At 43.5% G+C, this 72,089-nt stretch overlaps 2 protein-coding genes across 3 annotated transcripts; both read left to right on the top strand.

Moving 5' to 3' along the window:
- Nucleotides 1–25,536: 25,536 nt before the first annotated feature.
- Pirt (phosphoinositide interacting regulator of transient receptor potential channels) lies at nucleotides 25,537–47,043 on the top strand. Its single transcript, XM_074046839.1, has 2 exons — nucleotides 25,537–26,153; nucleotides 41,815–47,043. Exon 2 carries the CDS (start codon nucleotides 41,841–41,843, stop codon nucleotides 42,252–42,254), a length of 414 nt encoding a protein of 137 aa, XP_073902940.1. The 5' UTR covers nucleotides 25,537–26,153; nucleotides 41,815–41,840; the 3' UTR covers nucleotides 42,255–47,043.
- A 12,796-nt stretch (nucleotides 47,044–59,839) lies between these two features.
- Tmem238l (transmembrane protein 238 like) lies at nucleotides 59,840–67,148 on the top strand. Of its 2 annotated transcripts, XM_074046838.1 has the most exons (3): nucleotides 59,840–60,310; nucleotides 63,871–63,923; nucleotides 66,298–67,148. In XM_074046838.1, exon 1 carries the CDS (start codon nucleotides 59,959–59,961, stop codon nucleotides 60,196–60,198), a length of 240 nt encoding a protein of 79 aa, XP_073902939.1. In that variant the 5' UTR covers nucleotides 59,840–59,958; the 3' UTR covers nucleotides 60,199–60,310; nucleotides 63,871–63,923; nucleotides 66,298–67,148. The 2 variants fall into 2 exon arrangements, with proteins under 2 accessions (XP_073902939.1, XP_073902938.1); XM_074046837.1 differs by lacking the exon at nucleotides 63,871–63,923.
- The last annotated feature ends 4,941 nt before the right edge of the window (nucleotides 67,149–72,089 follow it).

Here is a 72,089-nt window from a genome sequence, read left to right as displayed (position 1 = left end):
TTTGAGCACATGATAAAAGCGAGAGCACATAAGGGAGGTGTGAGGATAGGTAAGACACCTAAAAAATTAGCTAGCATTTGTTCCCCTTAATGCAGAGAAGCTAAAGCAGATACCTTAAAAGCAACTGAGGCCAATAGGAAAAGGGGACCAGGAACTAGAGAAAAGGTGAGATCAAAAAGAATTCACCTAGAAGGTAACACACACGCACAGGAAATTAATGTGAGTCAACTCCCTGTATAGCTATCCTTATCTCAACTAGCAAAAACCCTTGTTCCTTCCTATTATTGCTTATACTCTCTCTACAACAAAATTAGAAATAAGGGCAAAATAGTTTCTGCTGGGTATTGAGGGGGTGGGGGGGAGAGGGGAGGGGGTGGAGTGGGTGGTAAGGGAGTGGGTGGGGGCAGGGGGGAGAAATGACCCAAGCCTTGTATGCACATATGAATAATAAAACAATAAAAAAAAGAAAGGGTTGTTATAAAAGGGACAAGACTACTCCCCCTTGCTCTGGCTTCCAATCTCACCATGTGATCTCCCTTCAACACAGTCCTGTGTTGTTGTTATTTCATCCCCGTGAGATCTTTTCAAAATAGAGTTGATGCCATCACCATACTTTTGAACCTCCAGAACTGTAAGCTAAATAAACCTCTTTTCATTAAAAAGTACTTAACCTTAGGTATTTATTACAGCAAAAGAAAAATGAATACACTCACCACACCCAGGTTATAACTGACCTCTCTGACCTTGCCTACAGCTCCAACACAGGAGGGTCCTCAGACCCTGCTATAGGGTCCAGGGAGACAAGGTGAGAATGAGAGGAGGAGCGATCACAATCCCTTCCCCCTCTGCTGATTTCCAAACATGAAATAGGCCAAGGTGACGGGACGAGAGTGTGGAGGTTTATATTTTAGGCTGGATTCAATTTTTTATGACCTGTAGTAGCCAAATAACTCTATTGTTGTTGTTCAAAAGTAACCAGAAAAGTTATTGTATTGACCCAAAATGTTATCCAGGGACACAGATAGGTAAAAATGAGCAGACATTAAAAAAAATGAGCCTATTTTCTGCTCAAGTCTAGTTCATCCAACAAACCACTTGCCCAAGTTCTGATTGAATGACACCATGAAGCTACAATTTATGCACTAATATGAAAATATGAATATACACATATATGCTCATACCTTTAAAAACAAATTTGCTTTGCAGTTATCATCACCCCTTTAGATATCAGAGGCTCAGTTCGAGGTCATGGGCAAAGGCCCTCTCCATCCCCTTCTATCACCAAGCATTCCATGGAGGGTCAAGACAGTTCAGTCCATGGAAAAGGAATAAGCAGAGGAAGGAAAGCAATGCAAGTAATCTGGCTATTGCTTGGCAATACTGTAGGAGGAACTTACCAGAGAAAAACTGTGATGGTTGCCATCTCTCAATGTGCTAAAATACTCTCTCATTTTGATCCTAAGTATCCTGGAATAGTGAAACCAGACTGTGGGGTTCAAACTTTGTTAACTTGTGAGTATAATAAAGATTCATCAAGGTCCTTGAACTCTTAGATGCAGAATCCCATGACTTTCTTTAAGAAAAAGCCCACCCCAGTAGAGGCCAGGAGGTTGGCACATATTTGAAAACTATTAGGCAAGTGTTGCACATAAAAGATTGGCCCTATATGTTAGAATGAAAGTTCCACACCTGATCATCATTCTACATCAGTGAGTCATGTCATTTTCATTCTTGCAATAGCTCTAAGCTGTACCCCATTTTACAGATGGGGAAACTGATGATTGGAAATGTTAGATTATAGGTCTAAGATCATATATCTAGAAAGCAGTAGAGACAGATCCTAACCCAGGTCTGTTTGATTATAAATCCCAGAATCTTTCCAACATAGGACACTTCTACTGTGGGCTGTTACTAAGATGGGGGATAGGTATGGTTAGAAGGATGTTCTAAAATGCCAGGTGGTTATCCCCAAGGGGAAAGGCCAACAGACTATCTTTCAAAAGTGTCTCATAAACTCGTACTTCTTACTTTGAGAAAGTTTCCATCCTAGGAAAGATCTGAGGTCTGATACTTGAACACTACAAAATCTGAAGAGGGATCAACGTCTCAGTGCAAACACTAACAAAACACTGCTGCACAAAGCCTGAATGGCAATCCCTTCATTCACAGTGGGAAATGACTGAGACCTAAAAACTCAAATTCTGTAAGAGTAGCCAAGTCTTTACTTGTGGACAGCACAGAGAGTAGCTAAAATTGCAACCTAAAAGTTTCTGCTGAATCTAGAATTAGACCAAGAGGAATCTGACAATCCCTGCGTGAGGCAGGGAGATCACCTGATGTTTCCATTCCACAAAGAGTATGTTCTTGCCACTCAGCCCAGAGACATGTGAAATGTGCGGGCTCTACTCTCTGCCCTCATAGGACCAGAACTCTTCCAGTCCCTGGTGAAGGTTTCCTCTTCCCTGGAATGGATAGACTTTTGCAGATATTTGTGTGTGGTGGTCCTCTTTCTTTTTACTTTCAAAGTTGACCTGCCCTTTGAAGAGCACACCCTTAAGTGATAGTAAGGTTTGAAATCTGGTGATTCTGGAGGCCTGGGCACCCGGAACACCAAGTGCTTTCTCCTTCATCTTATTTTGCATATCTCCACTGGTATCCACCATGTTATACTACAGCTTAAATCCCAAGAGGAACTCCACTTCTTCCATTTCCAAATCTGGAAAAGCAAAATGTACTGCACCCAAGGAAAGATGGCAGAGTAAAAGCTCACTGCATTCATTGTGAAAACCCTTCTATACTTAAATATAAGACTTAAAAGGGGAAGCAGTTTTATGAAGACACATGCAACCATTGTGTGCAAAGAACCTAAAAGAAATGTTTGGGTATTAGTTCCCAAGTGCTTAATAAGAGCTGATGTAATGCTAGGGGCTTGTAACCATCACAACAATTCTATGAAACACAATGGTTATTAATGTCATCATTCTATAGTTTCAGTTTATTAGCTAAAACTCAGAAAGGCTTGGGACTTCTGGTTCTAAGAGAGCTGGAATCTCTTACACCAGCCATCTGGCTGTAAGGCCCCTGGGTATCCAAGAGCCAAGAAAAGTGCTAATGTATGTGAGCTGCCAATAAGTGTAAATTACAGCATCTAAAACTAAAAGGAAAGTTGGGGGTCATATTTCCTAATTAGCAAACTGCTTTTTCAGCTAAAACAGAAGTAACCTTCTAGAATGTATTGCAAAGAGGCTTTGATATCTAAACTGATTGCATTTCCATAATGTCACCATTTAAATCCTGCCAGACCAGGTTTCTCTGCTAGAAGCCAGCTTAACAGTCCTTCATCTAATTCCACCCTGAGCACGGGAGCAATGAAGTGAAAAGTTCCCAATGTCCATCAAACATAAAAGAAAAAAGTTCCTCAAAAGCTCATGACTGTGGTTATAACTGTGCAGAGAGCTCACCCACACTTGTAGACAGTGAATCCTTTAAAGAAATAATAAGCTGCTCAAAGGGACAAAGTTTGCTGTAGGCCATGGCCTGCCCAGAATCTATTGAGATTTTGCTGATACCTCTCATCACTCAAAAAGGCCCCCAAGTCACCATCCTGGCAGCTCCCACATGGCAGGAGCACCATGTATTTGGCTTCCTAATCCTTGTCATTTTACGCTGCAAGCAAAGAAAGACAAAAAGGAGCTCCAGGGGGTTCTTGCTCTTGGAGATTAAAAAAAGACCCAAAAACACAGAGCAGAAGAAACAGGAGAAGATTGTAGACTGTCATGGCATAATGCTAGTTTCAGATTCCTGGCACCATGTCATTTCTGCAGCCAAGACATTCTGAGTCCTCTCTTGCTGAGAAGCATTCTTGGTGTGTTCAGTTCAGGGATCCAAAAATTCAAGATCAAGAAGGAAAAAAAAAATTATTTTCCTTAATCCTCCAAACAATACTATTATTATCTGCATTTAATGAAATACAGAGAAGAAACTGCCCTGATGACAGTTTGATTTTATCCCAATGAGACCAATGCTGACCTTCCAACCTGAAGAACTACAGGATAATAAATCTCCATTGTTTTATGCCACTAAAAGTATGGCCACTTTTTACCCCAGCAATAGAAAGCTCTTCTCTTGCAGGCACTTCTTTGTTTACTCCTCTGTTTGTACAGGCTTCATCATGACCACCCCAAGTCGGTGGCTTATGTCCCAGTGATATTCCAACCATCCAGCCTGTTGCTCCTCACCACCAAGAGATTCAGTCTCCCCATCTTTGATTCAAATACTCAGAACACACTGAAACTGATAAGCCCAGATCCTGTCTTGTATTCACTCTTAATTCTTTCTATCAGTCATGGTCAGGATGAAGTGGTCAGGAGCTGGGGCATTTGTTACAAAGGCTAACCTCAGCTAGGGCTTTAAGTTGGGTAGGATCTTTAAGAAGGCATCTGGGAGTAGGAAGAAAATGACTGGCATCTTCAGTACATCTCTATACCCCAAGGACAGCCTAATCTTTGGAAACAGAAATATATCACTTATTGGCTGAGCTGTTCTCCCTCCTCCTTATACAGGCCAAATTGAGCCTGTTTACCTTTGTGACTACTTTTTCTGTCCTTTCATTGCCTGATTGACATCCTCTTTTTAAAATATGATAATATATTCAAACAAGTTACATTCAAATGGTGCTGACCTGAGAGCCATTCTGAATATTTCTGGTGACTTTGTATATTTCACAGTTGAGCTCTCAAAGGAAAAGAATGATTGCTTAGCTCTTGAAAGAAAGAGTAACTCACACTCATGGTAAGCCCCAAGTTCTAAGGATTAAAACACTAATAATAGTATCAGTCTTATTATTATTAATAACAACTTTAAGGTTTGTTATAGTTCAGAAAATGCAATTCTTACATTTTAATGTGACACAGAAGATGAATAATTATATCCACCATGACAATTGGGCTCAGAGAGTTGAAATGATGTCTGAAAACTCCAACAGCACTATATCATGCTCAGATTTAAAGAAAATAATGCTTTTCATTTGTTAAAGAGTAATGCCAGTTACTCTGCTTTGTTTTTTCTGATTCTCACACTGGCCCTTCTGGGTACAACTTAACCCAAGTCCCACAGTTAGTAGGAACACCTGACTTGAAAGCCAGTTTCCTCCCCAGGGGCCTCATCCATGTCCTTGGATACTTTAGAGCCTTAAATGGGCTCTTCTCATCTGTCTTCTCCTTCAAGGCTCAGCTTGACACCATCTCTTTTGTAAAACTTTAATCTCTTGCTTTCTTTGAAGATTTAACTGCTCCTTCTCTAAGGATCCCTCAGCCACCAGTTCATACAGACACTTACTGAGGACCGGCTATATGCCAGGTGTAATACTCAAGGCTGAGGATACGCTGGTTCCTACACTTAAGCACCTTAAGTGTGGGAGGAAGGTGAGTGTAGGTAGGAAGTACAAAATGTTGAGGGAGTCTTCCTTCAGACAACATTGGCCTTGCCTGGAACATCAGAACAAGAGCAGCAGGTCTCCTGAGGACCTGGAATATATGTTGCCATCTGAAGGAAGAGTCTTGAATAAGTAGGTGGAGAATGATAGGGTGGCAGAGGCAGAACAGGAACAGAAGGGATGACTAGAGTATAGAGAATAAAGGTACAAGAAACCAAAAGAAGCCTAAAAAGTTAGTCAGAATTTGGGATCTAGCTTAGGTATTTGAGGCTGTGTCCTAAGGTCAAGGGAGCTTCAGGATTTTTTTTTTAACATGATAAGGCCAATGTGTGAATTAAACTCTTTGGCTGCAAGGAATAGAAATCAGTTCAAAGTACCTTAACTAGTAAAATGAGGGAATTTGTTACAAGGATTCACAGAATTCAGATGAGTTGTAAAAGCAGGAATCATTCTCAGGAAGAACCTGGAATTGGGTCTAGAAACCCTTTGGAAAGCCAAGAGTTATTTCCCTCTATCTATGGCTTATACTGTTCTGTGTGTCTACTTTATTATTTTATCTTTCTCTTTTTGCAGCTTTATTTTCTTTGCCTCTCCAAAGATAGGGTAAACACCAACCACCCTTAAGCCATCAGGTTATAAGTTATGGTTCTACCTGAAAGACATTATGCTAAGTGAAGCAAGCGAGGCACAAGAAGTCCAATACTGCATGATCTCACTTATATGTGGACTATAAGACAATAGAACTCATAGAAACAAAGAGTAACATGGTGGTTGCCAGGGACTGGAGTGGGAGGGGGAGATGATAATCAAAAGGTCCAAATGTTCAGTTATATAGAATGAATAAATTCTGGGAATCCAATGTAAAACATGATAACTATAATTAATAATACTATATTGTATACTTGAAATACAGTAAGAGTAGACCTTAACTGTTCTCAGCATACACACAAAATAGTAACTACGTGAGGTGATGGATATGTTCATTAGATCGATAGTGGCAATCATTTCATAATATATATATATATCAAAACATCACATTATATACCTTAAATATATACAATTCGTTCAATTATACTTCAATAAAGCTGAAAGACAAAGGGAAGGAAGGAAGGTGGAAGAAGGGAGGAAGGAAGGAAAGAAGGAAGGAAGGAAGGATGGAAGGAAGGAAGGAAGGAAAAGTTCTAGCCACATAGAGTGCCACAATGGTTTTTATTAACTCCATTTAAAACTTCATGAAGAAAGAGTGTAATCAAGCCAGCTTGGGTCAGAGTGTTTCGGTAAGCAAGGGGCAAGGAACAGGAAGCTCGAGATTTCATGACACACACATAGCTTCCAGGACTCAAGGCAGGTCTTGGAGGAGGGATACTACTGGCTCATAGGCTCTGTAGAGTGCAAATGGCAATTACTATAGTTGTAATTGGATCCACAATTTAGGCAGATCACCACATCTGCCATGTAGAGGAACACCTGCAAGGGACCAACAGAGGTGCTAGAGAGACCAGAATGCCACTTCATCCAGGTAAGAAAAAGTGAAAACTTAGGCAGGGTGTTATCTGTGGGGCTGGGAAACGTTCCCAAGATATTGAGGAGACAAAATTCACATAACTTGATGATGTGTTGACTATAATGGAGAAAAACGAAAAGTGACTGTTAGGTTTCTGGCTTGACCAGCTGAGTAGCCAGTAAAATTATTGGTTAAACATCTAGGTCATTGGAAGGGAAACAAGTTGAGGCAGGCACAGTTCAGAGAACCAGGAATTCTATTTTGGACATGTTGAGTTTTAGGCAGCCTGTGATATGTACAAGTAGAGACCATTAGATATATAGGAGTAGAAGAGAAGGTTGCCCTTAAGAGACCATCACAGATGGTAATTAATACAATGAAGTAAAGCCTCACCAGAGCATGGAGCAGAAGAAGAAAAAGAGGCTTAGGACAGGTCCTAGGGAGTCCCATCTTTCAATCATGTCAGTAGAGAAAGAAAAGCCAACAATGTAGACTTCAAAGGAACACCTGAAAAATGGGAGAGAAACCAGGACAGAGAGTCATGCTAACTAAGTAGCTATTTCAGAAAGAATGGAAATGCTGTCTTTGACAAACACTCAAAAGGCCAGGAGAAATGACTGGAAGTATACGTTACAATAACTCATTTATGGTATTATATCTTTTGTTAGCATGTTTATTTCTCTACTACCCTAGAAGCTCTTTAGTCAAGATGTTTTCATGCTTTTCTTCCCAGCAATTAACCCTGGTTCCTGGCACAGAGTAAAGTCTCAGTAACTGTCAATCGAATGAATGAATAAATAAGCCATAGGCATTTAAAGATATTAAAAATCACTTCTGGATGAGATGCAAAACATATACCAAGTCTTCAGCAATTTATAATAAGTGAACAGGAATTTGATAGGACCTTCAAAAGGAGATGCAGTATCTGTGAATGCCAAATGACAGCTCCCTTGGCTGCTCGGCTATGATCAATCGCTCCAGTGACCACTGCCTAGATAGTGACTTTGGACACTTGAAAACAATCATATTTATATGATTTTTATTTATTTATATGATTTTAGTATTCCAATTGTGCTTATATAATCAAATTTCATTATCTGTAAAGCCAAGGTCATCTTCAGTTCAGTCTCTGAGTTATCCAAAGACTCAGCCATTAATGGATTTTCCTCTATCTATAAAGTATAATTCCTGTATCAACAGATACTCACAGCCAGAAATCCTTGCTTGACCCTAGCTTGACATAGATGGAAAACTCAAAATAAATAAACAAACAACTACCTTTCTTATATATGCTGACAGTATAAACAATCTTTAGTTCATAACACGGTTGATGCTCTTTGGAGCATAGCTATCATTAAGGACAATACTTAAAATATTTAGCTGTGGATAAGGACAGGGTACTGACAATTCCAAAAGGACACTGACAAATAGGTGGTGATGCTGTGTCAGAGGCACTGGACAAGGGGTACAAGCAGAGAGGCTTTAAGAGATGGGTGTTTGCCTGTCAGTGTGGAAGTGCAATTGTCCCCTGATATCTGTGGGGAATGGTTCCAAGACTCACCACAGATATCAAAATTCCACAGATGCTCAGGTCCCTCAGAAGAAATGGCATACTATTTGCTTAAAACCTATGTAACCCTCTCCCATGCTTTAAGTCATCTCTAGATCATTTATAATACCTAACACAGTATAAATGCTATGTAAATAGTTGCTATATATTACATTTCAGGGAAAAGTGACAAGAAAAAGAAACAGTCTATACATGTTCACTACAGATGCAATTGTTTTCTGTTTATTTTTGATCCATAGTTGGCTGAATTCATAGATGTGGAACTTGTGGCTGCAGAGGGCCAACTGTATTTCTGAAGTGGCTATGCTCTTGATGATAACCAGCTCTGGGCAGTGGTCCAAGACAGCTCTGACTATTGAGGTTCTACACATTTAACAGAAGAAGAAACTGAGGCTGAATGAGGTAGCATTTGAAGAAAGGCTCATAACCAATGTAGAAAGCCTGAGACTAGACCTCAAGTTTATAAATTCCCAAACCCAGTATTTGATTCTATATCATGACCCAGGACAGTTAAGAGAAACCAAGTACCTGTCACTGATGAGCATATGAAACCTGGATTTGTCCAGCAAGTGTACCATTAAAACAAGCCACGTGGTTAGAGAGAAGTATTTTACCCCATGGAAAATCCATACTTTTTATCATGAAATTATGCATCTTAATAAAGAGGGTTTAAGGGAAAAGCAGACCAATTCTGAACTAATCTCCCAGGGTGAACCCTAGTATGGGTGATCCATCGGACTCAGTTTCACAACAGAGAAGGCCGATCTTTATGACTTTTCACATACCTAATTTTGTAGGTATGAAACATGGTAATTAACTGTGTGTTCGGATAAACTGGGTGGCAATTAAAGTTCGGGTTGCTAAGCAGTTCTGAGAACAATTGCTTTATAAGATGTAGTTTTCATATTTTGTGACAAAGGTCTGAAAAGGGAGCACATAATGACTCCTGGTGGATGACGTCCCTGTTAGTTATGTTTTAATTATTAACCCAATTATATGGGTGAGGCAATAGGTGGTAATTTAGCTCCTTCACTGCCACTTAATTCTCGCTCCCTCAGCTACTGGGCTGGAGGACTCTATGGAAGCAATTTAAGAAATTTGCTCCAGAATCTATCCAGCTACAATAGGACTCTGTTCCTCCTTATGTCCTTCACTTTATTTCCCTGAAACTTTGAGGCAGGAAAGGCCTTGAGGGTGGGCAGGAAAAGTAGTGATGTGTCCTGGTACACTGTCACGATTTGAATGGACTCTAAAATGAGGCAGCCATGGGGGAGAATAGGTCCAGATAGGGGCTGGCTCTGAGTGTAAGATTGAGTGTGCCAGCAGTGTTCAATTGCACTTCCCTCATTCTCATATCTAGAAATTCTTGGAGAGAATGACAAAGGTAAATAACGTGCTTGGAATGGAAGAATTTTTTCTGGATTCCCCACTTGAGCCAGGGATGTGGATTCAATGTTTGTAGAATAAATATTTCTTTCTGTCATTGCCTTTCTTGAGTTTTGCACATTCTTACTTTCTGGAAAGAACTCTCAATTTTCTTTAGAATGATAGAAGAGTTTATTCAAATGTTATGCTTCTCTGATCTGTGAAGGCATCACCCAAAAGTGGAAAAGAAAAGAAAGGACACCATGAAGAAGAGTTGGGACCCAGAGAAAAAAGACTCTCAGGGCTTTGCTCAGAGCTGCATTGTTAAGAATTGGTCAACCTCAAAGGTGACTCAGGGAGCCACATGGGAGCCCAGCCATCAGAGCTAGACCACTGACAGGGATGGGGAGGTATGACTTAATGCTAACCCCACCGAGGAAAGGCTGAAGCTGTTGGTTATATATTCAGTACCTTAGGTGAGGCTGTTTTTAAGGTGTGGGTCAGGATAGACATGTATGTTTATGAGTGCTATACATATAAATATATACATGTATGTATTTAGCAAATGTGAATCATACTTTTCCCACTGGCAGAATATGCTACTGCTATCACATACTTCTCCCCAACACACATGGGTTTATTCTGGACTGTGTTTTGATCCATTTGGCCTTCAACCTACTTGTACATCAAGCCCATATTATTTTAGTTATTACAAATTTGTTATGTATTTCCCCTATCCTTCCAAACCCAATTTTTATTTTTAAATGTCTAGGCTATTCTTGTATATTTTCTATTCCAGATGTTTTTAAATCCATGAAAAATTGCTGGGATTGCTCTGTTTTAATAGGACAATTTAGGTAGAACTGGCTTACTAAAACTTCCCACCAGGAGCATAGTAGGTCTGAATTAATATCCATTTTCTTTTGTGTCTTTCTGGACAGTTTCATAGCATCTCTTTGGATAGAAAGTCTGTATTTTCTATTTACTCATAGTATATAAGAATACATATGGGTTTTTGAATGTTTCTTTTTTATTCTCTCCATTTTCTCTATTGGAATGTTTGTCTTTTTCTTATTGGCTCATGTGTTAATTAGACAGTCTCAGGCTTCTAAGATGCAAGTTTCCTCTGGTGATGGGTAAGGGGGTAAGAGACTCAGGAATAGCCAAATAACTGGGTCTTACAGGAGAAAATAAGTTGCCAGAAAAATTCAAAGTTCAAGGTGACTCCAATATTAATGCCTTCCCTCAGCTGTAGGTTCCATGAATCTCAGTTTCATATGCCATCTTGCTGATGCTCAGGTATTCTCTGATAATATCTACTTTCCTCTATCTTGGGCATCTCATACACACAGCTTGAGCTCTCTCCTGCATACTTCTTTCCACCTTCCCACTATTGACTAGTTTCTTTCTGGGTTTTGTAACCAAAGCCTCAAAGAGAAGGAGATAATGGTTTTCTTTAATCACTAGTTTCCTCCTTGGGGGCTTTAGATCCAGTCCTGAATTGCTATTCAACTTGCCCTTGAACAGCCTCAAAGCAATCAGCTATAACCAACCAGCACACATGGGCTTGTAACATAGACCAGCTACTATGATGTGGACGTGATTTGTGCCCCCCTCCCCAAGGTTTGTGTGCTGGGAGCTTGGTCCTCAGTGGCATGAGGTTGAGGTGGTGTTAAGAGGTAGAACCTAGTGGGAGGTAATTGGGTCCTTAGGGCTCCACTCTCAGGAATCAATTAATGCTGTCTTGTAGGAATGGATCAGGTTCCCCAGGGAGGAACAGCAAAGCCACCTATGCACTTGGCACCTTTTACAAGTGGCCATTTCCCTTTCTGCTTCTCTACCATGTTGTGACACAGCCTTCACCAGACACAAACACTATGATGTTTGTATATTTAAGCCACCAGAATCATGAGCTGAATAAACCTCTAACTTTATAAGCTACTCAACCTTGGGTGTTTTGTTATATCAATGCAGAATCAACTAAGACACCAAGGCTTCTCAAACTGTGAAGCCCATGTAAGTCACTGAGGTATCTTATTAAAATGCAGGTTCTGATTCAGTACATCTGAGATGGGGCCTGAGATCCTAAAACTCTTACAGTTCTCAGTCCAGGCCTGGTGGGCTAGTCTATGCACCACACTTTGAGTATCAAGGGCTCACAGTGGGGTTTCCCAGCCTCAGCTTGACTGATATTTTGAGTTATGTAATTCTTTATTGTAAGGAGCTGCCCTGTGCATTGTAGGATGTTTAACAACATGTCTGTATTCTACCCCCTAGATGCTGAAACCACCTCTCTCCCAAGTTGTGACAACTAAAATATCTCCAGAAAATGTCAAATGTTCTCTGGAAAGCAAAATCACCCTAGTTGGGACCCACTGGCTTAACACATAGTAAAGTGGAAGTAAGATGCACTTTGGAATGGGGTTTTAAATGTGACAGATGTTCTCAAATTACGACAGAGCCCAGCATGCAACAATTAATTTATGAAAGATTCTTTTATATGAAGTATTTTAACTCTTCGTTTATCACATTTATTTCAAATATCTCCCTTTTTTAATGCTTTGTCCCCTACTTAAATCTATTTAAATCATGCATTAGTCAAAACATAGATATTGCTTGCAAAGACAAGAATGAAATATTGCTAAGTAATATTATTTTATGCATGTATATGTTGTGCTACAGAGCTTGGGAAAGTAGCACAGGAACAGTTACCTGTAATAGGAAAAAAAGCAAATTTTAGCCATTATCTTAATTCAAATTACTGAAAATCACATTGTCTATAGTAGCCTGACTGCAGAATTATCTTGTGGGAATTCAGAGAGGACCTCTGCAATACATATTTTAAGTGACATGGTGTGGATGACCACCTGCCTCATACCCAGGTATGCATTTGCACAGCATCTCTGCACTGTAATCTTGGACCAATCACACCACCTTCTACTGTGAAGCTTCATTGTCAATAAAATGATGTATTTCTCCCTTCCTGTCTCAGATAAGTAATGAAGAACAAATAAGCAAATACCTTCTTAACCTGCATTGTACAAAGTAGTGGCCACCAGTGCTAAGTGACTATTTAAACTCAAATTAACTAAAATTAAAATTAAATTTTCAATTCTTCACTCACATTAGCCACCTTCCAAGTATTCATACCCACATGTGACAGGTGGCTGCATATGTGACAGCACAGAAACAGAACATTTCCATCATGGTAGAAAGTTCTGAAAACAGTCCTGTTTTCACCACACACACACAAAAAAAAGCCTGGGACAAATACAAGTTATGTTATCATTGCTGTTGCTGGGGGTTGGGATTCTCATATATTCACAAGGAGAGGCATTCAATCACACAAGCCCACCCCCAGACATGCATCAGTGTGGGATGGCCTAAGTATTCATATTTCATTGTTCCATCTACTGCAGTCATGAAAGCAATGAAAATCTAAATTAAACCCTTGAAAAATTGGAGCAAGGGTCAAATAATTATGGGTGCACTGTTTTCTATAAATATCATTGTCTGGACCACAAATAGCTTCATCAATATTCTACTTACAGCAGAAAAAAAATGAGTGCTGTACTATTTTCCTATAAAATTTCTTATTTAGATTAGCATTTATAAAAGGGTATTTTATTTTGTGGACTCAACTATCTTTTATTCGTGTTATACAAGACTAAGACTTAATGCTGAACAGTGGTATGGGTGCCCATAGAAGAGTTTCAGCCACCAGAATCCCGCCCAGAGGTGCCTGGCTTTCTATGGCATGATGCAAGAGAAAACAGTCAGGAATGACATGTGGCACTTCAAGGACTTAATAAAGTAGTAATGAAAAATCAACAAAAAGAGTAATACTATCAACATTTATAATATTTCAGGATTTGTGGTAAATGCTTTATTTGTCTTACTACATTTACTCTTGCCAAAACACCAATGAAATGGGTATTTGGCAGTATAGTTTTCCAAAATGCCAGGTGCACAGACGAGGTTCAGAGAGGTTTAATAACTTGCCTGAGGTCATTCAGTAAAGAAATGTCTGAGTCCAGTATCAAACTGAAGTATGCTTGACTCCAGAACTCATGACCTGTCCCCGATCAGCATGGCGGATTCCACATACTCAGGAATGTTTGGGCCCTGCTCTGTTTCCCTTTCCTCCCAACTTCTGCTTTATTCTGAACTGCAAGAGTTTTGCAGTATTTGGCCATCCCAGCCTGTCCACTCCCCTTTAGCCCTCCCCCTAAAAAAATATCTTTTGTGTGCTAGTGAGATGAGTGGTGGCTGAAGCCCTTAGATAGCTTCAGGGTGGGGACTAGTAGCCAGAAAATCCAAGGCATGGTTAAAGGATTGGAACTTTCAGCCCCACCCCTGATCTTGGAGGAGCCATGCTCCAGTCAGCCATGCCTGTGGAATAAAAACCTCTTAACAATGGGGTTCATAGTTTCCTGGTTGGGAAGCACATGGAGGTGCTTGGAGGATGGCAAACCTTGAGAGGGCAGGGAGGATTCATGCCCCAACCCTATACCTTGCCCTTTGCATCTCTCCCATCTGGTTGATACTGATTTGAGTTCTTGCTGATAACCAAATATATGTACATAAATTGCTTCCCTGAATTCTTTGAGCTATTTTAGCAAAATTTGCTAAAGGAAGTGGTGGGAATTCCTGATTTCAAGCCAAATGAGTCATAAGAACCACTGGGCCTGGACTTGTACTGATAGCTAAAGTGGGGGCAGTCTTGTAGGACTAAGCCCTTATACCTGTGCAGTCTGACACTAACTTCAGGGAGTTAGTACCAGAATTAAATTGAAGAAAGACACTCAGTTGGCATCTGGAGAATTGGGGAATTGGTCATTGGTGCCAGAAAACACCACAGAGCATGCTTCAAATGTTAAACTGTGGTCTACACTATTCCAGGAGTGTTGAATTGACACATGTATCTATAACACAGTACTAATCCAGAAGTGCCTTAAGGTAAGTGGTAGATAATATAGTAATGACTAAAAGACTTGTAGAAATAATCTGAAATCATTGGCTGTTAGGTCTACTTGAAGTCATTGCCGTTGTTAAATGAAATCTCTCTTCTGTTTCTCCAAAGCTTTCTTTCAGTAAGGATTTGTGGGAACTGAAGGAAGAGCTGAGTTTCACCTCTGAGCTGGCATAGGGAGGATAAGGGAGGGATATTCACTAAATGGTATTAACTCAGCAAAAGCAACCCCTGGAGCCAGGGGTCACCATTAGATTCTAAGCCAAGCCATGCTGAAACACAGCAAATTACAGAAACCCAAAGGAAGGGTTTGGAATGTCCACAGGGCTCTAGAATAACCATCCCTAGAGTTCAAGAAGCAAGTAGACTCAAGGCCGTTTTAGGACTTTCAATGATACTATCTTCAAGTTTGAAGACTCCCGACCTCATATTCTATTAAGTATATCAAAATATCTCCACATTGAGCAATAATTTATATATAACTGAGTTTTATTTTAGTAGACTAAATGATATAATGTTACTTTGGGATAGATTTAATGAATATTTTCTTTCTGATTTTTTGAGATTTTTCCTTTGGCATTACTGGGGTTTAAGCTCAGGGCCTTTGCACTTGCTAGGCAGGTGCTCTGTCACTTGAACTGTGCTGTCAAACCTTTTTGCTTTTGGTTATTTTTTGAAATAGGGTCTTGCTTTATGCCAAGGATAGCCTGGACTGTGATCCTATTTGTGCATCCAGATGCAACTGGTATGACAGGTGCATGCCACTACACCCAGCCATCGGTTGAGATGGGCTGGCTTTGAACCTCAATCCTCCCAATCTCCACCTACAAAGTAGCTAGGAACACAGGCTTGAGCCATCTGTAAACATTTTTTAAGTGCCTGGCTGGAAATGTTTTTTTAAAACCTCAATTATTTTTGCAGGCCCTGCGCAAAGTCCTCCTACCTGGACTGGACAGAAATAGACAGAAAACATGAAAATCATCAGCTTGGCAAATGCAGCAGCCAGGTTCCAGTGTTACGGGGAAAAAGCAAGACATCATCGCCATTAAGTTCCATCGTTATTCTTAGGACAGTAGTCTAGGATACTACAGATACTGGTTGAAGTTGTCTAATCCATTTTGAGAGCCTTGCAAGGGAGGACGACTTGAGTCAAAGAGGCCCACAGAGAAATTAGTGTGAAAGGACAAGCAAATGTCAATTAAAATTGGCGAAGGGCTCTGTAGAATAGGATGGAGACTTTATATGAACTAAAGAGAAACTATCCATCCTTTGGGGTTATAATGCATTTCAGCCAGTCCTCCACAAAGGCCTTGTCAACAGTTTCAGCAAAACAAATGACCTCATTAATTAAATGGGTTAGTACTCTCACCACACTGTCCTTAATTGCTCTTCTGACTTTTGGGAGAGGCATTTTTCAGCCAAATTGAATACCCAGAGCCTCCAGTAATCAATGCCACCAAAAACTCTGTACATTTTGATAGCAATTGAAAGATAATTGCACCTGCTGGGCGTGGTGGTGCACATCTGTAATCCTAGTGCTCAAGAGACTGAGCTGGAAGGATCAAGAGTTCAAGGCCAGCCTGGGCTATAGAGCAAGACCCTGTCTCAATATACAGAAAAAAAAAAGCAAATAAAGATCACTGTACAACATGTGCCACCCAGTTTGGCTAGTTCTGTTGAGCACAGTTCCTAAGAGTCCTATCCAACCAGCTTCGTTCTCCAACCTGACTCCAAATCCAAGAAGATCCTCCTCCTCATCTCCCTTACAGAGACATTTTCTTTTAACTTGAAGACAAGCTCTACTTCCATTTCATTCATTGAATACATGCAATTTGAGTTCCTTTGATTCTGCTCTAAGTACACAATAAAGCAGTAGATACAGTAGACCAAAGTCACAGTTTCATGGGGTTTCTACTCCACTTGGTGAGGTTCTTGCACAACCTTGTGTGAGTGTTAGTGCTGTGTGAGAAAGTGTCCCCTTTATCCTACCCAGAATCTACATCTGTTGCCCTTGAGGACAGTGACCTTATCTCATTCAGAATTATTTCCCCAGAGCACAAGACTACCTGGCCCAGAGAGTTGCACCAATTAGGTTAAGTAACAGAATCCCCACCACATACACACACAATATATATATATATATATATATATACTGGTCTGATTCAGATAATGATTCAATTTTCCCATAGTTTTGCCCAGAAGTAGAAAGCCCAGCAAAGCCACCAGAGTGGCTCTATAATATCATCAATGTCCAAAACTCCATTTATTTTCCTCTTTTCCCTCTCTTTGCTGTTTAATTCCATCCTAAGATTGCCTTCTTGCCCTCTACTGTCCACTGCAGCAATAGAAGTCACACTCACAGTGCGAAGAGTGAGAGAGAAGAAAGTGGAAAGGGAAAATGTTGTTATTAAAAGTCTCCTCCAAAACTCATGCTGGCTGAAATTTAGTTGCCATTGTTACAGTACCAAGAGGGGTACTGACTGGATCATGAGGGCTTCACCCTTGTGAATAGTTTAAGGTGTTATCCTGTGAGCTGAGGATCAATGAAAGGATGCAGTTTGGCTGATTTACTCTCTGACTTGCACATGCTCACTTATCCCAGCCATGTATGACACAGCATGGAAACCCTCATCAGGTGTCAACACCATACTCTTAGACTTCCCAGCCTCCAGAACTGTAAACCAAATACCTCTCTTTTCTTTATAAACTACACTGTCTGTGGCATTCAGTTATAGCAGCAGAAAAATAGAATAAGAGAGCAAACGAGTGAGGCATTTAAGGAGCTTAGAAGTCCTATCTGTATCTTCTTGTGCTATTCCATCACTTTGAACTATGTCTCATACCACACTTTTCTTTAAGAGAATGGTAATTTTAGATCCAAGCATGGTGGCACATGCCTGTGTTTCTAGCTAGGCAGGAGGCAGAGATCACATCACAGTCTGAGGCTAGCCCAAGGTAAAAATGTCAGACCCTATCCAAAAAAATAGCTAAAGCAAAAACAGACTGGAGCCATGGCTCAAGAGCTAAAGCAGTTGCCCATTAAGCACAAAGCCTTGAGTGCAAAACACCAGTATTGCAAAAAAAAAAAAAAACAGAAAAGAGTATGGTAATTTTGAAATGTACCCACAAATTCTTGAATACTCTTCCTTCTGACAAGTAGAGTTAATTTTTCTCCCTATGTACACACTGTACTTAGCTATGTTTCTAATGAGTAGGATGTGGCAGAAATGACAGTGCGTGACTTAGACTAGATGATAAATGGCGTCATGGCTTCTCTATAGGACCATTCATTCTGGGAGAAGCAAGCAGCCATGCTGTAGCAGCCCTGTGGAGAGGTTCCTATGTGGAGGAACAGAGTCCCCTGCCAAGAGCTAACATTAACTCCCGCGGCTTCCTTTGGAGCTAGCGTGAGCCACCTTACAGCATATACCCAGCTCCAGTGAGCCACCAGAGAACAGGAAGCCCTGGCAAACATCAGCACCACAGTGACCCTGAGCCTGAAACTTTCAGCTAAATGTTCCCAAATTCTTAGCTCATAGAAATTATATGAGATAATAAATTTTTATTGTGCTAACATAATCAGTTGAGGGATATTTTGTCACATAGCAATAGATAACTAATAAAAAGGGAGACTATGAAAGACTGGGTTGGTCAACATTGTGGCAGACACTGATGATTTTCCAACAAAAGCTATTTGCTGTTCTCTCTAAGCACACAGCTAGAGTACATTTCCCATCTGCCTTGCAGTGGCCATGAGACTCAGAGCTCTCCAATAGAGTGTGAAGAGAAGTGAGGTTTAGCCAAAGGGAGGTTTGGTCAAAGGGATCTATATCTTTAAATATTTTTCCTTCCCAGCTTGACTTTTCTCGCTGGGTCAGCTCAATGTAGACAATAATGACAAGGCTCTAGGAGAGGGCAGAGCCTCAAGATGGGTCCCTGAGGAATCAAGGAGAAAAGAACCACCTTGGCAAACTGAATATCTGACAGTGGTTATTAGGAGAACATAAGATAAATGCTCAGCCACTTTTTCTTGGTTCAGCCTATACTATTTCACCAAATATAGAAATACTTCTGCCCAAACGAAATCACATGTTAGAAAGGGAAAGGGGCTGGTGGATGAACCTTAGAAATCTTTGCCGCAGAAATGGTCTGGGAATGATTCCTACATGTGCAGGATCTACTGGCTGATATGCAGAGAGGAGCCTGCTGATGAGACAGCTCCAGGTGCTCCAAGAAGGGAGCACAGCATGGTCTCCCCAGCACAGAGTCCCCAAACCCTCACCACTGTCCTGGGAGCTTTACTGGAGAAAGGTCAACTGTATTTGTTTGTTGTCCATTGTTATAGTAAAATACCTGAGGCTGGGTACTTTACAAAGAAAAGAGACTTGTTTGGCTCATAGTTTTAGAGGCTGAAAGTCCAAGACCAGGTGCCCCCATTAATTCAGCCTCTAGTGTGTCCTGTTGGCAGAAGGTATCATGGTAGGAGCATGTGTGAGAGAGAAAGAGCATAGTGTAACAGAAAGTCAGAGAGAACACAGAGTAGCCAGTCTTCCTTTTTTTATAACAACCCTTTCATGAGAACTAATTGGGGTTCAATGAGAACTACCTTAATCCCTCCTGAGGATCATACTCCCAAAATCTTAAAGACCTCCCACCAGGTCCTACCTCTTAACACTTCCAGGCTGGGACCCAAGCTCCTAGCACTTGAACCCTTAGGGGACAAACCAGATCCAAACTGTAGCTGACTCTTCTTGAAGCTCGTCATGTCATCTTGAACCATGTGTCAACATGACATGTGGGCTACTTTTTGGGGTTAAGACTAGGGTTTGAACTCAGGGCTTCACAGTTGCAAAGCAGGCACTCTGATGCTTGAGCCACACCTCCAGTGCAGTGCAGGCTAACTCTTGATCTCATTAGACATGAGTCCTCTTTGCCAGTTTTGTCTGTGGGTTTCCACTGACTTGCATTCTGAAGTTGATACTTCCAGAAAGTAAGGCAGGGAACCAGAGTTTGGGAGATAGGTGGATTACAGGCCTGTACCTGCCTCTTTATCCTACCATAGACATGGTAGAATAAGACATAAGACATCTAACACAGGCTTCCTCCACCTATGGAATCTGGAATCCATCAAGCAGTATTCAATCAGTCCTTGCCCATTCCTCCTTCCTCCTGAACTTACCTAGGAATATCCTCTACTTCACCCTTATGGAATGTTGTCACAACTGTATAGCTATCATGAAGCTCACAGAAGGCTATCTAAGGACGGGCATCTCTTTGACATTTCATTCACTCATGCATGAAAGCTAAAATTTATTAAGACTCTCTCATGGCTTACCATAGACTACAAGGTACAGCAAGGTCTGGTCCCTGCTTAGGACTCCAGCTTCATCCTGAGCTGTTCTTGCTTGGTTTTCTGCCCTCCTGCTAACTACCCTTCAATTCAGTCAGGCTCCTCCAGTCGCTGGGTCTTGGTATATGGTATCCTCTCAGTTTGGAGCTCTTTAGTGAAATACTCTACCCTCTGGGAAATCTCCCTGATCCCCAAAACAAAGTCAACACCCCTTATTCCTAGTTCCTGTACTTTTTCTTTCTAGTCCTCATCAAAAGAATTACTGGCATAATAGCCTGTTTCATGCTTATCCTTCCCACTAGTCTGAATGATCAGGGAGTACATGGCCTGAGTTACCATACAGAAGTTTCCTGGGGAAGCAGGGGTGAAATGTCTCACCCTGGATGGTGACAAGAAGGGAAGGAAACATGTGGACAAATCAGAGCCATAAATTGTTCTATTCGACAAACTACATTTCCTTGGATTGGGTTTAAAGGCAGCCATTTTTTTTTTAACGAATCTGACTCAGGGAAAACTGTATTACAACAAAGATCACTCAACAGTCACAGCTTCAGGGAAGGCTTTGTGGACTGATCAGAGAAGAACTCATAATTTTCTTATATGCCACTCCCACTAAAAGAAAATGTTCCTATTAATTATAATTATGTGCTCATCCTTCTCCCATCCCGAATACAATTAGAGATGTCAAAGGTGTTTTAACTTTTCATCAAAACCTACTTGCAACTTGCCAGCCCTGACTATGTCTACTGGTGGTAGAATCTACAAGAAATCATGGTTCCAGTTCTTGTTTTGGGATAAATCAGCAAAGAAATCATTCCACAGTACTGAACCATTGTCCTAAAGGAAAGTTCATAGAATATTTTAGTGTTTTGGTTTAGTGGCTCAATAAAGCCTGCGCCTGCCACTACAGTATGGTATTTGGAGTTCTGAGAGAGGCTGGACACATTTCTTTCTACTGAAAGTTACAGAAACATTCTTTTGAGGTCTTAAACGATGATGGGATCATCTCCTGCAAAATAGATTGGAGATAAGTTGTTTCCAGGGCTAGATAATTAGCCCTCCACTCCATTTCTCTGCAACCCTCTGGACTCTGCCTGTCACTTCTGGTTACTTCTTCTTTGACCAAACTCCTGTGGTCTCTGACTGGTCCTTGTACCCATAGCACTTTGAGAAGTTACCAAAGTCCAGAGTCTTTCCATGCCTAAGATCCTGGTTCAGAGTTTTGTTTTGTTTTTGTTTTTGTTTTGTTTTGGGGGAGGCATCCTAACACTGTTCTTTTTTGCAAATATATTGTCCCCCAGTGCTCCAAAGAGCCAATGCTATGTTAACCTCAGACCATTTCTACCTCCATCTCCTCCAACTTCACCACCACAGCCTCTTTGGGCTCCATAGACTTTAACAGCTCCATCACCTCCAATCTTTCCACCATCTGCCTTTTGCCTCCATCTCCCTCATCATCCTTTTTTCTTGTTCCCACATGCCCTTCAAGGCTCATCTTACCCATCATCTCCTTCAGAAAGCTTCACTGCTCCACTCCACTTGCTACCAGTGCTAGTTCTCCACTGTATTCTCCACATCATAGTACAGGCGGATTTGTATTGAGGAGTTTTTCTTTCTGGATTGGAGCCGTTGTTTAGTTGCCTCTTTGTTTCCACAAATGATAGAGTTCATTGAGGACGTCTCTCTTTATTCCCAGAGCCTAGCCTGAAACAATGCCTGACATAATAGCTTCACAATTGATAATTACCAATTGGTGATGGGTAGAGAGATAAGTACAGGAACACATGAATCTTTTAAATAATTCATAGGTAGAAAGTCTTAAATCTCTGAAATCTTGAAATGGTGAGGAATATTTTGTGAGAGTGTATTTACCAGCAATTGGGTTTTCTAATTTCAAGTCCAGTGTCAATTACCAGGCTAGGCTAGACAGAACACTTGGTAAGCATCTAAAACTTAACCACTAGATGGCAGCCGCACCCCAGGAGCGGGCCACCTCCGCCCTCTGGCCACACCCCGCCCAGCCTCAGACCTTTCGCTGGGCTGACACCGAGCATACAGGACAGGTCCTGGCAGATAATCGTCCTCGGGACTACAATCCCCCAAAAAAGTGACCGGCTCTCCCGCCCCTTCCTTATAAATTCCACAAGTCCCTTCATTCTTCAGATCCGCAGCCTCCCCATCCCCACCCCGGAGTTATAAAATCCCCATTCCCACTTAGCGCTCCGTACTCCCCAGGCAGGGTCTGGCTGGCAACTCTCGCACCGTCAGCTCAATTAGTAACTACTAAGAAAGAGCAGGGTCTTATTCCAGGAGTCTCTCCCTGGGAAATCAGGACATCTTAAGAATTGTCAGGCGTGTGAGGCAGAAACTAACAAGAAGGAAGAGGGAGAGAGAAGGAGAGGGACAAGAAAAGGAGCTTAAAAAGAGGGTGGAGTGGGAGCTGGTATCCCTCTGGACACATTTGTTCTTTTCCCGGGTTTCGCAAAGAGAATGAGTGTTATCCTACAATGTTCAGATATCAGAGCAGTGTGAGAGCCAGGAGTGTCATCACCGGCTCCATGGCGCTGCCCGGAGGCACCCCTTTCTAGCTCGCACCCAGCCCCAGGCTCCTGTCCATACTCATTGCCTCATTCCCAGGAATGGGCTGCCCAGAGACACCAAGGTCTGTCAAACAGCGCTTCAGACTGCCTCTTCCTCTAAAGAGGACGCATGTCTGTAGCTCATGCTTTGGAGAGGCCCCCAAGGCATGAAAATGATCCCTGCATTCCCAGTCTTAGTCTTGGTGACCTGTTCCAGTGTCACAGAAGAGAAGCAGATGTCAAATGCAGTCCTGTCTGTGTCACAGGGCTTCTGTGAGGATGGAGTGGTACACAGGCAAAAGCCTGCACACACTGCAAGGTGTGCAGTTTTGAATGATCATGTGGTCATTTATTCACCATCCATGGGCACCTCTTCAGAACCAAGGCAGCAGGCTAGAATCTGCGTCTACAGCAGAATAGAGGAAAATAGTAAGTGCCACATGAGGAAGCAAATGGCCAAATCCAGAATGTGGGGAAGATGGTAAGTACATGAAGTAATTAATTAGTACAATTTAGCCATTCTACCATGTACGCATATTTCAAAACATTAATAAATAGACATATAATTTGTATTTGTCAATTTAAAAAATAAGGTGTTTTTTTTTTCATTCAAGAATGTGGGAAGTTCCCTAAGTCAAAAGACCTGGTATCTCCATAAATAAATGGTATGAGCAAAGGAGGCAGAGGCTCCTACAGGTGAGAAGTTGGGAAACAGAGCGACCAAGAACTCAGCTAGATCAGGTTTAGATCTAGCTACAAAAAGGTAGTTCCTGGGACATAGATGGAAATAAGAGTGTGGGATGGGTATTAAGATTAAAGAATGTTTAAATTTTCATGTATGATTATGATGGCATTGTGGTTAGTGTTTTTAAAAAGAAGAAAGAAGTTCTTTGTTAGAGATACACATCTCTTTTTGCAAGGATTTACTGAAGAAGTGGTGTCTGACATTTGTTTTAAAATTAAAAGAAAAGAAAAAAGCAGAGCATTATGGTACATTCCTGTTATCCCAGAGCTTGGGAGGTGGAGGCAGGAGGACTGTGAGTCAGTCAACCTGTGCTACATAATCAGACCCACCCTGACCAAAATACTCAGGGGAAAAAAAAAAAAAAAGCAAAAGATAGAGACAATTGGAAAACAATAAGCCCAGATCATTTTTGTAACTGGATTGTGGATACATATGGGGTTCATTGATAATTTTTTTCTATCTTTGTATATGTTTAAATAAAAATTTTACTGGGAAACAAGTACTGCAAGGAGTTTGAGGAACTCTCGGGAAGACAGAAGCAGATAGCCAATCCACAAGAAGTGTAGCAGATCAAAGGGCAACTGTGAAGGCCTAGAGGAAGGAGACTGGGGAAGGATGAGGTCAGCCTAACTGGGGAGAAAGGACATTCCAGGAGGAGCACAGAGTCTCTGAATATCATTCCACTGCCCAAAAGTTTTTCCTGAGGTTGTCAATTCATCCCAACTTGCTTGGAACTCTCTTAGCCATAGCCCTGAAAGGCCCCCATCTCAGGAAGCCCATTAGTCCTGGGCAAACCTGGATGGCTGGTCACCCTACCTCCCATTACATGGAACATTGTGCTGGCTAGCTAAGGGGGAGCAGAGCTGAGCTGGAGCAGCTGGGAGCTACAAGATTGGGCATGGTGGCACCCTGAATAACAGCCCAAGAGGGACCCTAGGCAATGCCCAGACATGTTTTCTGCTCCTTTGGCACCAAACCTCAATAGCAAACCCTTTCATCCTAGGACATTTGAAGTTGACTGCCCAAGGACCAGGCTGGCTTCCCATGCCTCCTCCCACATTCTGCTAAGGAGGAACCTGCAGACAGCATAGCTTCTACCCAGAACACTCTGCTATGACCTGAGTCTCCCAAATTTCCACGTATATATCTATATATGCACATGTATACACATAAATGAGTACATATGCACTGTCTATATGTTTATTAACCACATACACACTGTCTCTTTATATATGTTCATTAGCACTTGCTATGAGCATTTTTTCATTCAATCCGTACAAAGACTCTATGATGTAGGGATGGTCACACTCAATTAATAAATGAGGAAATTAAGGCTCAGGAAAGTAATTTGTCCAAGGCCAAATGTAGCAATAGCAATATACCTCACTCCCTATCTCATAGGGTTACATAGGAAATTAGTGAATTATTACATCAATAAAGTGCTTATGATAGTGCGTAACATGGAGGAAGTGATCGATAAGAGATAAACTCTTATTGATGTCTAATACTATACCACACGGTCATACTCTGCAGAGGGAGGGGGAAGCATAGAAATCTGAATTTTGGAAAAAGTAAATTATTTGAATATTTGCATTGCAAAATAATTCACTACAGGATTCTTTTGCATTCAAGACCTTTGGTTTAATAAGCTGATCTGGGCATAAAGTCAGAGTCACCCACAGCAAAATAAGTAACATCCTCAAAAGTCTTCAAAGTCAAGTTCCCTAGGTACCCACCCAGCCCATTTTCCTGATCAGAAGTGCTCATCTTTCACCAAGGAGGACAGAGGAGACTGCTCAGCTCCAGTAGACAGACTCATCCCCAAAACTCTCGGCCACCTCTGCAAAACCTTCCCAGTCTGGGAATCTCCTGCTTGGTGCACAAGAAAGGAAAAGCAGATGCCAAAGATGGGAGCAAGATTCTACTTGCCTTGACTTTCAGCTTCCCTGGATCACTCCAAGGGTGAGTGTGCTGCTTTGCCCCAGCTAAGAGATATCTGGGCCTAGCATTTTCTAACATAGGGTGTCCACCATAAGCACTGGAAAGTTCTCAGAGTTTCATGACCTGGAAGTAAGGCTGTTCTCTCAGTCTGCACATACTTCTCCAACATCTGAAACAAACAGAATTCCCCAATGTCACTATCAAATCCTGCGTTAACACTGCCGCATAGCCTCTGAGCAAGTTGTAAGGTATAACCTGCTGCTCACCTCCTCGAACCCAAAAACCTCAGGTCTTGTGACTTCTGAGCCTGGATCATAGGATTCGCCCTGTCCAGCTACCACCAGCCAAATGCCTGCCCCCACCAAAACTTGAAGACAAACTACAAAGAAGCCTCATGAATTTTTCACAAGATTCGCCTAATAGCGGCTGAGTAGAGCTGAGAAAGCCACATCTGAGTGCCTGTGTCAGCAGCCTGCAAAGAGTTAACCCATTAGGCCACATCCTGGTGAGCTCATCCCTGCCCGAGCTTGCTCAGTGGCTGGGATTCTCAGCACACTGACTTCTGCATGTGGCCAGGGTGGCTTTCTCCGGCTGGGATGAAGGACTTGAGCAGAAACTCATTGCCGGCTTCCTCCCTGCATGAGCACCAACTGAGTCCCAGGTCCACCATCCTCCCCTGGGACATCGAAGACAGTAAGTAAAGAAGGGAACATTCCCCTCTGCCCTTCCTTCTGGCTCCCTAGATGAAGGAGCTGGTTTGAACTTTGTTTTAGAGAATGATAAGTCTTTGAACTGGAGTTGGATGGCAAATGTGGATGACTGGGAAGGGATGAAGCCAGGAGGCTGGAGGGTACTGTCTGCAAATGTCCTGGCAGACAATGATGAGCTGAATGGGGGTGAGGGGAGGCTTTTGCCATGCACCTTGAAGAAGGCAATGTGTGCACAGAGGGTCTCTTCACCTTGCTGGTATAATACCCAGTCTTCTACTTTTGGAAGCCATCAGAAGAAAGCAGCGCCAGGGACTCTCTGCCCAAGCCTAAGTGGAGGCAGGAGCAAAAACATCAGGCAGTGAGTGCAAGGCCATCCGCAGACCTTGAATAACAGGGACAAACCTCAGACCTCTGGCCTGTCTTCTGGGGATCCCATATCCAACCTCAGCAGCTACAGATTCCTTTTTCCTGCAGGTGTGGCCATCATCCAGTGCAGGTGCCAGGAAAACAAGGTGGCGCACACTGAATCAGACAGACTGCATCTCAGAAAGAGGACTGGCATACAAAGACATGAACAAAGACACGGCTGAGTCAGTTCATGCAGATGTGCTGTAGGGACCCTGCCTTTCAGTAAAGCCCAATATGGTCACACATTACCATTCCCGCCCCTCCTCCCAAGCTGTTTTTCTATCCTGTCACCCTGCAGGACCCAGGTGATGGCTGTGGTACACTCCAGATGACTGTGACTTTAGGGGAAGTTCCCTTCTCAGGAGTGTGAGCTGGATACAGGCAGTGGACATGGCATGGTGATAGCAGAAGCATATGCTGAAACTCTCTAGCCTCCACTTTATCAGCACAGTCACAGGGCCCCACTCACCTTATCAGAGGAGTAGATGGTCACCAACAAAGACCCTAGGGTTGGGCACTGACCAGCTGAAGCTGGGTGGGGTGCTAGTGGAGACTGGAGTGGGGAAGAGCCTCCACTTCTCACCCATGTTAGGTCCTCTTCAGGAATAATAAATCACCCTATTCCACACATTTCTTCTGTGGCCTGCCTTCCCTTCTCCTACCATTCTGTTCTTACTGGCCCAGTCACCATTCTGTGAGGTCATCTGTGTCCTCTCCTCTGTGTTTGGTCCTAGCAATTCCCAGAATAGCCCAGCTCCTATCGGAACTGTCTAGGTGGAGGGGCCCAGGGAGGAGAAACTTGGGAAGAGCCAGATAACTCCAGGCCCAAGTGCAACAGCACAGTGGGGCCCCTTATAATGTTAGGGTTGCTAGACGTGTTATAGGATGCTTGATTCAATTTGAATTGCCAATAAACAAACGCATTTTTTGGTATACAGATGTCCCATGTTGGAACATTCTTATACTTAAAAAATATCAATTGTTGATTTAAAATTCAAGTTCAGCTGGTCACCTTATAATTACATCTTCTAAATCTGAAAACCCTGTTAATATCGACCATGTTTCAGCATGTTTAAAGGAGGGTTGCACCAGGGATGGGCTGGGGGAGTGAGTTCTAAGGCAAAGATGAGAAGCTATAAAAGTGATAGGATACTAGGAAGAAAAGTAATGAAAAAAATAAAAAGAAAGACATATTCAACCTTGAGAACGCATAGGACAGTACATAAAAGATCAGAATTTGGAATCAGGCAGCTCAGAGCCTCAGTTTCCTTATCTGTAAAATGAAAATGATACTAACAGTACAGCTCTCATAGTGCTATGAGGATTCAAAGAGATGCTCTAGGTGAAGCAAACAGCATGTACCAGTCACTTTATGCTCAATCAATAAGATGACAATGATGGTGACTTTGTGGCTGCTCTGCCACAGGCCTCTTGCTGCCCCACTGGGTCTGGCTCAGGCTCCTCCAACTCAGCCTCCATATCCTCAGCAGCTCCATCACACAGCCCCAGGCCTGCTCAGCCCTCACCCAAGCATCCATCATCACAGTTCTATTCACTGCATATGTCAGGGCTCAAGCATCCTCCTCACTCACTCTTCCCTTTTGGTTTGAAAAGAAAACCAAAACTACTCCCAAAGAGGGGCAGGATAGACTTGAACTTGTCTGGAGTCAGACAGGCTCCCAAATTCACATTCCAATCTTGTCTCTCTACTCACCTGTGGGTAACTTTGGGTAAATCACTTAAACTTCACTGATCCTCAGTTTCCTCATCTGGAAAATGGGGTGATAACTGACCTTCCATGATTCATTGAGAGGATTTAATGAGGCAATGCAGACATAGCACTTAGCCTGGTCCCCAGCACATACTGAAAGTTGGCTACATGGCAGTTATTATTATTGTATGATGTCACCTCTGCTGTGGAGAAGCAGGAGCTCAGCTCCCTGGAGATTGGTAAGAACTTCAGCCAGCAGAAGGCAACCAGTTTTGGTGAGGTGAGCAGTGACTTAGAGACCAAGGAAGGGCAGGAAAGAGATGCTGGGCAGTGTGCCCCACCTTGCTGTTCACAACTTCCTCTTGTGCCCTTCTGGAAGCTGTTCCCATCTTACCACCTTGCTCTAAGAGCAAAGGGGATGGTTTACAACTGTCAGGTGGGAAGGAGCAGGACCAGTGATCTGGCAGAAGACAATGAGACAGGTTTTAACCTTCTATAGCCCCAATCAGAGACTGGAAAGAAAGCAAATTAGTAGGGTAAACACTGCTTTGTAAGTCACCTGCAAAAGCCTGTCCTTCCTCTACCCACCACAACTCTTCTATTTAGTCACCTATTTAGCAAATGTTCCCCAAGCCATTGACTCACCACACATGCTGAGGGTACAGGAAGTTGAGGGAGACCCAGCCACAGTTTCTGAAGGACTCTGGAAGGGAGCAAAGAGCTTGCACAACTTCAGCACAGCACATATTCAGTCATCTTCAGGGCAATAATCCACCTATTTCACTCACAACCACTGCCCCATTAAGCAGTGCATTTCCAGCTCTCAGGAATCTGTTAAAGGAAAACATGTTCAGCCACATTATCTGCATTATGTCACTATTGCACACCAGCCGGCAGATCCTCAGCAAATCCCAAACCATAGGTTGGGAGATGAATCCATGAATGTGTGAGAAAAGGCCAATAATGTCCCAGCCAGTTCTCTCCCCTCTCATTGCAACATCTCTTCACCCCCCATCAACTCACACTCAGGTATCAGGTGTCAGAGGAACTGACTGGAAGGTGCATTCTAGCCATCCTAGAGGGTCCCTTGAGTGGCTTCCAGTTACTTTCTCCCTACCCCATTCCCACTTCCACTGGTCCATGCTTTGTCACTTAATTAGCTCCTAGCTAGCTCTAGAATGTCATGTAAATGGAAGCATATAATATATGTGATCTTTTAATAATTGATTTCTACCTAGCATGTTTGTGAGACTCATCCACGCTGCTGTATATGGCAGAAGTGAATTCGTTTTTAATACTTTGCAGCATTCTTTTGAGTGGGTGCATACCCATTTATCTTTCTTCTGTTGGTGAACATTTGGTTATTTCCTTCCTTCCTTCCTTTTCCCCCCTCTCCCTCCCTCCCTCCTTCCTTTCTTTCTTTCTCTTTCTTTCCTTTTTTTGCTAGTTTGAATAAAATTTCTATGAATATTACTGAACAAGACTTTCTGTGAACATATATTTTCATTTCTCTTGGGCAAATGAATACTTAATGGTACAATTGTAGGTCAAAGGGTAAATATGTGTATAACTTCATAAGAAACTACCAATTTTATGTGTCTACTAGCAGTGCAAGAGAGCTGCACTAGAGTCTACATTCTCACCAACATGCAGTATTGTGAGAGTTTTGAATTTTATCCATTCTAGTGAATGTGTGGGAATATCTCATTGCAGTTTAATTTGCATTTCCTGATCAGTATCAATTTCAAGCACTGTTCCACAGGCTTCCTGTTTGTTGGTTATCTTGTAATGGGTCTGTTTGAATATCTTGCCCATTTTTAATTGGATTTTTTATTTTTTTTATTAATCAACTGTAGAATTAAAAAGATTTACATATCTTGAAATACTTTCTCCCATTCCAGATTCTGCCTATTTATTTCCTTAACAATGTCTTTTAATGAGCAGCCGTTTTCAATTTTGATGAAATCTAATTTATTGACTTTTTTTTTCTTTCTCTGTCCTAAGAAATCTTTGCCTACCTCCAGGTGACAAGGACATGATATTCTCTTCTGTTTTCTCCAAGAGCTTTATGGTTTTAGCATTTATATTTTGGTTAGGTCTGGGATTCGTCTTCAATTACTTTTTGTTGGTGGTACAAAGTGAGCTAAGTGTCACTGTTTTTTTCATATCAATATCCACATAAGCCAGCACCATTTGTTGAAAGGACTTTCTTTTCCCCACTGAATTCCCTTGGTGCATTTGTTGAAAGTCAATTGGATTTCCTACCCTTCCCTCTTGTCTTTTCTCACTTGGTATCTCTATCCTGACCACATATTCACTTAAGCCATGAATAAACTCTTTCTTCAAACCAGGGCATGGGGCCCAAGTTACAGTGAGAAGTGTCACCATTGTGGGATTCTGGGCACCTCAGGTGGAACCCCAGGCCCTCCCACATTCATGTCAAAGCCAAGAGAGCTATGAGTCACCTTCACTGAGACCCTGATGCTGGAGCAAATCCAGTCTTTGAGAGTTTAATCCAACAAAGAGGGAGGGTAGTTTGGATCCTTGCAGAGGGACTGAGAGATCACCCGTCTACCAGGGGATGTCTATGATTCATTCCTTCAGAAATGAACTTTTCCCATCTTTCCTCATGATTCTGACATATTTGAACAACACGAAGACACAGGTACCTCTGGCTATGGGTTCTCTCGGACCACACATATATTCTCATCACTATAGATACTCTGTTGTCAGAATTGGGCTAAATTTAGGAATGCTGCACCCTTTGGGGCACAAGCTTACATTAAAACTAAAATGTTGGGACACCAAAAGTCAGGAACTAGTAAAAAAAAAAAAAAAGGTACACCTTCCCCTTTATTCTTTGTAAAATGCAGGAGTTCTGCCTTCTGCCTGGGGATGAGAAAATTTCTTGATTCAAGAAAAAGCAGGGCCCCAGAACACATAGGAGGCACCTGTTACCAGAGAGGCAGCCACACCTCTGTCATTCCACACCTGGGAGAGGGTCTCCGGATGACCTTTTGTTGATTTCCATAGTTGATGTGAAAGTCAATGACAATCTTCTTACTACAGTGGAAAAGTAACTGATTTCCGTTAACAGAAATACTACTAGCCCTCATTCCATGTTCAGTGATGGATGGTTTAAGAAATGATCCACATACCCTTATGAAATCTTCCTTAAGAACAATGGTCTGTCTACTGAGTCTATCTGTTTCTCAGGCAAAAAAAAAAAATAGTAATAATCCCCTCACAGTGATGTGAGGCTCTAGGGATTTTTCCATAATTCCCCTGTACCACTGATCCTACTCCTTCCTCCTAGTTATTTCCTCCACATCTTCTGGACCCCAAAGTCCATCAGAGACAAACTCCCGCATGTCCTCAACCTCTCTGTGATCATTTATTCCTCCCTTTGACTTGAATTAAGTGTGGGACTCCTCTAACAATGCATCTGTGCCATGCATGTCCCTTCCCCCAAAGCCTCACCAGGAAGGGGCCATTCATTCCCTCAGTCAGTCAAGCAGCATCCTCCTGCTTCCCTAGTGCATTTCTGGTCTTGTTTCTCCCCCTTGTATAAAAATCTGTGCTCCTTTGAGAATTCTAGTATGTCTTTTCATAGAGTTGCCAGATGTAGCAGATAAAAGTCACCCAATTAAATTTGAGTTTCAGAAGAAAAAATAAGCACTTTCATAGTACAAGTGCCCCATGCAATATTGGGACAGTCTTGTGCTAAAAAATTGTTTGTTCAAATTTAACCGAGAGTCCTCTATTTTATCTGGCAACACTATCCCCATTCTATCATCTCTGTTAACTATGATAATCCAGCTAAACTCTAATTTTTTCCTGAGGACTTTGCATTTGGGCTGTCTTCCTTCGAATTACATCCTGCGGTCTCTACCTTCCTACTTAATAACCTCTAACCTGTGCACCTCCTTCCATCTTCTTGGCTACAACCAAACACCAAACACCTGACTCTCACCTGAACTCCACAAGAGCCTGTAATTTGTTCTCTGTCCTTCTCCATCTAGGCTTCCTTTACCTGTTCTCCATCCTGCAGTCAAAGTGATTTAGCTACTGTGAAAATGAGGTTGCATCTCTCCTCTTACCTTCACTGCTTTCCATCGCCACTCTTTACCTTGCCCCCAGTATTTTATATCAGGGGCTGGAGAACATTTTCTGTTAAAGACCCGATGGAAAATATTTTAGGTTTTGCAGGTCCTGTAGTCCCTGTTGAACCAACTGGAATTCTAATGCAAAAGAAGCAATAGATAATACATAAGTAAGCTTAGCTGTGTCCTAAAAATTACTTATTTAGGATGCCAAAAGTTAAACTTTATTTTGTAATGTACTGCACAATATTATTATTGTGATTTCTTCAGCCATTTAAAAGGCCATTCTTGACTTGCAGGCATACAGAAACAGGAGGTAAGCCACAGCTGGCTGACCCCTGGTCACTATGATCTGGCCTTGCTTCTGTTTCCAAGCTTATCTTTCTGGCACTCCCCTGAGTCAACACTCAATAAGCACAATGGCCTACAGCAAAGTCCAGTTCCTTGCAGTGCACCTGAAAAGTTGTAGTGTCTCGAGTCCTTCAGTCTTTCTCCTTACTAACCTTTACCTAAATCCTGGTAGTCCTTTAGCCTTCCTCCATAAGTCATTCTCCCAGGAGCTTTTCTGAAGATCCTCAAGACTGGGTTCACAGCTTTATCTGGGCTTCCATAGTGCTCCATGCTTAGCATTATTGCTGCTGTCATCGTTGATATGGGAAATGTCTGTTTCCCATCCGTCTTTCCCCACTTGCCTGTAAGCTCCAGACATCTGCCTCTGTGTCATCTTCATTTTGAGCTATCCAGTACCCAGATCTATGTTTCCAGATAAAGAACTTGAATAAATACTTTCAGTTGTCAATAAAGTTTTTAAATATCCTCATCACAAAGAAATAATAAATGTTTATGGTGAAGGATATGCTCTGGATATTACTCTGATTTGATTTGGCACCTGTGGGACCTCCCCTCAGATACCAAAATCTGAGGATACACAAATCCCTTATATTAAATGGCATATTTGCTTAAAACCTATGCATACCCTCCCATATATTTTAAATCATCTGTAGATTAATTGTAATACTTAAAATTACATGAATGCTATGTAAATATTTGTAATATGCTATTTTTATATTTGTTACATGCTATCTTTAGGGAATAATGAAAGAAAAAAAGCCTGTATATGTGCAACAGAGGAAATTTTTTTCCAAATATTTTTGACCCAAAGTTGAATGAATCTGTAGATGCAGTGAGCCGACTTTATAGGCCAAAATATTGCATTGTAATGTGTAAATAAGTATAGCTATTATGTGTTAATCAAAAATTTTAATGCCTTCAATTAAATGAGTAGATTAAAATTATAGTGCAGCCCTAGAAAAATCTGCTCAACAGAAATTAGAAACCACCTTTGCTATGTCTATTCCTTTTAGAGACTTTCCCTAAAGTCTCCTTCTTAGCATGGAGGGCATATGCAGTTGATTTGATGTGAAGACCAGGAACTATCTAGGTAAAGCCAAGCTAGCTGGAAGACAGGAATCCACAGACTTCGAGGGATGGACCTGTTTGTGGGAAAAGGTTCTAGAAAGGGAAAGAGGTTGTTATTCAAACTGGGGCTAAAATTCATCCTGCTTATGTTCAAACTTTCCTCTTTATTCCAAATATCTTTGAAAAAAAAGTGGTTTGTTTTTATTAGAATTCAAAGAAAAGAACATATTGCATTTAGCTGGAACTTTCAATTTTCTAGGTTTAAGCATTTTATGGACATACAATGCACACAGAGAAAATGGTCATGACACAAGTGCACCCCTCCACAAGTACACACCTATGGAATCAATGCCCGATCAGAAACAAGAACACTGCTAGCACCCCAAAAGTCCCCAATGTGCTCCCTTCCAGTGACTAACCCAAAATAGCCCCTATCCTGACCTCTCCTAGCATAGATCAGTTTGCATGTTTTTGAATTTATGTAAATGGAATCACACAGCATAAATTCTTTTTGCATCTGGCTTCTGTTTGTGAGATTTCTCTGTGGATTTCCTTCTCACTGCAGTGTATTTTCAGGCCAGTGCTTTTTCGTGGCCTCAGCCTGCAGCCTGCCATCCCTGATGGCTATCTAAATAAGGATCCATTTACTAAGCCAGCTGCCTGACACTCCAAACTTGTCCTCTAGAGAGGAAGGACCCACCTGCGCTGGCCCCTCTCTCATTGCTGCTCTGACGGTCAAAAGACATTCAAATTTGTGGTTAGATCAAGAGGCTCCAGCCTTCCCCCAGACTGAGACCCAGCCTCTCTTCAGTCCTCAGTCCATGTCCACCTCTGGATTGATGGAGACCGTCCACCTCTGGATTGATGGGGACCTTAAAAGAAGAGGAATTAATTCATTTTTAAGGGCTGCCATAAAACAATGACCACAAACTTAGTGATTTTAAACAGCAGAAGTTTATTCTCTCACATCTATAGACCAGAAGTCCAAAATCAGGATGTTAGCAGGGTTAGTTCCTTTTGGAGGATAAATCTATTCCATGCTTCTCTCTCAGATTCCAGGGGCATTCTTGGCTTATAGAGGCATATCTTGCATGTCTGCCTTCTTCTCACACAGTCCCCCGCTTTGTGTGTCTAATTTCCCTCTCCTGTCTCTTAGAATTCCAGTCACTGGATTTAGCGCTCACCTAATCCAAGGTGATCTCTTCCCCAGCTCCTTCTTAATTCTATCTGTAATGACCCCTATTACAAACAAAGTCACATTCTGAGGTTCTGTGTAGACATGTCTTTTGGGGAGCATACTTCAACACACTACAGCAAGTAAGATTCCCTGAGGACACAGAGCAAACCCCAGTATCTTAATTGAGATGTGAAAGGGTGGTTTTTCTCACTGAACCAGCTACCCAAGTCACCTCAAGCCCCCTCAGAGCTGTAGCATCAGGACTAAGACCCTCAAGCACCTGCTAAGCCCCAGGCTGTAAGCCAGGTGCCACAGGGAAGGAAGATGAGAAAACCCAGCTTCTATCCTGCTCTGAGGCAGTTTGCAGGTAAGGGAAGGAAAGGCTGGCATGGGACAATGTTCTCTACTGAGAGCATTTAGCCATTTCTGGAGACATTTCTAAACTGTCATGAGTGGATGTGTGTGGGCACCACTGGCATCTAATAGGTAGAGGCCAGGGATGCTGTTAAACATCACAAAATCCTATACAGCCCCATGGCCATGAACCCAAACCACTGTTGAGAAACCCCAGTATAAAGGGGGGAAAACCAGAATCTTACTATGACTTTAACAAAATGCTGTAAAACTCACACAATCCCCTGAATTGGTGATTTTATGGAAACCTGAATGCTCAGAATTCCAGTTGATTCCCTCTAAGCCTACCTAAAATAGCTTTAGAAGTCACCTAACCCAAATCTTTCACTTCCCAGATAAAAAAACAGGGATCCAGTCAAGCATGGTAATACAAGCCTACAGCACTTGGAAGGTTGAGGCAGAAGGATCAAGAATTTAAGGACAACTGGGCACCAGTGGGTCAGCCTATAATCTTAGCTACTTGGGAGGCTGAGATCAGGAGAATCGAGGTTTGAGGCCAGCCCACATAGAAAGACTCTATCTTGAAAGATAAAGGTGAGGGGAGGGAGGAAAGAAAGAAAGAAAGAAAGAAGGAAGGAAGGAAGGAAGGAAGAATGAAAATAATAGCAACCTGGACTATTCCTTGAACACTATAGCATGTCGAACAGTAGAGTAGTGTTTTCTGGAATTTGACAGTCACAACAATCCTATGAAGTAGATAATTTGTCATCCCTATTTTATATGTGGGGCTATTAAAGGTCTGGAAGCTTAAGCAAACGCCCAAGGCCCCACTCATAAGTGGCAGTTGGTTTCAATCAAACAATGGCCCCTCAGGTGCCAAAGAACTGGATCCTTGTATGTTTAGTGACTTACTAGGCCTGTGAATGACCTAATTCTTCAAAGCACAGTGTTTCATCCACCGCCTACCACCTGCCTCCTTCTGTTTGCATTGCTCCTTGCCTCCAGCCTGGTCACGGTTAAACAGAAAACAGGTGAGGAGAAGGGAAGAAAGGAGGGAGAGAAGAAAGAGAGAAGACTGGGTAATCCTCATCTTCATTTGGAGAGAGGGAAGGGCTTCTCTTTCAGCCACTGTTTAGAAATGCATACCTCCTGCCTATTCCCTACCAAGATCTACCCTTCCTCCCAAGGCAGTTAACTAAATTAGAATAAATAAGAATGGCTCCTACTCCTTGGTATTTCATGGACCATTGCAGTCTAGATAGACAGAGATAGAGAGAGGTAGACGAGGTAAATGATTGATAAGTAGATCGATAGATAGATATCTACATAGCCTCATGGAGTGGTCAAATTTTTCTTGCCAAGTACAGCTACTAATAAAAACCAACGATCATCTTCCATCATGGGCATTTAAAATCATAAAGTGAAGAACATTCCAGTGTCAGAAAAAGAAGAAAGTACTTAATCTTTCTTTTAATCAATAAAAGTTGCTTACTGAGGCCAATAGGAAAAGGGGACCAGGACCTAGAGAAAAGGTTAGATCAAAAAGACCCCAAACTCTTAAGTTGATACAAGAAAGAGTAGGAAATACTCTGGAGTTAGTAGGTATAGGTAAGAACTTTCTCAATGAAACCCCAGCAGCACAGCAACTAAGAGATAGCATAGATAAATGGGACCTCATAAAACTAAAAAGCTTCTGTTCATCAAAAGAAATGGTCTCTAAACTGAAGAGAACACCCACAGAGTGGGAGAAAATATTTGCCAATTATACATCAGACAAAGGACTGATAACCAGAATATATAGGGAACTTAAAAAACTAAATTCTCCCAAAACTAATGAACCAATAAAGAAATGGGCATGTGAACTAAACAGAACTTTCTCAAAAGAAGAAATTCAAATGGCCAGAAAACACATGAAAAAATGCTCACCATCTCTAGCAATAAAGGAAATGCAAATTAAAACCACGCTAAGATTCCACCTCACCCCTGTTAGAATAGCCATCATCAGCACCACCAACAACAGGTGTTGGTGAGGATGCGGGGAAAAAGGAACCCTCTTACACTGTTGGTGGGAATGTAGACTAGTACAACCAATCTGGAAAAAAATTTGGAGGCTACTTAAAAAGCTGGACATCGATCTACCATTTGATCCAGCAATACCACTCTTGGGGATATACCCAAAAGACTGTTACTCCAGAGGCACCTGCACATCCATGTTTATTGCGGCACTATTCACAATAGCCAAGTTATGGAAACAGCCAAGATGCCCCACCACTGACGAATGGATTAAGAAAATGTGGTATCTATACACAATGGAATTCTATGCAGCCATGAAGAAGAATGAAATGTTATCATTCGCTGGTAAATGGATGGAATTGGAGAACATCATTCTGAGTGAGGTTAGCCTGGCCCAAAAGACCAAAAATCGTATGTTCTCCCTCATATGTGGACATTAGATCAAGGGCAAACACAACAATGGGATTGGACTATGAGCACATGATAAAAGCGAGAGCACACAAGGGAGGGGTGAGGATAGGTAAGACACCTAAAAAACTAGCTAGCATTTGTTGCCCTTAATGCAGAGAAACTAAAGCAGATACCTTAAAGCAACTGAGGCCAATAGGAAAAGGGGACCAGGTACTAGAGAAAAGGTTAGATCAAAAAGAATTAACCTAGAAGGTAACACCCATGCACAGGAAATCAATGTGAGTCAATGCCCTGTATAGCTATCTTTATCTCAACCAGCAAAACCCCTTGTTCCTTCCTATTATTGCTTATACTCTCTCTACAACAAAATTAGAGATAAGGGCAAAATAGTTTCTGCTGGGTATTGAGGGGGGGAGCGGGAGGGGGTGGAGTGGGTGGTAAGGGAGGGGGTGGGGGCAGGGGGGAGAAATAAACCAAGCCTTGTATGCACATATGAATAATAAAAGAAAAATGAAAAAAAAAAAAAAGAATTAACCTAGAAGGTAACACACACACACAGGAAATCAATGTGAGTCAATGCCCTGTATAGCTATCCTTATCTCAACCAGCAGAAACCCTTGTTCCTTCCTATTATTGCTTATACTCTCTCTACAACAAAATTAGAAATAAGGGCAAAATAGTTTCTGCTGGGTATTGAGGGGGTGGGGGGGAAAGGGAGGGGGCGGAGTGGGTGGTAAGGGAGGGGGTGGGGGCAGGGGGGAGAAATGACCCAAGCCTTGTATGCACATATGAATAATAAAATTAAAAAATAAATAAATAAATAAATAAAAGTTGCTTAAATTGGATAAATGTGAAATTAAATGAAGACTTTCCAATAGTATTCTTATTTCCCACCTTGTGCAGTAGCTCAATGTCAGGGAATTATGAATCTAAGTCCTCCCATATCCAGCAAAAGGTTACCTTAGAACAGGATGAATCCCCAAAGTAAAAAAATTCAACATTCTTGTAGTTAAGAAACCCTCAAGACCCATCTAGACCAGCTGTGATGTAGCCAAGAGCCCTGAGTTCCAAGACCTTGATCTGAATCCCAACACAGATTCAAGTTGGGCCAGAGTGCAAGGAGGTAAAGGGATAGACCAAGTTCCCACATCTTACTGGCTTCATTCTCCCCCCTTGTAAAATGAGGTGAAATTAATAACCTCCTTCCAGGGATAAAGAAAAGGTGTTAGATGCTCCCAGCATGCCTAGGGAGTTCTGCCTCCCTCTCAGAATCCAGGAGTCATCCCCCAACCCATATCCACCCCATCCCCTCCGTGGGGTCCCTGCCTCCAGTTGGCACTTCCTACTCAGGAGGTCCCCTCACACCAAAACAGCAGTTCCCCCCCCAAGCCCAGTTCTCTTCCCAGGCACAACTGAGAACCACTGCATCCCAACTTCTCTACCACAGCCAGCCTCTCCAACATAGGGGCATGGCAAAAATATCTGCTCTGAGTCTTCATCACAAAGTTCAAGGAGAGGAGGGGAATCCTGTTGAAAATGATCAAACCTGTGACACCAGGCTGCCATAAGCCACACAAGGTTTCCTAACATACTGACATCCCTTCCCTGCCCCCAGCTCAGAATTTTAAATGATGGCTTAACTTATGCAAAACCAGCATAAGTTCCGAGAGGAAGGAAACATCTGTGTGCCTATGGTTACAAATACCCCCCCTCACATGAGTGTCTGAATGTGAGTACTTCAATTCTGAAGGCACTGGAATTTTACATTATTTCTATTTCCTCCTGTCAGCTGCTTCTTCTACAAAGTAGGAGCTTTGGGAATTACTTGGGGATGATGGGAAACTAACCCAGTGAATGGGACTGAGCTCTAATTGGTGGCATAGGAGAGGTTGGAGGGACTAGATTGAAACTAACATTGAAGAAAGTAGTGAAGTAGAAAAACTTCCAGTAAACAAGTGCCCTAGTCAAAAGGAAGGAGTCGCTCCCCGAGAGCCACCAGCTCCAGACATTCTCTCCTTTATCCCAAGCTATCTTTTATTCCCGTGCTGGTAATTATGTCTTTCAAAAATGCTTGCCTCCTTCACATTTGGGTCTGGCTCAAGCCCTCAAGCCAGCACCCTATTTGGGATCCATTGTGACTGTGAGGAATAGTCTACCTTTCCCAATAAACTTTTTGCTGCAGAAAAAAAAAATCTCTTGACTCCCATCCCAAGAAGGAGTATTTGTGAATACTGACATGAGCAGGGCCTGAGCCTGTCATGGGAGAAGCCCCTAGCTCCTACCAGGAGAAACTGGGCTTACATAGTAAAGCAGATCCTGTGTTTGTCCCATTGGATGGGAAGGAGGGAGGGAAGAAGGCTGGGAGGGTGTTCATTCACTTACTCATTCAATTAAAGATATGCAGAATCTCGTGGGTGTGAAGCACTGTGCTAGACACTATGGGAACAGCTCAGAGATGAATCAGGGCAGTGATATGGGGGAAAGTTCCAGGAAAAGGATCTGGTCCGCTCAGCCTTTCTTTCCTCCCAAGCCAAACTTGTCCACAGGAAAGTCAGTCCTGTGTAATTTCCTTACTGTGGATGCTTAAGCATGCACTTAAACCCACATTTCCATTTATGGAATCAAAGTCATCAATCCCATGTTAAAGGGATTTGAGAAAACTGCTCTGGTGGAGAAGTTTTGGGCAGGCAAGTGGTGATTCTCAGCAGCTCTGAATTGCTCCACACAGGTGACCATCTATATCTTCTGAGTGGGGACCAGGAGAGGAGAGAGCCTGGGTAACTAAGAGGTATGCACACAGCTCTAGATGAAAAGTTGGAAGAGGCAGTTGAGTTAGACTCCATGCCTTTACAGGCTTAAGAATGGTACATTAGTTCATTTTCTGTTACTATAATGAAATACCTGAATCAGGCTACTTTATAGAGAAGAGAGATTTATTGAGTTCAGTTTGGGAAGTTCAAGAGCTCACATCTGCTGGTGCCCTTCTAACTGGCAAAGTCTCAATGTGGTGCATGACATCCTATGGTTTGAGACAGGGAGTACATGGGTATGTTTGTTTGACCTTTCTTCATTTTCTGATAAAGCCACCAGGATTCGATCACAGGGGCTCCACCCCTTATCTAATCCTAATCCCTGCCAAAGGCTCCTTCTCTAAACCCCAGAGTGGGATTAAGTTCCCTCCCTCTTAATATTTCACAGTGGAGATTCAATCTGAGCCAGTGAACCCTGGGGTGGGGGGAACATAGCCAAACCATAACCAAACTAAAGCATCTGGGAAAGTGGAAATCTGCTTATGGAAAGTAGGGAAGGGAGGCATTTAGATATTAGAAGATCACATTCGCAATTGAGCTGAAAAAGCAAATGAAATCCCAGGCTGCACCAAGCTGTTCTCCCCAGCGTGTAACAGCCTGCATTTTCAGAGCAAGAGAAAACCCAAGCTCTGGCAATTTCCTTTCTGCGTTCCTAAACAAGTTCACTTCACTTCTCTGAGCCTTAGCTTTCTGATCTGTAAAGCAGGACGGGCTGTTGGGAGGCTTCCATTTGATTGTGATAGTCACATACACAAACACTCATGTATAAAGCATCACTCTTTCAATAGGTAAACGATGCTGTTTTCATGGAGTACTTGTGATCTGCTGGGCATTCATCCAATGCAGTATAGGCCGTAACTCCTTTGACCATTTGGAAAACTCTATGAGACACAGAGAAATCTAAAAAACTCTCAAGATCACACAACTGAAGAGTGGTAGAGTCTGAAAACAAAATGCCACTCAATAAACTATAGCTTGTATTTATTTGTTTTAAAAATAGCACTGCTGTTCCCTGGTTTAAATATTAAAAGCAGTTGATAAGAGTGACATAATATTTACCTCTCACAAGAAGAAAAAACATCCCAACTTGGACAGTTTCTTATTTATGTAGTATTCCTTTTAGCTTTAGCCCAAATATATTATACTACCCTTCACTGAGAGCCAGGCTGGAGATGGATGCCAGGTACAGGAAGGTTATATGAGGATTCCTCTGGCCTCATCTTTGTTTTTGCTTCCAGAACTAGGTACCCAGTTTTGAGTAGCCATGACGATGGAGGTACTCCCCAAAGCCCTGGAGGTGGACGAGAGGTGTCCAGAATCCAAAGACCTGCTGCCCAGCCAGACTGCCAGTTCCCTGTGCATCAGCTCCAGAAGCGAGTCTGTCTGGACCACCACCCCCAGGAGCAACTGGGAAATCTACCATAAGCCCATCATCATCATGTCTGTGGGCAGCGCCACCCTGCTTTTTGGCGTGGCCATCACCTGCTTGGCCTATGTCTTGGACCTGACTAAAGAGACCATTGAGGCCCTCAAGATGATAGGACCTGCCTTCCTGTCCTTAGGACTCATGACTCTGGTGTGTGGGTTAGTGTGGGTACCCATCATCAAAAAGAAACAGAAGCAGAGGCAGAAGTCAAGTTTCTTCCAGAGCCTCAAGTTCTTCCTCCTGAATCGCTGATAGTGGCTTGACCAGGAGAAGGAAATCTGATGACCTACATCCAACATCCCCACCTCCTCCACGGGACACCACAAAACAGATCCAGGCAAATGTCTTCTTGGCCCTATGAGAGCTCTGGGCTCCCCTCATGCAGCCTAGGAGTGTCGCCAGCTGTTCTCTCCTGGTCTTTCTTACACTGCTGATGTCTCTCTTGTATTCTCTGGTTGCTCTTATCCCCAGCTCCTGCACACAGACATCATTCATTCCACTCTATCTGCCAAGTACAGTGCATGCTGGGAAATTCCTTGGGAGTGGGCTATGTTCCAAAGAAAAGCTCATGTTTATGTCCATATATATATATATATATATATATGAGTCCCTGAGCTGGATTCCACATTTGCATCCTTCTGGAACCAAAACTGACCAATGGAGGTTTTTTGCAGAAGAGGAGGGAAAGCTGAGTTCTGACCCATTGAATTTGACAGCCCCAACTCCCTTAGTTGGTCAGACATTGACTTGTATTTCAAGAGACTGGACAATTCACAAGTATCAAACATTCCAAAAACTGAACAGTGGGGCTGGCAGAGTGGCTCAAGTGGTAGAGTGCCTGACTAGCAATCATGAAGCCCTGGGTTCAAACCCCAGTACTACTAAAAACTGAAGAGCAAAGAGAGGTCGGGGAAAAATACTGTCTAGGATGGCAGATCCCACTGAGCACATAGCTCTGGAAGTTAGCCAGCCGATTATTTATATCAGTGGCTACGGGGTGTCACGGTTTTCCCTTGACCTGCTAAGCCCCTTCTCACTGACTGTCTTCACTTTGGCAATTAGCCAAGAACAAATGCATGTTGTCTCAACTTCCTCTTTCCATCTATCCCTTCCTCTACCCCAGTTTCTAGAATAGCAAAATGGAAAGCTACAGAGGGATTCTGTATAACCATTCTCCCCTTCATCTCCATCAAGTCCAAAACTGAGATCAAATGTCACATCTGAATGGTCCATAGGTTTCTAGAGATGGGATTCCCTTTAGAAAATCCCAACCTCTGATATCCCTTCCCCTGCCTATCAAATAAGCAAATGTTAAGTGTTAATTAAGTGCCCTGCTCTAGGCTAGGCCCTGTCATGGGAAAGCCTGACCCAATCCTTGCTCTCATCTTATTTCCCAAGCTGATTGGCAATTAGAATATCCTGTGCTAAATTCTTGGAATGTTTGTGGGAATATGGGAGGTACCTAACCCAAACTTGAGGGAGGATAGGGAGAGTGCTAGAGACCAGGTCATCCAAGCTGAGAACAAAAGGAAAGACACAAGATAGCAAAGATGGGAAAGAAGCATTCAAGGGAGCAGGAACTGCCTTGCACACCCAGAAGCTTGGGGGAGAGCATGATAAAATGATCCCTTCCCTAATTTTCCAGATGTTCTGTTCCATCCCCTCTCTTGGCATGCTTCCCACGTGTCTTATGTGCAGTTTCTCCTGGGGCAAACTGTGAACCTCCTGGGGTCTGTGGGAACTGAAGTGGGTTTCCAGAAGGCCCAACAAGCAGAAAGCACCCATGAGGTAAGTGCTCCCAAAACTTCCTGTAGCAACCAAGAGACCTTTAGGTGAAAGGCCAGGAGAGGTACCCATGAGAGAGTTCACCACACAGCCCTGGGCCAGGCCAGTTGCCCAGAGGAAAGCATGTGACATAGAGATGACTGAAGAAGTCTGCACTCTAACCCCCCTTTGCTTGAGCAGATTCCCTTTACACTCCAGCCTTCCAGCTTCTATAATCACTATAGTAACCTATCTCCAACAGGCCTCCAGGTATCTTGATCCTTCTCAGTGGTTCCCCATGCAACGTCAGAATCCATTCTTGATCCCACTGCATTGTGGGAAATTCATGGGACCTTTGCCTCCCTACATGAGGAGCCAGTTTGAGGATGCCACTGCCTTTCAGACTCACCCCTGCACACAGGCAGGTCGGGACCAATCTAGGGGTTGTGACAAATGCTGCATCACTAATTAGAGATTTAGTGTCTCAAGAAACAGGGTTTGCAAATCTCTTTCCTTTCTTTGGATGTGAGCACAGGACGCAGGTTTAAGATGAGCCCTGCAATGCTGCCCTCACATTCTGCACTGCTTCCATAAGTGGGAGCATGCAGATGAGCTCCCGCTAGTTCACTTGGGATCCATACTCACCATGCCTGCTCTCATCAGCCTGTGGTCCGGGTGCTCCTGTGGGAAGAGGACCCTTGCAGATATCACCTTCAAGAATGGCTTAGTGGAAGGAAATGTGGGGACAACCATGACTCCAGAAGGTGTTCAAATACTGGACTCCTTTTGCACACTCCATTCCCTGCTCAATTTGAGTTCTCAGAAGAGAGAAATGCAGAAGAGACTACGAGGAAAGGTCCCCAGGCACCATTCTCTCCACATGGGAGGCAATGAGAAGGGTCACCCTAGGCAGGCCATCTTGGAGGCTTTTGCCAAAGACCATTCCCCATGGAAGCTTGAGGTGTGAGGGAGTGCAACCAGGTCAGACAGACAGCATGTTTGCAACACAGAGTCTCCTGCATTGACTCCTTTCAGGAGGACAGGACCAGCACCAGGTTTGCAGCTCACTGAATTGTCTTACTTACCCTCCTCCCATTAGTTATTCTGTTTTGGAGAATTTCATCTCCTCTAAAGCCTGAGTCAATATCATGTTGAATTGCATTCTATTTAACAGTGTCTGCTGTGTTTTCATTCTGTTCCATCAGGAATTCCAAGTCCATGTCCACTAATTCTCCCCTCCTCTAAAATGCTCCCACCCCATCACCATGTTCCCTTTCCCTCAAAATAATGCCTAGGAGAAAAGCGACAGTGTCAGTTTCATGCATGATTCCTTGGGTGCCTCATAGAAGATGGTGGCCTTAGTCTGAGATGCTGATGGAGCACAGAGACCAGGCCCTGGCTTTTTCCACAAGCCAAGTATTGAGACCAAAAAAGTGGCTTGGAATATAAGCCTTCCAGAGTGAGTTAGTGGTTCAGCTCCGGACAGGCTATAGATATCCCAGGTCCTGAAGAGAAGCTCCCAACACAAACCTAAGTAGAAAATTGCCCATCTGGGAAATTTCTCCACTCCCCACCCCAGAATCAGCCTGTTTTCTTTGAGGTTTCCTCTTGTGAAGACTTGTATATAGCTTCTGATACTCTGCCAACCCAGCTAGGAACTTGTGCAGTGCAGTCAGCTACCTGGATCTCCAAGGAGGACCTCTGTGTCTGAGGGACCATGCTCATTTCTCCTATGGCCTACCAATGTGGGTAGGTGGGATTACAGGCCAACCTCCCAATCTAGGTCTCCTACACCAAGGAGGAGAGTTCACCAAAGGTCACCCCCAGAGCAAGACCATCTCCCATTGACCTGAGGGGTCCTCTGGCCAAACCACTAAAGTAACGCAATAGGAGAAAAAAGAGTCATTGTTAATGGTCCCTCAGATAATCACATAGACTAAGTTGAGCTTATCTTCAATAAATGAAAAAGAGTCCATGTAAATCATGTCCTTCATTCTATGTGGCTGCATGGGAAGGGACCAAAAATGGGAGTGGGGAACATGGTTCTATTTTGGCAGCAGTCATATAGCTCACTCCCCTAGCCCCTGGGCCTTCCTTTTCTCTAATCTTTTCTTCAAACATGTTTCTGTATTCACCCCTTCTGAAGGGATGGCCTTCTTCTGAAGGAGAAGCCATTAGCCACCAAGCACCTTCCAACATCCCCTACCCACGCTATACATCACAACTGGTCCACAGTGACGCAGATGTGCACTCTGACCTCAGAAAGCAGTCAGGTTAGACCTGGAGGAGAGAGACAAGGGACTCATCAGTTATCATATGTGTGGCCAGGAAGGAGGAATCTCAGAGCATGGCACACAAGTCTATCTGGAATCTCCAGCCTTCTGAACAGAGCCATGCTAGGTTTTCACATAGGGACTGGGAGGGAAGAGCCTGGGGCAAGAGGAATGGGAGCTGCCTCTTGGTTAGTGGGGGAGTCTGGTCCCTAACACAATGTCCCTCTGACTATATTCCTGGTCTTTTCACTGCTTCTTCCAAAACCTGTCCATTGTAGCCTTAAGAGGTGTGGCAGAGGTGCTATGTTTGAAACATATGCTCAGGGGAGAAATGGCTCCCACACTTCCACCACCTAACTACACTTCTATCCTAAAAGCCAGTCATCAAAGAGACACTGGTATAGTCTGCCTTTTCCTGGAATGTTGGTCTCCCAAAAGACTATCCCCTGTCCCATCTCTTCCTCATTCTAACACTTCTCAGAATGATTCTTCCACGACAGGGGCTTTGGTTCTTCTCCACATGACGGTGTTTCCCCATACCATCCCCACACATACAAACACCCCATGGATCTGTGGTAGCTTCCTGTTGTGACTGTAAAAGAAACACCACAGATTTAGTAGCTTGTATAATTTATTTCTTACTGCTCTGGAGGTCAGAAGCCCAAAACAAATCTCAGGCTAAAAAGTATACTTCGGGCTGCATTCCTTCCACAGGATCCAGGGGAAATCCATTCCTTGCTTTTTTTTCTATCCTTTAGAAGCTACCTATAGGCCTCACTTTGTGGCTCCCTTCCATCTTCAAAGAGAGAGGCCTCATCCCATCTGGCTTCTTCTCCTATTTTATCACCTCTCCTGCTCTGACCTCCTGACTCTCTTTCCCTTATAAAGACTGTTACATTGGGCCTTATTTGGGGCCCAGGAGGTGAATCCAGAATAAACTCCTAATCTCAAAATCCTGACATTCACTCACTAAGGCTGCTGTGACTTCATTAACCGGCCAGGTGGCACAGCATAAATAACAGAAATGTGTCCTCCCACAGCTCTGGAGGCTGAAGTTTAGGATCAAGGTGTCAGCAGTTTGGACTCCTCTGAGGCTTCTCTCCTTGGCTTTCAGACACCATCTTCTCCATGTGTTCTCATAGGGTCTTTCCTCCGTGTAGGTCTGTATCCTAATATCATCTCCTTATAACAACACCAGTCAGATTTGATTAGGGTCACCTTCGTGACCTCCTTTTAACTGAATGACCTCTTTAGTAGAGACACAATTGAACCTATAACAACCCTGAGTTACATCTGCAAAGTCTTTTGTGCCATGTAAGGCAGTGTACTCACAAATTTCAGGGATTGGAATGTAGACATCTGTGGGTGGCCATTATTCTTCCGACCATAGAAAGTTTCACATTAATGCCTCCAGCAGCTTACACTCAAACTGTCCCAACTTAATCTCTCCTTCTTCTTCTGTCACCTGTCTCAAGAAGTTACATCACCATTCACCCATTTGTCCAAACCAGCAATCAGGTATCCTAGAGGAAATGTCAGAGACTCCTCCTGGCCTATCTGGTATCCTCTTCTCCATTGTTTTTGGCATAAAAACTCTTGTTTTATTAGAGGTAGTTAAATATAATCTTACCGGCAGCTGTCCCCCAGCCTCCATAATGACAAGAGTGGACCAATGATATACATGTAAACCATTAGATGGAGATCAGAAAAGCTCTTCCTCTGCCGGAAGCTCTTGTCCCTTCTTTGAACGCAGGTATGATGGATGGTTGGAGCTCAGCTGCAGGGTCTCACTGGTCTAACTGACCTGGAGAATGGAAGCCATTGTGAAGGATAGCACAGCAGAAAGTTAGAAAATGTTTTTTATCTTGATGACATCTTGGGAACTACTTGATGGCTTAACCCCAGGCTTTTCCTACAGAATATAAAAATAAAACTTTATCTTACTTAAGTCACCATTATTTTGGATGTATAACTTTCAGTCAAAGGCAAAGAGTTATTTTCTTCTTCTGAGCTCCAAATAGTATCTGATTAGGTCAAGAACTGAAATACAGTTGGCCTACAGTGCCCATAGGTTCTGCATCCATGGATCAAACCAAAAGAGGATTGAAAATATTCAGGAAAAAAATGTGTCTCTACTGAACATGTGCAAACTTTTTTCTTGTTATTGTTCTCTAAACAATGCAACATAACAATTACTTACCTAGCATTTACATTGCATTTGGAAGTATAAGTAATCTAGAGATGATTTAAGATATACTGGAAGGGTATGCATGGGTTCTATGCAAATACTACACATTGCATATAAGGACTTCAGCTTCTGGGAATTTTGGTAGCAGGAGAGGTGTCCTAGAACCAATAACCTAAAGACATCAAGGGACAAATGTACTAAGTGCAAAGATGCTCAAAAAGTAAGTTCCAATGAATGTAATTTTAAACTTGTTTGTGGGGTATCTCAACCATTCTCCAAATCTCTTAGAAAAGGCAAAAGGAAAGATAACTGTCAAAGCACCATGACTGTGATGGCTGCAGCCTTCTGGCCCTCCTCTCTCTGAGGCAGCAGGGCCTTTCCCAGACTGGACATCATGGGGGGGTTCACACAGGGCCTCAGCTTCCTATAAAGCTATTAGTCCACTCAACCTGTTCTCAGAGCTGAAGACATGTAGGTGGGCTTCACTTTCTTCAGTTGTCAAAATTAAGGCAACCTAACCTCACCAAAAGTCAACCTTTACCTCCCATCTGGGCTTTCCTGGCCCCTTGACCTTAAACAATTTACTTCTCACAATCCCCCACCTCCATCTTCACAACTGCATTCAGTTTAGTAAAAAAATGGAGAAATTGGGGATAGGGTGACACCACTGTGTGCTGTGCAGTCAGGCTAGTAAGAGCAGACACCTACCAAGGGTCTCATTCTGTCATGCCTGACTCTGCCCTCCTCCTCGGCCTCACTGTCACTCCAATCTCCAAGTCCACAATTTCTGTCTGTTTGCTATCTCTCAAAGATTGCCATTCCTCTTAGGACTGAGACAGATGCATTTTTCCCCTTCTAGTGAGGAGCAAAGTAGCCTCCCCACCAGATTCGGGTGTGACCAGGTAACAGGTTCTCACTAAATCAATGCAGAGCAGAAATGGTATGTGACTCTGCTGGCCAGGCCTTTTAGGGAGTGGGCATGTCCTTCTCCGTGACCTTCTAGGTCTATGCAAAGCCGCTGCGTGCAAGGAGCCTGGAGCCTGAGTCAGTGGGGTAAGGAAGCCCCATGAAGACCAGGGACACTGCACTGGACTGGCCAATGAACTAGAAATAAATTTTGACTTTATTGAGCTACTAAGATGTTGGTGTTTACTTATTACAGCAACTAGCATTGTTCCACTAACACACTGCTCTCCTGCCATAGTCACTGCTTCATTAGAGTCATGCAATCTGTCTTTTGATAACTTTAACAGTCCCCAAGTTGTCTCCACCCTCTGTTTCCCCTCTTATAATCCATGCTGTTGCATCAAGTCTATCTTTTTTCCAAATACAAAATATTTTCCTTTTTTTATGGGGGGACATTCTTGGGGTTTAAACTCAGGGCTTTGCACTTGCTATGCAGGCACTCTGATGCTTGAGCCATGCCTCCAGCCCTTTTTGCTTTCCTTATTTTTCAAATAGGTTCTTGCATTTATGCCCACATGGGCCTGAACCACAGTCCTATTTATGCTGTCCATGTAGCTGGGATGACAGGCACACAACCAGTTTTTTAATGGTTGAGATGGGGTTTCATGAACTTTTTTCTAGGACTGACCTCAAACCATGATCCTCCAGATCTCTGCCTCCTGAGTACCTAGGATTACAGGTATGAGCCACCATACCCAGCTCCTAATACAAAATCTTAGTGAGCCTCTTTTTTTCACAAAATTCTTTCATGGCTCCATATTGTCCTGTTTTGAAGTATGAGCTCCCCCACTCAGTTTATGAGTCCGCCTCTCCTGCCATGCCCTTTCTAAATTCCTTCAGGCTTAGACATGTAAAGCTGTAAATAGATTCTTCCAGGTGGGACATAGATATCTGCAACATTTTGGCAACTCGGTGGTTTCATACATATAATATTATTGTAATTATTAGGGACCTTCTTAAGACACAGACTGATTTGTATATGTACATTTTCACTTAGAATTTTGTTCAGAATCCATGTAAGAACCTCACAAAATCCAGGTAAGAAGCCCAAGTGAATAATTCTTGGAACAGTAGCCAAGCCCTCCACGGGTGCCCCTTCATGAGGAAGATGGAAGAAGGGTTCCATTGAAGGTGCATGCAGCCCTTGCCTGGACCACTGGGAAGAGGGTGTGACTGCTTTCTCTGACTGGGCTAGGCAACCAAACTAAGGATTGGCATCAAGTGTGAGCCACGGTCAAGGCCAGAGCAGCTGAAGGGTTAGCCATGGTCAAGGCCAGAGCAAGTGCTTTCAGGTTCAACAGAAGGATGAAAGGAAGTGTTCTACCTCCTGGGTAAGCCAGTGTGTGTGAGAAGAGATAGCCTGGGGTGAGTATAGGGAGGGTATGGCTAGACAGACACTGGAAAATCAGGTGTGCCAGCCTAATTGGGAGTAAGAAGGAGACAGCCAAGGAATGATGCCCGACATGGGAGGACATGGAACAGCTTGCAAAGCCTTTTCCCATAGTCTATTCAAGGCAACATTCTTCCATGCATGCACTCAACAAGGAGCTATTAGGCACCTCCTGAATGCTACTCTGGACACTGAGGAGACGGACATGAGCAAAATAGACAAAAATTTCTCCATTGTAGAGCTTTCTCCCTGGTAAGAGGAGACAGGCCATAGATAAGAACATCTTCCATTGAATAAGATGGTGTCAAAAGCTACAGAGCAAGAAACAGGCTGAGGGGATAGAGAAGGCAGAAATGCTACTTGATAATGTGGTCACAGGAGTCCTGTCTGGTCAGTGGACATTTGTATCAAGGCTGAGATAAAGAGCAGGAGGTAGCCAAGTGAAGGTCTGGGGAAGAACACTCCAGCAAAGGGAAGGGGAAAACAAGGGAAGAGGGGGATACCTGTGAGCTGGAGATATTGGATATTAAACGTCCCTCCAAAGTCCCATGTGTCAAAGGCTTAGTCCTCAGTCCAGTGTTTTAGGAGTGGTAGAATTTTTAAGAGTGGTGGAATCTTTCAGAGGTGGAGCCTAGTGGTAAGAAGTTTAGTCACTGGAAACATAATCTTGAATGGGATATTGGGACTCCAGTTCCTTTCTCTTCCTTTCTTTGCTTCTCAGACACCATATGAGCAGCTTGTTCTACCATGCACTCTCCACCATGATGTCTGCCTCACCACAGACCCAAAGGCAACAAAGCCAAGCAAACATGGGCTAAAGTCTCCAAAACTGAAGGACGGACTGCAGAAGGTCCCAAAAGGTGATAAGTGGTCAAGGAGACATCTCTCCTTCCCAGGAAACCTCTGTCTACACCCGAGAGGCATCTCTGTTCTCAGGCAACGCAAAAAGGCTATAAAAACCCAATCTCCAACCTTACCCACAGGACCACCAGGTTCTGGGTCCCCCTGCATTCCCCACTATGCAGTCTTTCTTTCTTTTCTCTTCTCTACAAATAAAATCTTTCCAACCTCTGCTGCTGGAGTTCGCCTGTGTTTTCATTCTCAGAGGATGCTCGAGAGCGCTGAGCACCTGAAATTTCTGCATGTGTCATCTGTGCATCAAAACAGTGAGCAAAAATAAAGCTTTTTTCTTAATAAGATGATCATCTCAAGTATATGTACAGTAACAGAAATTCAACCAACAAATCATCTGTCTTCTGCTTCAGCACCCTTCCATCTGTGATGTGGCTTCCATTCCAACCCTGACCTGAAATGGGTTTTGTTGGGCTTCTGTGCCTTGTTAGGTAATCCCTGTCATTCAAGTTGTTCCTCCTACTTTCTTTGGTTCATATAGCTGAGTTATTTTTTTAAATTTCTTATGATATATAATAGCTTTTAAATAAATTTTATAAGTCAAAATATTATAAATTTACATTTACATAAGATAAATACATTCTATAGGTCTGCTGTACAACATGGTACCCATAGTTAACAATAGCGTTTTGTGCACCTAAAAATTTGTTAAGAGGATAGATCTCAAGGTAGGAGGCTAAGAGGCACTGTTGGTATCCAGCTATGCAAACCAGAAAGCTGATAGTCAACAATAACCCCTTCCCTTTTCCTTGTTCTCATATTGAATTTGTTTCTGTATTCTATTGATTTCACCCCCTAGTAGAATCTCAAATTAGTGGGCCTCTTTCCATCCCCACTATCATCAACCCCTCCTCTAACCTAGCCTACTGTGACATGCCTACTGCTTCCATACTCCCATTCTTGGCCTTCTTTGAGCTCCATCCAGCAGCCAGGAACTTCCTTCAAAAATATGGATCCCATCCCTTTGCTTAAAACTCTTCAACAGCATCTCAGTGCTCCCAAAAGAAAGATGCTAGCAAGGCTCTTTGCCTCCTTCCTCCTCCACCAGCAGACCTCCCTCCCTCCACCCTCGCCCTGTCACCACTCAGCTTTGATACACAGGCCTACCTCAGCCTGGAATGGCATTCCCTCCACCTAGTCCCATGTGTCCATCCTTTGCACCTCAGCTCTAACCCTGGATGCTGTAGCTCAGTCTGGGTGCTTTTTCACATTCTCACAGCACCCAGGGACCTTTACTTCCAGTCACTGATCTCTGTCATACATACAGAGCAATTTAAATGATTGGTTTAATGTCTGCTTTCCCACTCCCTCTCCCTCTACTTCAAGCTTCCTGGAAACAGGTATTCATTTCTCTTGCTCACTTATACTGCCAGTCTCCAACTTACAGTGATTCAGCTTTATGATGGTGATAAAGTGATACACATACAATAGAAACCAGACTTGGAATTTGAGTTCTTATCTTTTCCTAGGCTAGTGATAGGTTGTAGGATCCTCTCTGTCCATGTAACATTCTCAGGGAGCAGCAGCTCCCAGTTAGCTCTGCAATAACAAGGGGAAACAACCCATACTACAGGGTATTATGTAACCAGCATATTTTTGGATACAGGAATTCAATAAATTACATGATATATTTAATACTTTATTATACAATGGGCTTTGGTTGGATGATTTTGCCCAACCACATATGGATGTTAGTGTTCTGAGCATGTTTAAGGTAGACTAGGCTAAGCTATGATGTTTAGTAGGTTAGGTATATTAAATGTTTTTGATTTATATTATCTTCAATTTATGGTTGGTTTTCTGGGATGTAACACCACTATCAATGGAGGAGTATGTATACCTGGCCATGAACCTAAAGATGTCTCAACAGCTCAAGAGAGTGAAGCCCTTGTCCCAGGAGGAGCCCAAGGGTAGAGAGGCCTGAAGCTTGGCCTGAAGCTGTGGGTGGAGCTCCTAAGCAGAGCCTCTGCAGGAACTTGGCCCTGGGCCTGGTTGGGAGAGGAAGGATGTCATGCACACCCTGTGTGGTGGCTCAACTCCAGAACTTTGCTGGCAGGCTTTGTACCTGAGTGCCCCTGAGACAACCAAGGGGTTCTAGCCCCAAACCCAGCAGATAGCTTAGTGGTGAGGGGTATCAGGATTTGTATCGCTACACCTCTTTTTATGTGTCCAGCAGCGAATTCAGAGTTAAGTGTCAGCAGGTACGGTCCACAAAACTAATGTGCATGGGGGAAAACCTAGAAGTACAGTAGACAACAGATGTGCTCAATTCCTCAAGATACTGTGTGGAAGCATTTTGCTTTGGAGGGAATAGTGAGGAATCACATCCTCCAAAATGGGGGAAAGGAAGAGAGGGAAGAAGCAGAGGGATTATGAGTGGAGTTGAATAGATTTGGAGGGACTATAGGGAGCCACCTTCAGCCTTTCCAATAAACTAGGAGTGTCCCAGGAGTTATAAAACAAATCTACTCTATAAACACTAGGCTGGGTTACCAAGGAGGAGGCAGAGCTGCTCCCTAACTGAAAAAGAAGTTGGTCTAAGGGAGAGCAGCAGAGAACCAAACAAATTACTCCAATAAATGTAACAGGTGTTTCTGTAAAAGTAGCAATCAAATTAAGTAGGAATCCACTTTTCATCTTAGGATAGATATTCTGATAACAATTATTTTAAAAAGACAAAAACACCAGAAGACAAGTTTGATAAGGATGTGAAGAGACTGGAACTCTCCTATACTGCTAGCAGGAATGTTAAATGATGCAGCCACTATGGAAAACATAATGGCATTCTGCAAAAAATCAAGCATAGAAATACTATATGATCCAACAATTCTACTTCTGGTTGTTTCGGTTGTGTACCTTCCAAAACTGAAATATCTAAGAGATATGTAAATATCCATGCTTACAGCAGTGTTATTCACAATAACCAAAAGATGGAAGCAATCCACATGCACATCTGTGGATGAATGGATAAGCAAGATGTGGTAGACATACAATGGAATATTATTCATCCTTGCAAAGGGAGGAAATTCTGACACACACTACAACACGGATGAATCTTCAGGACACTATCTAAGTGAAATAAGCCAGTCACAAAAGGACAAATATTATATGAACTCATTGATATGCATTATCTAGAGTGGTCAGATGCACGGAGACAGAAAGTAGAATGGTGGTTGCCAGGGACTGGGGAGAGGAGAACAGGAAGTTAGTATTTAATAAGTACAGAGTTTCAGTTTGGAAAGATGAAAAAAATCTGGAAATGGATAGTGGTAATGGTTGCAGAGTAGTGTGAATATACTAAAGGCCACTAACCCATTCGCTTAAAGATAGTTCCGATGCTACATTTTATGTTTTCCACAATCAAAATAATTTTAATTAAATTTTTTAATTAAATGAGAATAAGAAAGTAACCTGAATCTCCAAGGGTGTTGGGGAAAAAGTTGACAAGGGGATACAGAGAACAGGGGGAGGAGTGGTGTTTATATTTGATGCACATGAGCCAACGGGACCAGGCTCTGATTGCAGCTCTGATACCAGCCTGCTGGGGGACTCTAGGCAAACCTCTTCACTGCTCTCAGCTCTGAACAGGAACAGGGCTTTTGAGGGGGACAAGGAGATGCTGAATGTAGTGGATGCCTATTGCGTAGTAAAAACCAGCTTAAATGCATGGACATAGTCTTAGCTAAAGAAGGGGCAGGGCCATCAACTTGCTAGAAATGATGGTGATGAGCAAGGGGGAGGTAAGAGAGAAGCCTCTGAGATCTAGATAAGACTTATGAAGCTTTAGATCAACCCAGTGGGGAAGAAGAGGGGAAGACCAGGGAGCTGGGCTAAAGAGTTTGGTGAGCAGCAGGAAGGCACTGACATGGATTCTAGAGGCCCAGGCAGCACGCTTTGGAGAATTCACTTAAACCCCCTTAGTAGCCTGACAGAGGAAGAAGGAAGAGCTCTGAAGATTGCTGAATCCTAACACTGAGTGAATATATTTCTGAAAATACTGAGCTTTAGTCTCAGCCTGGGAAAGAGGAGAAAATGAGCATCTATTGGAGATCATTGATCACAGTGGACATTTTGTGAATTCTGGCACTGGACCTTTGGAGATGTGTGAAAAATTATTTCAGGTTATGCACAGGCTCACATTAAAAGGCATAGCAATTTCAGTTTTCATTCTATTTTTCATATGACTTCTAAGACAATCTCTGAATGGTGCTGTTGTGTGTATCTGCCCTTTAAATTTGCAAATCTTGCTGGACACCAGTGGCTCACACCTATAATCCTAGTTATTTAGGAGGCAGTGATCAGGAGAATCATGGATCGAAGCCAGGCTGGGCAAATAGTTCACAAGACCCTGTCTTGAAAAAACCCATCACAAGAAAGGGCTGGTAGAGTGGCTCAAGGTGCAGGCCTTGAGTTCAAACCCCAGTACCACAAAAAAAAAAAAACCCTGCAAATCTTGGGCCTTTACTTGAAAGAACCAGCCTCAGGTTCAGCAACTTAAGTAAGCAGTAGTGTCTACTTCAAGAGTCAATAAATTTTACCCACTGCTTGCTTTTGTTAATAAAGTTTTATTGAACACAGACATACCAATTCACTTACATATCATCTGTAGTTACAATGGCAAAGTTGAATGATTGGAATAGTGCCCATAGTAGCATCCACAAAGCCAATTATTGTCTGGTCTATTAAAAAAGTTTTAGGGCTCCAGTCTAATCTCATTAAATTATTTTCTTTTTAGTACATTAGTATATTCCTAAATATCCTTTATTATATGTTACACCAGTTTTTCACTGACAGTGACAATAATTACTTGACGTTTTAATCCACTTAATGAAAAAAAAATAAGGTAGCATTGGATTGACTAGTTTTATATGGTAAGTAAGGGAAGCAGACTGCAGCTGTGGCCCTTATACAATTGAGATCCGACATGGTCTGGATTCCAAGAGCAGGAAATGTTGAAGGACTTGAGAATAATAAAGGCAAAGAACACTTTGATAGTGGAAAGGGATCTGAAGGATAAGAAGATGTCTAGAAAATGAAAGATTTGTACCTGTCCAAGAATGGAGAGAGGGCCATACATGTCCTAGTGGGCTTAGTGGGGTAGGACAAGGAGCCTGGGGATGGGGAGTAGAGACTAAATGAAGCCAAAGTTGGGTAAAGGAGAGGTAGTGCTGGTGAAAGACCTTCCAACCTGGAGTTTTCCCTACAGAAGCATCAAGGCAGAAAGAATACCAGTGACAGTGAAAATAGTGATGATTGCCTATGTTCACTATGTGTAGATTCTAAGATTCTATGTGTCAAAATCTCATGTGATTTTGACAACAACTCTGTGAAATAGGGATTCTTTTATAAAAAGGGTCAGGTGAATGTTTCCTGCTGATGAGTTGTCCCTGGTCCATGCCAAACTCTAATCTCAAGCATTTTCTGTTCCCCACACTTCAAGTCATTTTCCCGTACTTCCTCTTGATTCCTACCTCTTCTTTTCAGTCTGCTCCTCTCCCAGATTTGAGTCTCCCTCACCTGGCTTTACATCAAATGTCCCAGTCTGTCTCTCCCAGCTGTGCAAGAACCTAGACTGCCTCAACGCACCAGAGAGGACACTTCAGAAAATAGGAGCAAAAAAGCTTCCTGGGGCAGGGTGGGGGTCTGCTCACAGTCTGACCAGTCTGGTGAGGGCCAGTTATTGATATGCAAGATGGCCACATTCTGTGAGAAATAAATGACAGTAGGATGTGCACATGTTATATGCAAATACTAGGCCATTTAATAAAAGGGACTTTGGGCCTGGAGATGTTGCTCAATGATAGAGAACTTGCCTAGCATTCACAAAGTCCTGACTTCAATTCCAGCACCACAAAAAAAGGGACTCAAGGCTCCATGGGTTTGGGTACTGTGAGGGTTATGACCAATCCCCACTGATGCTGAAGGACACTGTGGAGGCCCAACAGATGCTGAAGGACACTGTAGTAGTTAAACTGTTGAGGAAATTCAGAAGCTGAGGAAGCCCCACTTCCCAGGAATGCTCAGCATCTGTGTTGAGTGAGGTGTCCTGGAGTGGGGAAAGCAGGAGGGAGAAGAGGAGGGGAGAATGGAGCTTTCCAGTTACAAGCTTCCTTTTGACCCAGCACCGCACCAGCACATCAGATGGGAGGATGCTGACAACCATCCTCGTTGACCGAGACCAACGATTTTCCAGCATGCAGACATTTTAGCACCAAAATTGTCACTCACCCTAAAACCACACACACACACACACACACACACACACACACACCCCTCTGAAAGGTACCTGGGATCCTGCCTGCAGCTAAGCTAGGACACATCAGTCTGGCCCTGGAGAGAATCTATTGATGCTCATCAACTGTTCTTTCCAAGAATCTCCTGACCAGTGCTGGGACCACAGTTTGGAAGAGCCATGGTTTCCTTGGCAATAGGAGTGTGGATTCTCACACAGGTGCCCAGGCCCTACTGGGAATGTGTTGGGAAAAGATACAGATAACTGAGTGGGGCTCTGGCTTAGGCTACTTCTTTACTTTGAAATGGGTCGAATCTGATGATGTTTCAGATCCTTAAAACTCCAGCTTATGTCATCCTCCTTCTCATCCTCCCCCAATGCTTTTTCTGTAAGTTTCTTTCTCATCAGACCTTATTTTACAATTAGGAAACTAAATTTGAACCACCTATCATTTCTCACCTTTTAGGGACGGTGAAAGAGAAAGTGGACATGACTTCCTTCTGAGGCCCACAGATGTTTAGCACCCTATTCAAGGCCTCACTCTGAAAGCAGGGACAGAGGGATATCCATCTGTATTGCTCTGCCAAGGGATCCAAGAGCTGTCACAGCATTTTTGTCATGTTCACGCCATACAGCCTATGAGTGGAGTGATAACATGTACCCATTTTATCCATAACACCTCAGGGATGAGTGTGTTATCTGGAAAAACATAAGGTGCAGGCCACCAGCACTGACGAATGGATTAAGAAAATGTGGTATCTATACACAATGGAATTTTATGCAGCCATGAAGAAGAACGAAATGTTATCATTCGCTGGTAAGTGGATGGAATTGGAGAACATCATCCTGAGTGAGGTTAGCCTGGCCCAAAAGACCAAAAATCGTATGTTCTCCCTCATATGTGGACATTAGATCAAGGGCAAACACAACAAGGGGATTGGACTATGAGCACATGATAAAAGCGAGAGCACACAAGGAAGGGGTGAGGATAGGTAAGACACCTAAAAAATTAGCTAGCATTTGTTGCCCTTAACACAGAGAAACTAAAGCAGATACCTTAAAAGCAACTGAGGCCAATAGAAAAAGGGGACCAGGAACTAGAGAAAAGGTTAGTTCAAGAAGAATTAACCTAGAAGGTAACACCCACGCACAGGAAATCAATGTGAGTCAATGCCCTGTATAGCTATCCTTATCTCAACCAGCAAAAACCCTTGTTCCTTCCTATTATTGCTTATACTCTCTCTACAACAAAATTAGAAATAAGGGCAAAATAGTTTCTGCTGGGTATTGGGTGGGGGGAGGGAGGGGGCGGAGTGGGTGGTAAGGGAGGGGGTGGGGGCAGGGGGGAGAAATGAACCAAGCCTTGTATGCACATATGAATAATAAAAGAAAAATGAAAAAAAAAAAAGGTGCAGGCCATCACCAGAGAAAAAACAAGCATAAAGCTGGTCAGGTTGAAAAACATCTCCTGACTTTTTCCTGGGAGTTGCGCTTGGTCCACACCGAGTCCAGTGCAGATAGAGGCCAGAGTCCCTCTCTCTTTGTTGGACTCTCTCTGTCCACTCAGCCTTTCCCATCTGCTTTTATCCTCTCTGTCCACCATCATAGGATGCTCACATCCTTCAGTCATCAGAGCAGAGAATCCACAAGACAATCACCCCTTCTGCTAATGTTGACCAATTCTTACAACATCCTTTCAAAATGGATTGTGTCAACAAAGTCTTGTCCGTGTCCTTTACCTAAAACCTCCTTTTCCTACCAGGAAGAGGAGGAAAGAGGGGTAAGAGGAAGAAAACTCCACTTGACCATATTAGATGTCTCAGAACAGGACCCTTGGGCTCTCTGGCTCCCACATCAGAGAACAAGGCATGGGATAGCCCCTCTTCCAGGGCTGTAGACTTCTCGCATTGCAAATCCATCCAAGGGCACCCTGACTCCTCTGCTGCATAGCTTGGTTGGTTCCAGCAATGACCAGGCCAATTAATAGTGATGTCAGACTGTTTTGGTCCGGATCATTCCTGAACCATGAAACAGTTAAGAAATATCCTGCCCAACTGGCTGTCACACTCATAAATGTGGACCCACACGTACTTCCTTGTGACTCCAAGACACGCCAGCTCACTCATTTGCTCACACCCAGAGGGAGAGAAGGCAGCAGCGGGAGAGACTGCCACCTCCCATGCAAATCACCCCTGGGAGTGTGGCTGGGCTCCTCCAGCTGCTCCTGGGCAATGCTCTTGGGCAGGCCATGTGCAGGATGCCATCCTGGACGCTGTGTGTTCTTTCTCATTGTTGCCCTCCTCAGCGACACTGTGGGCCTGGTCCTTTTGCTAGTGGGAATCTTTGCGACACTCAACTACTGGGACTTCTTGGTCTACACTGGAGCCTTGATCCTGGCTCTTAGCCTGCTGTTCTGGATTGCCTGGTATACCTTCAACATCCAGGTACCTCTTGAGAAGCTGGACTTGTAGTTTAACCATGAACAGAGGAAGAGGAATGCAGGGGGCATATGCAGCTATGAACCTCGGGTCGTCAAGCAGCAGCATGCTGTAGCTCCCACCCAGAGTACCCAGCTGTGACCAGGTGAGTGCACACACCTACCTGGCAGGATGGCCAGGGAAGCTCAGACAGGCAAAGCAGCCAGATGATTGCTCTCCAACTGGGAATTCTATCAGTCTGGGCTCAGGTCAGTGCTCAGGTAAACCAGCCAGGAGAAGGTGGAGCAGGGGTTTTCTCCTCTGGGGACTATTTTCCTCACAGAGGCTGAAAAGAGGCCCTCTGTGACTCCTTCCCTCCTCCGATATGCCACAAATGATCCTGTCTGCCACGCAGAAGAGGAGATACCCCTTCAGCTTGGAACTTGAGAGGAAAGAGCCCTTTTTGATTTTCTGCCTGGGAAAACCCTGTGGGTGTGGGTTGGAGGGAGACTTTAGCACAACTTGAAGCTGGAAAGTTCCGCAGTTGCTGCTAATTCCCTTACATGCCTGAAGGGTATGAAATGGGCTGCGTGGGAGCAAGCAGAGCAGAACCATCCAGAACGGCTCTTCCCACTCCTTTCCTCCTTCTCACTCCTGTACCTGACCAGATGGGACACATAGGAGGGGGATCAGGATCTCTTTCCATATTCACTTAGCTCACCTGCCTCCTCTGTCAGCAGTGCCCTTGCCTTACCACACACTCCACACACACATATGCACACACAGATGCGGCCAACATATAAGCTCAGGCCAGCCTCTGAGATCCAGAAGTCAAGAAACCATGGCTTTGGAGAATTCAACAGTCACAGCCACTGTTCCACTGACTGCATGGAACCAAAAAAAACAGCTAATTGTAAGAGTTTTGACATAGAGATGGAACCCAAAATGGTCTTGCCCTTCTAACTCTGAATTGGAGATAGGTAGCTCTCCCTACAGGTCTGAAATCAGAGCCCAATTTGATAATACCCTACTCCCCAGGTGGGTGGGGATCTGTACTCAGGTACAGCCAGCCAGGCACTCCCTTTTGATTAAGAGATGAAGGAGCAAAGGTCACTTCTGAGTTTGAAGAAGGAAATAAGAATTATATCTTTGATGGGAGATTACATTTGTTTCTCAGTATTGAGAGAAAAGCACAGTGAATTGTGGAGCTCTCTGTGGGCACCTTGTAGGTGATGTGTAAAGAGATGAGACATCAGAACACCCAAGGTCTCCTCTCAGATTCCATACTTGTTTGCTAGGTGACCTTAGACACATCATCTGCTGAGACTGAGTATTCTTAATTGTGAAATGAGGATACAATTTCCTGCTCTTGTTAGAAGGAACAAAAAAAGGGAAGGCAGGAAAAGGCTGTTTGCAAACAATGTGCCTCTCACAAACATCAAGTGACGTTATTAAGCATGCATGGTGAAACTTCAAAGCGGGTTAGGTCTAGATTTGTCTCTCTTTCTTTGGAATGGGTCAGGCACTGTGTAAGGCACCAGGGATGCTGCAAAGAGCAAGACCCCCGAGACTCTGCTCGGGACTTGTCAGGTAAAAGAGACAAGCACGAGCCACATAATTGCATGAGTAGCAATGCAGTAACCAAGTCAGGTGAGGACCAGGAACATCCAATAGGAAACTGACCCGGAAGACGGAGTCATGGCAAGCTTCCTGGAGAGGTGATGCCGTGCTGACCACCAAAGGAAGAGTGCAAAGTCTTTTCAGAAGAGGCCATGGCTTGGGCATAGGCCTTGGAGGAGCAGGAAATTAAAAACAGCAAGGGGACAAAAAGGCAGAGGACTGGGGCTGGAGAGTTGGGGACTCTTGGCAGGCCTTGAAGGCTCTCTTTAAGATGTTGGTCATTACTTTGAGAACGATAAGAAGCCACTGAAGATGTATAAACAGAGTAGGGCTTGGCATAACTGGATCTGTGTTTCCAAAAGACAACTTGGCCACAGCACAGAGAACAACAGGGAGTGACAGGGGAAGGGGAACAACTTCCAGATGGTCCGATAGGATTCCCATTTTGTTCCTTCCTAGCTGGGTGACCTAGGGCAAGTAACTTCTCTCTGTCCACCCCAATTCTAAATCTATAAAATGGAAATGGTGTGATTAGTAATAACCCTACCTCATTAGGATGGTGTTCAGACTAAGTGAATTACTATGTGTTGAACAGTAGTCAAATGATGACCAAGTAAAGCAAGGGGGGACTGAATTAAATCACTGTCCTGACAAGAAAGTTGGCACAGTATGAAGGGCGAGAACATCCTCAAGATAGACACTCTTGAAGCATTATGATTAATTCTTAAGGTACAATGTAGTATTGAGATTTTTCAGTAACTGGAAGAGTGAATGTTGCCTCAGAATGCCAGGGTTCAATGGGACATCAGAACCCTGATGATCCATTGTGCTGTTTATGAAATACAGTCATGCAAATAGCATTTTCACCTTTTCAGTACCTAAACTCCAAGTCTTGAAGGCCTTCATAATCACCCATCTTATTTATCACACTTACCTTTGTCCATCCACCCCCTTCAATGTCTAAGGGCTGGCCCAGAGTGACAGGTCAGTGTGGGCTGAGACCTGCTACTTTGGAGGCTGTTCACTCATGGGGCCGCATCCCCTCCATGAACTTGAGCAAGTCATTTTGCCTCCCTTTACAATGAGAGGTTTGATTGAGCTATTCTCTTTAAAGGTGCCTTCCTGGAAGTGGGTAGGATGGGGTGAGGGGCAGAGTGAGGAAACAGGAATCCAGCAGCAACCTAAGCCTGGGTATTCTGCCACCTAGGCCTGGGTATGATCCCCAGCCATATTCATGATTTACAGGGAGGCTGTAATGGACTTTACCAGTTCTCAGAATGGGGTAAAGGAAAAAACATGGGCTCCTGAATTCAGAACCTGATGCCACCATCTTTAGCTCCTCACATGCTCTTCAGAGACTCAGTAACATGAGATTGATAGGACCTATCCCACCCTGCTCCAGAGGTAAGGAGGTCACTTTCCCAATGGAACAAAGGCCTCGGCCTGCAGCTTGCCGAGTTCTCTGAAGACCAGAGAGCCTACTAGCACTAAACTTCAAGACTATCCCATAAGTTTCAGGGTGAGTGGCTCATTTTTATAGCCCAACTGTATACCAAGCAATACATGCTGCCCTTTGATTTTATCACTCAGATGTTTCTTCAGGACTGTTTGCTTCATATTCTACTTCTTGGACATTTCCTGTAGATAGTCCCCAGGTAAAGTCAGTTGAGGATTCTTGTGCCTTTACAAGAGGGTGTCCAAGACCATATTACCTTGGCCCCCAACATACAAATGTACCCCACATGCATGCCTGCCTCTTTTATCACCCTTGCACACACACACACACACACACACACACACACACACACATACACACACAGATCGCCTCCTCCACCTTTCAAACATGTGAATATCCTACACACATACATGCACATCCCTCCCCTCCTACTCACATGTACACACCAGCACGCCCCCCCCCCCCGACAAACACACCCAATCACATATCCTCCACACCCACAGCCACCCTCACACCTGCTGCCTACCCGCACTGAAACACACATTCACAGAAACAAGTGTACACACTCCCTAGCAACTAAAGTCTTAAAAGTATGGAAGGCTCACAGCCTCACGTTCTTGAAAGTGAAACTTGTTCCTCCACATTGGCAGCCTCTCCTCTCTGTCCATGAAGGAGACCAGTTTACTGCCAAGTCTGCTCAAAGGTGAGTTGAGTAAAATGGTCCCTTGCACCCAATCAGCAAGCCAGTGGCCTGGGCAGTGCTGGGGCTGTGCGGACAGCCAAACATTTCTCAAATCTCTTCCAGGGAATTTTAATCTAAAAGGAGAGGTAACACAAGTACACAAAAGTACACAGTAAAACGCATTCCAGGAGATAAGCCCAGTCTTGCACAGGCTTTAAAAGCCTAGGAGAGGCACAGGGTCTCTGTGCTGAAGCAAGGAGCCATGTGTCTGTACACAGTGGTTTCAGATGTCTGGCCTAGCTCCTGAGAAATAGATAAGAACATGACAGGCAAAGCTGACAGGCAGGGAGGGGACTATCTGAGCAAGGAAAAGGATGCCAAGACAAAAGAATTAAAGAGTCCAGGGGAAGCTGAGTGGACACATTGGACTTGGGAGGTGGGGTCTCCAGTGTTTAGCATGTAGAACTTTGAGCGCCACGTAAGGCTCTTGATACTTACTGAGGATGAAGAAGCCTTCAATGACATTACAGTCTGGAGAATAACGCAACCCACACTCTGCTTAAGGAAGAGTAATGACATCAGAGACAGAATGGGTTAGGAAGGAGAGGTTCAGATATAGTAAGAACATTCAGAAAACTCAGGTGGTGAATAAGGGCTCAGACTGAAACGATGTCACGAGAAGAAGGGAGGAGGGTTGGGGCGGCCTAAGGGAGGAGAACTTTCCTGGTCTTCTGCATCAGGAGACAGCAAAGGCTTCAGAAAGTCTCACCATCCCTGGAATGAGGGAAGCCAGGAGAAAGCATGTTGTTAAGATGATTTTCTTTTGAATACAGAGAGTGTTTAGTGCAAACAGTGCATGTGAACAAGACAACCTAATAGGCATTGACTGAATACTTTTTAACTCAGAAGACAGATTAGAAGTGGAGATAGAGGTAAGGTTGAGACATGACTAGGGATGAGTTTCTAGAGAGACAGTGAGGAGGCTAAGGGGAAAGAGATTGAGAGAACAGGGAGAGGAAGGAGGCGAGGGAGGAAGGAAGGAGAAAGGAGAGGGGGAAAATCATTAAGATTCACTGAGCCAGGCTCTCAGGCACTGTACACTACCCCCTTTTCCCCTATTAATAAGGAAACAGGGATGCTTTCCTTAGGGAAAGCATCATCATTATCATCGTAATCCCCTTTGCCCAGATAAGGATAATTAGCAGCACAGAGATTAAGTAATTTGACCGACTTCATGAAGCCAGGGAGTGATGGAGTCAGACTATGAAACCCAATGTGTCTGCCTTTTGTTCATATTCTTTCCATTGCCAGACTAAGGTTATGACCAATCTGACCTACCTCCCGTTTCTGCAAGTAAATCTTTATTGGCTTTCAGCTAGTTCATTGACATATATATTATCCCTGGCTGCATTATGCTATCATGGCAGGATTGAGCGATTCCAACAGAGACTATACAGCCTGCAAAGCCTGTAATATTAAATAACTAGCCCTTTACAGAAAAAGGGCGCCAACCTCTGGCCTAGTCATGGATGCTCCCCACAGGAGCCAACCTCAGAAGTGTGGGCCATGCCTGTATTTGGGGAATAGGAGAAGGAAGGCAGCTTGGGGAGCTCAGATGAAAGATCCCAATAATACTAGAGAGGAATGCTCTGAAGGTGGCAAAGAGGACAAAGACATAATAGCAAAAGTATGGGACTGACCGTCAAATTCTTTAGAGCTGTCAAGAAGGCTGAAGCCTGGGCAAAGGTGACAAGTCTCAGCTATGATCCTTTATCAGTAAATGGCAGAGAAAGACCAGATTAGTGTCACTGATGGAGTGGCTGTTGAGATGCACAAGGACTGGGTACAGAGCAGTCTTCAAAATGTTTGGTGATGAAATTAAGCAGGCAGGGCCTAGCAGGCTAGAAATTGTTTTTTTTTAAAGGAAGGGATACAGAAAATTGAGCTGGCTGGTGGGTGGGAGAGGGGAAACCAATAAAAAGGGAAAGAAGATGTTGAAGTAACAAATGAAGATGGATCCTTGATCACATCCAGGGTGGTGACAGGGGTGGAATCCAGACCCCAGGGACAAGCATTAGCTTTGCCTACAAGGAAGGGTGGGAAGAGGAATTAAGGTGTTATAAGCTTCTTGGTATGAATTAGACCAATTGTTTTCATGAATTCATTCATTGCTTCCAACTCTATGACTAAGGGGTTTGAATCCCCATTTCCCAGGTGGAGGAAGCTTAGTTTCAGAGTGGCTTTGGGGCTGGTCCAAGGAAAGGTTGCTGTTGAAGGGCAGCAACAAGATTCTGTCTGGCCAACTCCAAGAACTGTTCTTGATTCACCACACAAAGTTTGAAATGATGTAATTGAATCTCAACTGATCCATCTTATCTTCATTTCCTCAACCCAGGTCCTCTTTGATGGAGAAGAATCACATCAGGAGACTTTCTCTTTGCAGCATGTCCTTTAACAGTATCCGAGAAGGCCCCAAGGCTGCAATGTCAAGTCTTCCAAAACACCCACAAGGATGCCTCGAATGGCGTGAATGCCAGAGCTCCATCTAGACTACTGACATCACTGCTGCCACCCCAGGTGTTTATAAGGTCCTGAGAAGCCATAAAGTTCCCAGTAGGGCTTTTATGGCAGCAATCTTGCTGCTCTTAGATGCCAAAGAGCAGTTTCATGCTCTGCTTTTCCTCTTGTCAGTGTCCTTTCCAAAACCTGGCATTGGAGCCAAGCACAGAAGTCTCCTGTGAGCACACATCACATGGCATTGCTGCTATATCTCTCTGACTTTTGGCTCTGGTGATTCTGTGAGCCCCTGGAGAACTCCACCTAATTCCTGTTGTTCAGTGGGTACATGGTAGCATATTCCAATATGTTGATGCAAACACACAACTGTGTACAAGAGGACTCTCTCCTCCTCAGAGGGACACACTTGCACAGCCAGGCCACACTGGTTGTCATACTGAAATTCTCCAGGCTTTTTTTCTGACAATCATGCTAGAACTCTGCTACATTGTGTGTCCTTCATTTCATAACCTTAAAGGCAAGACCTTATTTTTTAGCCAAAAGTGCATGTGGTCAAGTGCAACCTAACTACTCTGAGGGCCAATATTCCTAGGCTGATCTGATAGATGTACTCTTCTTTGTCACCCATGCTTGACCTGCCTGTGAGTGTGGGATAATTTATATTTCCCTTGGTCTGATTTTGTACTTTTTATTTATATTACATCATAAATGTGTATGTGTTTCCTTTAAGCTGCTTCATATCTTTTATGGTATGAGGTAGTTACCTAAATGAAGAAACAGATTTTGTGTTTTAACATGACATGAGGGTGAGTCTGCAGGATTTCATAACAATTCTCAAACCCCCAATTTTAGGACATTGTGTTCCCATTTGTTTACCCTGCCTTTGCACAAATCCTGGAATTCTACACTGAGTGCAGTGCCTGTAGGAGGGAATGCACACAGCTTGGTATGATGAAGAGGAAACGCAGGTTATGCCAACACCATGGGGTCATCTGACATTTCTGTGTTTGGCCACTGGCCTGGCTTCTCAGAATCAGGCTTGACTCAGAAACTTGAAAAGATATCACAAAAGAACATTCTAATTAAGCCATTAAAAGAAAGATTTCCCTACTTTCCAGAGTCTTCCTCTACCATCTTGGCTTGTAATCCTATTGATCCTCCCAATTGGAAACTTCTTGTGTGTCTGAGCTGACCACACACTATGAGAGGCCACTTTCTCTTCTCTGGGATTTCAAAATTCACACAGAAGGAAAAATTGCACATAATCAAAATCACTCTGTCTTTAGGAAGACACTGTGTAGGAGGCCTTATAACTACTCCTCTCATGAAACCAACACAGTTAGATGTTTTGTTTTGTTAATTCTAGAAATGGAACTGTTTTTTGTTTCTTTGGCCAGATGTCAAATGCAATTGCTAGCTTTCTCTTAGCAGCAGCCATGTTGTTCAAAATATGCAAATCTTAAAATACTAGGATGACACTCAGCCCAGGGCATATGTTCACATCTGAGAAAGACTGAAAGAGCCGAGAGCTGATTCACACCTCACACAAAGCATTTACTCCAGGAAATTTCCAACGGTATTTACATCTTCCTTTCTCTCACTCTTTCATCTCTGACTGTAAGATAAAGGTTATTCAACACGTATGTGATGGTTTTCCATATGGGGCATTGGTTTGACTCCTAAATTGTCTCCCTAATCAGAGGACATGCTCTTGAAAGATGGAGCATCTGACCACTGCTTTGGAGAGTGAGTGTAGAATAATCTGTGATAACAGGATAAGGGTGAATTAAATTCCATTCTAGTTGATGACTTGCTAGCCGTTGGATTCAGCCCCAGGAAGTAAAGGAAAGAAGGGACTCCTGGAATTTATCATCAACCACCCTGGAACCTCCTTTGAAAACCACAACCGAGAAAGCATACAGTGCACATAGAAATTGGAGAGCATGGCTCAGTCCACAACTGCACATCTGCCGGCATGGGGCTCAGACACTACTTAGATTAGAGAATTGGAGGGCAGGAATACCAAAAACAGTCTTAGAGATCTTGGATCACTGCTCCTCCAATCATATGCAAATTGCTGTTATCCTGTTGAATGAGGATTCAGATTCAGTAGGTCTGGACAGGGTCTGAGCCTCTGCCTGTCTAACAAACTCCTCCTGTTGCTGCTGGTGGTGGCTATGACACATTGAAAAGTAAACATCTCCAGAAACCCAGTCATTTCAGAGATGGGAAAACAAGCCCACAGGTAAAGTAGCTCTGCCAAATTCAAGCAGCTGAAAGCAGCAGGCCCAGATTTGGAACCCAGATCTCCAGGCTACCAGTCAAGTACTCTTTCCCTCTATAAACAGCTAACTGGCTTCTCCCCAGGCCTGCAGAGCCTCAGGCAGAACAGGCAAGCAAGCAGGGCAGTGGCTAGGGGAAGTGAGGCATATTCGTGCTGCAGGTGAGTCATGCACCTTCACACCTTGGGCACCGACCTGGCTTTCTGCATGCCAGAGAATGAGCAGGACTCCACGCTGCTCAGCGTCACTCCAGATGCCAGAGCGCTGAGCGCATGGGAGCTCATCAGGCAAGGAGGGTTCAAAGATGGAGGAGGGAGCAGGAGGGGCCCCATTAATTCTGATCTGGGCTTGTTCTCGTAGAAAGTTTTCCCAAAGGGCTGGGCATAGGCAGCCTCCTACTGCTTTTCAGACCCAACTTCCCAAGCCCCTCTTCCAGCTAGTTCCATAGGGAGCAGTTGAGCTTTTTTATGCACCTGGACTCAGTCCACTCTGCCTCTTATAGGCTGAGTGACCTTGTAGGTGGTCCGCACCAATGAGGAGATAGCAATGATGACATCACAATCACGAGTATCAAATATGACTCAGCTTTGAACTTCTGAGACTTTTGCAACCTCGTGAATTGGCAAATACCTTTGAACACAGCATTTCCCCTTTGAAGAAATCAAAACATAGTGTTGCAAGTCTTAGGTCATCTCTTCAGTCTCAAAATGATTCTATACCTATAGGCCCTGTATTTTGAGTTGGTTTGTCTTGGTTGTTTGAGGTAGGATCTTGCTGTGTAGCCCAGGCTACAAGGATAAGCTCAAAATCCTTCTGTCTCAGCCTCTCAGATGCTGGGATACCAGGCATGTGCTACCACCCCCAGCTATAGACCTGCCCATAGTTTTTTAAACTATGTAAAGTTAAGTCTGCCACTAATTAAATCAGCACATAACCACATTTCCATGCTTTATTGTGAAGGCGACAAATTGGACCCACAAAGTTCAGGGAAGGTGAGCATAATAGCAGAAGGGTGGCCTACTTCCAACCAGAACTTCAAAGCCCCTCAGATTCAATCCATTTCCCAGTGAATTAAAGTATGAGAAAGATAGAGGAGCTTATCCTGGCTGGAGCACAAGCTGATCCCACCATGGCTGAGGCAGGTTCAGAGGTGTTATTTGCATGAATGGCCCAAGAGCCTTCTGGGTAAAAGCCAACCCTAAAGGTAAAGGGAGTTAGGTAAGTGCAGCCCAGTTTAAAAAAAACAAAACACATCTTCAAGACTGCTCATCTTCTTTCATCTATAAAGGACCTGTATTTGTTCCAGAGAAAAAGGAGGGTTAGACAGGTTTTTAGGAGGAAATAATATATGAAATGTTGGAGTCTGTATCTCAACACTTGAGGACATCCAACATAGACATGGGTTGTATTTATTCTTGGTAGACACTGGTGATCATCAGGCAGAAAAATCAAACAGAAGGCGCCGACTAGTAGCTAACTGAAATTGTTTATGAGTATTCTAAGACTCCTAGAAGTTTCTTGCCAATGTAAGCATGCAAGAGGGATGGCAGCCAGCCGAGAAAATGAGGGTAACAGCCAACCACTCTCTGTCAGGGACATTGGGATGAAAAGCTCAGAATTCCAGAATGAATATGAGTTTGGGATGTCAAAGCTTTGCTGTGTGAGAAAGTGCTCTGTACACATCCAAGCCTGAAACAAAGAGAGGCCCAGTTGTAGCTGTCTGACTATGGCTGACATACAGTCTCAGGCTTTCCTTCATTCCTTCAGGCTCCAGATAGTCACCTCTGGGCTCACTCCACCAGGATCCCAAACACTGCCCCTACTAGAAGATCCTTTAGCATTTGAAGCTGGTAACTTTCATGAAAGGGAGGGGAAGTAGGATACAAATTCCTCCTACCCCCTACTCCTCACCCTAGATCTCTGTAGGCTTCCCACCACCCTGAGCTGCCTGCCCCCAAACTCCCCAAGTCAGCAGGCAGAAAAATAATTAGCATATAGACGCTGCACTATTTTGCAAGTTCACAACTTAGGTACTGTATTTGGCCTGACCCTGCTTCCCAAATGTAGATACCCAGTTGGCAATGGTCTCTAATTCCTTCCTTCCTACCTTCTTGCTCCCCAAACTGGCTTCTCCTGCACTAGTCCCAGTCCCAAGTAGCAACATGTTTCATCTTGCAGCCCAAGCCACAGGCCTATTCCACAGTGTAGAAAACAAAGGCTATGGACTGTACTCACTGGGGCATACCGCAGCACCCAGTTCAGCTTGAATATTCTCTCATTCTCAACCCCATCTTTCCAACCAGTCTTCCTCTCAACTTGAGCCATGTGGCCATCCTTCAAGTACACATCTCCCTTCCAGACTATGGATACTTGGAGGCTGGACTCTGGCTCCTTCCCACAGCCTCTCACACTGAAGAAGAGTCCAGGGCCACAGCACCCAGCTCCAGGGTCTCTGCAGCTACATGGGACTAATAAAGCCATGATTCTCAAAGTGCAGACTGGAGACTAGCAGCAGCCACTTTGCCTGGGAACTTGGTAGAAATGCAAAGTCTCCAGTCCCACATAGAATGATCAACTCAACCCCACTCACCCAGGACTTTCTTGGTTTAATATTGAAAGTATCCCAGGAACCCCTTGGTCCTGGACAAATCAAGATGATTGGCCACTCTCACCCTATCCCAGACCTGATCATTCACATTTTTGGAGGTGGGGCCTGGTGTTTAACAAGTCCTCCAGGGAAATCTGAACCTTGCTCACTCAAGTCTGGGAACTTCTACCCAAAGGGCTTAGGGTGATGAACTTGTGTCTGCCCAAAGGTTGCCCTGTGTGTGACCTGTGTGTATTCCACCCTCTCCCTGGACACAGGAAACATAAGCCTTGTCCTGTTGTCTGTCACATGGAGTCCAGGCCAGGTTACATCTGTCCCAGGCAGCTCTTCCAACTGTTAGGGGACCTCATGTTCTGGCCAGCCTGCTCTATCCTACATTGCCTGCAACTGGTGTCTTGGCCAGTAAGGGGGATGGACTGGTTTTTCTTCCTGTCACCTTCACATTTCAATTTTCAAGAACATCACATTTCCCATTGTTGGGAAAGAAAGTCAGGTACAATGGGGAAATTGCTGAGCCTGCAGTATGGAAAAGGAAGAATGAGGCAGGTGGGGACTTCAGGCAGATTAAAGGGAGAGAGGTATTGAGAGTTGAAATAGTTGAAGAGGAGATTCAAAGATGACTGGATGGAGAACGGGAGACGAAAGTTGTGGAAGAGAGAAACCGGAGTGGAACTAAATTAAGAAAAAGAGTGTTTTTCAGAACACAGTCCTCCCAGGATCAACAGCAGCAACTGGGATCTTTTTGGACACACAGGTTCTTGGTCTCATCCTAAACCTACT

This window comes from Castor canadensis, chromosome 11 (assembly GCF_047511655.1).
Source record: "Castor canadensis chromosome 11, mCasCan1.hap1v2, whole genome shotgun sequence".
Taxonomy (NCBI): domain Eukaryota; kingdom Metazoa; phylum Chordata; class Mammalia; order Rodentia; family Castoridae; genus Castor; species Castor canadensis.
This window is presented reverse-complemented; position numbering and strand designations above follow the sequence as displayed.

What these genes read in the sequence shown, in the direction of transcription:
- Pirt (XM_074046839.1), top strand. Translation starts at nt 41,841, where the DNA reads ATGACGATGGAGGTACTCCCCAAAGCCCTGGAGGTGGACGAGAGGTGT.
- Tmem238l (XM_074046837.1), top strand. Translation starts at nt 59,959, where the DNA reads ATGCTCTTGGGCAGGCCATGTGCAGGATGCCATCCTGGACGCTGTGTG.